This window comes from Triticum aestivum, chromosome 4B, assembly GCF_018294505.1.
Source record: "Triticum aestivum cultivar Chinese Spring chromosome 4B, IWGSC CS RefSeq v2.1, whole genome shotgun sequence".
Classification (NCBI taxonomy): domain Eukaryota; kingdom Viridiplantae; phylum Streptophyta; class Magnoliopsida; order Poales; family Poaceae; genus Triticum; species Triticum aestivum.
In genome coordinates this window covers 557,876,677-557,948,444 of record NC_057804.1, presented here as the reverse complement: position 1 = coordinate 557,948,444, position 71,768 = coordinate 557,876,677, and the positions used below count along the sequence as shown (strand labels likewise).

At 48.8% G+C, this 71,768-nt stretch overlaps 3 protein-coding genes and 1 pseudogene across 4 annotated transcripts; all 4 read left to right on the top strand.

The window, feature by feature from the left end:
- Positions 1-10,012: 10,012 nt before the first annotated feature.
- On the top strand, positions 10,013-10,712 carry LOC123095212 (uncharacterized). Its single transcript, XM_044517011.1, has one exon. The coding sequence runs from the start codon at positions 10,180-10,182 to the stop codon at positions 10,387-10,389; it is 210 nt and encodes a 69-aa protein (XP_044372946.1). The 5' UTR covers positions 10,013-10,179; the 3' UTR covers positions 10,390-10,712.
- A 590-nt stretch (positions 10,713-11,302) lies between these two features.
- On the top strand, positions 11,303-12,384 carry LOC123095211 (uncharacterized; annotated as a pseudogene).
- A 22,872-nt stretch (positions 12,385-35,256) lies between these two features.
- On the top strand, positions 35,257-37,626 carry LOC123093239 (protein IQ-DOMAIN 19). Of its 2 annotated transcripts, XM_044515147.1 has the most exons (5): positions 35,259-35,546; positions 35,661-36,127; positions 36,201-36,443; positions 36,535-37,191; positions 37,282-37,626. In XM_044515147.1, exons 2-5 carry the CDS (start codon positions 35,690-35,692, stop codon positions 37,300-37,302), a joined length of 1,359 nt encoding a protein of 452 aa, XP_044371082.1. In that variant the 5' UTR covers positions 35,259-35,546; positions 35,661-35,689; the 3' UTR covers positions 37,303-37,626. The 2 variants fall into 2 exon arrangements, with proteins under 2 accessions (XP_044371081.1, XP_044371082.1); XM_044515146.1 differs by having other exon boundaries at positions 35,257-36,127.
- A 581-nt stretch (positions 37,627-38,207) lies between these two features.
- LOC123095210 (basic blue protein-like) lies at positions 38,208-38,791 on the top strand. Its single transcript, XM_044517010.1, has 2 exons — positions 38,208-38,426; positions 38,509-38,791. Exons 1-2 carry the CDS (start codon positions 38,258-38,260, stop codon positions 38,706-38,708), a joined length of 369 nt encoding a protein of 122 aa, XP_044372945.1. The 5' UTR covers positions 38,208-38,257; the 3' UTR covers positions 38,709-38,791.
- The last annotated feature ends 32,977 nt before the right edge of the window (positions 38,792-71,768 follow it).

The following is a 71,768-nucleotide window of genomic DNA, read 5'->3' as shown; positions in this document are numbered from 1 at the left end:
CGGCAGCCTCACACCGTAACCGAACCAGTGAACCCTCGTACTCCTCTCCGCGTGGGCTTCCACTACCGCGTCTTCCCCAGCTCCGTGTCGTCCCCTTCCTAGGCCTCGTCGTCGTCCACCGCCGTGGTGCTCTCCGCACGGCGTGGTCAACGTGGTCAAGGAACGACTTCCATCGGAAGAGTACTGTACGTGGAGAGGCTGACAGCTGGGTCCATGGCCACAGCCCAGTTTTTTTGTGATTTGCCAAGTAAGTCGCTTTGTCAGGCCTGTTGGGCTGTAAATCTTTCAAGACAAGGAGACCTTTCATTCGGCTGGCCGAGAAAATGGCCCATCAGTAATGAGAAATGGGTTATACATTTTTAAAACACATCAAACCGGCAATTAGTTTCAAATATATTTTTTTTCATTTCAAGATTTTAAATTACATTAATTTTTATGCGTGGAGAATTTGTTGGATTTTATATTGATATACATTTATTTTTAAAATCAGTTTGAATGTGAGTCAAAATTTCGGGATTAAAAACAGTTCGGACCGCACCGAAATATACAAAATTTCGTATAATTTTTTAACCGTGGCCACAATATGGGCTGTAATGCTAACAAAAAGAATATGGGCTCCAAAAAAACCTTAAGAATTAGCAAATGGGCTATAAATTATTAGAAATAATGGTAGATGGGTTGTATGTTGTTTTCCACAGATTTGAGGCTTTCCTAAAAAAATGGTTGACGCACAAGCAGTAACGGTTGGATGTCCATCCAATGGCCGTCGTGCTTCTTCAATCTCTGCTCTTCCTGCTCCAGCCGCTCAAACAACCGCCGGCGGGACTGCCTGCTCCCTCCTCCCCATGGCCGGCTGTGCTGCCGCGCAGGCCTCACCGCCCCATCGTACTCCCATCGCTGGCCTAGTCATCCCTCTATTCACCCACACCTGTTGTTATTCTCCGGCGATGGCAGACGAACCAGTAAACCCTCGTACAGTCATACTCCCCTCCGCGTGGGAAACAACAGTGAACCAGTGAACCCTCGTACTCCTCTATGCATGGGCATACAATGCCGCGTCTTCCCCGGCTTCGCGTCATCGCCTTCCTAGGCCTCGTCGTCATCCACGCTCTCGGCGCGGCATGGTCAACATGGTCAAGGAACGGCTTCCATCGGACGTGGACTGTATGTGGAGAGGCTGATAGCTGGGTCCACGGCCACAGCAAGGAAGTGTCTCCTTATTACGTGCAAAATAATTATTCCTCCACCTGACAGCGGGACCCACCGGACGGGCCACCGTATTTCGCGAAAAAAACGTTTCTCCCCTGACTGCTGGGACCCACCAGCTACACCTTCGCACGCAAGGAAGTACGTCCGGGCAAAAAAACGATTCGCCCCCCTGACTGCTGGGACCCACCAGCTACATCTTCGCATGCAAGGAAGTGCGTTCGGGCAAAAAAAAACGATTCGCCCCCTGACTGCTGGGACCCACCAGCTACATCTTCGCAAGCAAGGAAGTGCCTGACAGTCGGGACCCACCTGGTCAAAGCGTACGTAGCATTGTCATTCTGGTCGCGAACGTGTACGTACATATATACTGGTGGGTGTAGAGGCGCGCACGTGTCGTAGTAGAGGTGCGCACGTAGCATGTACACGTACGTACAACGGCCAGGGTACAAGAAAGAAAATACGGCCATGTATGTTTACATACAGGCGGGGTCTCGAACGCCTACTCGCGCATACGTACGGCGAGGGCTCGTGTACATGGCTTGGTCGGAATGGAGAAACAGCGTCGTCGCCGTGTTCATGGGGAGGCAAAGGAATGCGTCGTGTTCATGGGGAGGCAACGGAATGCGTCATGTTCATCGGGAAGCAACGAAACGTGTGGGAGCCAACCAGCTGGGTCGGAACGGAATGCGTGGTCATGTTCATCGGGAGGACTTGGACGGAACAGGAGATGGAAACAAGGCCTGGTGTACCGCAGAATGGAGGAAACGGACCTCCTACGTTCGGAACGGGGTCCTGTTGATCGGGAGGGGTGTGGCGTACCGCAAAACGGAGGAAATGGACCTCCTACGGTCGAAACGGGGGTCCTGTTGATCGAGAGGGGTGTGGCATACCGCAAAACGAAGGAAACGGACCTCCTACGGTTGAAACGGGGGTCCTGTTGATCGGGAGGGGTGTGGTGTACCGCAAAACGGACGAAACAGACCTCCTATGGTCGAAACGGGGGTCCTGTTCATCGGGAGGGGTGTGGTGTACCATAAAATGGAGGAAACGGACCTCCTACGGTCGAAACGGGGGTCCTGTTCATCGGGAGGGGTGTGGCGTACCGCAAAACGGGACTCCACGGGATACTGTTCATCTCCACCGTCGACCTCCTCCAGCCTCCACGGGCTCCTGTTCATCCAGCCTCCACCACGCGCTACTCCACTGGCTACTGTTCAACCACCCCTCCACCGTCTACTGTTCATCCAGCCCTCCACACCACGGGGTCATGTTCAACCACCCCTCCACGGTCACCCCTCCACCATCTACTATTCATCCAGCCCTCCACACCATGGGGTCCTGTTCATCCAGAGGCAATGCCATCGCTTACTGTTCATCCATGCCCCCCCTACAATGCTCACTATTCATCCAATCGATCGGCTTCAGTTAGCAGCAGTAGCGAAGGAATCGCTCCATCGGATTCAGTTAACAGCCATTGATCGATCGCTCGGGTTCAGTAACGCATAGCCTGCAGTGCAATCGCTCGGGTTCAGTTAGAGCCCAACACCTTGCTCGGGTTCAGTTAGAGCCAACGCCTCGCACACACGCGTGTACGTGTACGAGAGAAACGCGCATCGCTCGGCCCCCGACCTCCCACCGTAACCGGCAACTCCCCGAAATTTTCCTCCCCCTCGCTTCTACCACGGTTTTTTCCGTCATGGACGGCCCAAAGAATGTCATGCAGCTGCGTCTCCGGCCCGCCCAGGATGAAAAGCCCATTTTCTGTCATGATTTTTTGTCATAGAAGTAGGAGCCCACCACATCTATGATGATACCGGGTTTTGTCACAATTATCATCATAGAAGTGTCATATGTATGACAGAAAAAAAATTCGTTCGGCCCAAAATGTCACGGATGTGTCTTTTTTTTGTAGTGTGTGTGACACTGCATTTAGTCACATTGGAGAAACCAACATGGAGAAATTTCATAGTGATGAATTTTGAAGTCATATGATTGAGAATCATCTGACACTTGCAAGTTTCATCCAATTAGTGAAGTAAACTAAAATACCATTCACAAGCCATAAAGAACGAGCAACAAAAATAATTGGAGGTCTGCATATTGATGTATGTAATCCAATAAGTGTTGTTGCAAGCACTGGATTTATCTATCTTCAAGATGACTCAAGTAGATATTTATATTTATTAATTGAGACATAAATCTAAATCTTTTGAAGTGTTTCAAAAGTTTTCAAAATGAAGTAGAAACTATTGTAACAAGATATTATGTTCTACAATTGGATTGCGGAAAAGAATATTTGAGTTACAAATTTAGCGAATGTATAATGAGCTATAAAAGAATTTTATAGCTTGCACCTCCTAGAAACACTACTGAGAGTAGATTGTTTTAAGTAGATGCAATCAAAATATGTATGACATGGTGAGATTAAATATGACAATAATTATTTCGCCAATATACTTTCAAAAGTGATGCTTTAGAGACTGTGGCTTTTACACTAAAAAAGGAGCGCCATCAAATTTATTGAAGTATGTGCTACTTTGTAGGTTATCCCAAATAGTTGGGTATTCCTCTATCACTAAATCGAGGCAAAGTGTTGCCACAAAGTGCGGAAGTTTTGAAGAAAAATATTTTCTACAAAAGAGTGAGCGGGAGGACAGTGCAACTCGACAAGATTGCAGAATGTTCATAATTAGCTCAAAGAAAAGAAACACTGGAAGTAATTCTAGAATTTCTTACTGCGACTGATACAAAAGCCTCTACATGAGATATAGAGGCTACGGTCGAACTTGCAGCTAAACTATATAGGTTGGGAAAATTCGTGCAGACCTTTGTGGTATGAAGACAAAATATTGTTGGGCAAACAATGAACCTATAAATCACAGAGAAACGTTGATGGGCCCTGACTCCGGAAATTGGTTATATGCCAACATAATCCGAGATAGTATCCATTCACATAATTCAAGCTTAGAACTAGATGAACCCTCCGAAAGACTTAGAGTCTAAAGACTAGTAATCATCTATAAACTAACAAAGATATTATGAATAATTTATGACGAGATCAAAGAATTGACTATGACGAGATTGTCTCATCATAGCAATACTTAAAGTCAGTTCGGGTTAAACTAGCAATTATTAAATATTTCAATTATGAGATAAAGATGGATGACGAAATGATTCCCATGAGATGGAAATAGAACCAAGGTTGTTTGTTTGATACGATCCAAGGGAATTTTGTCGATCCATACGATGCTAGTAAGTATACAAACTTCAAGAGATCCTATAATGGTCTGAAGCAAGCATAGTGGAGTTGGAATCTTCGTACTGATGAAATGGTCAAATAAATTGATTTCATCGAGTAAAGCGAAGATTCTTGTATTTAAAAGAAAGTAAGTGGGAGCATGGTAATATTTCTAAACACTATATGTACATGACATATTGTTGATTGGAAGTTATGTAAATTTCTTGACACGGATTAAGACTTTGTTGAAAATAGTTTTGTAGTAAAGTACTTAGGCAATATAGTCATTGTATTAGACATAATAATCTATGGAGATAGTAGTGTCTAATCGGGCTTAGCCAAAATACATATTTACAAAAGTACTAAAGAAATTTAGTAAGAAAAATGTCAAGAAGATTTTCTTGTCAATGTCACATGGAAGGAGTCGGTATACTGAAATACTGATGAGTGAAATATGATTTCAACCACACTTGTATTTCATGGTATGTAAAAAATCAGATATTTCCAATACTCTAAGTTAGTTGTAAGTCAAAGTTACTAGTATGGTCAAATTGTTGATCATAGGACAACAATGAAAATGTCTTTAAAGATTAATGAAATGTTTCTCACACACGAAGAAAAATGAAGAGATTGTTGTAAGGAGTTACATCAATGAAGGCTCGTTGTAAGTAGTACATTGATAAAATCTTCATCTGTGCTCCAAGTGATTTTTGATTTCAAATGAAAAGTGATTTATGGTGGCACGGTAAGTTAGAATTTGTCCAAGAAAGTTATTGTGGTGAATTCTATAACAGAAGGCTGAGTATATTATTGCTTTAGAAGCAAAAATGAAGGGCGATGAATCGGAAGTTCATTTATGAGCTTGGTATGGTTTCTAGATGATTGTATCATTGGAACACTATTCTTAATTGTGGTTCCATAACTCAGTCTAAAGAATCAAAGGTTCTACCAGTGAATCAATATATATACAAAACCAGTTTCACAAAAATTATGAATTCTTGTCAAAGCATGATAGATGCATAGAAATGCAAATGATACACGCGGATCTAAAGTTGTCAGATTCGACAGAACAAAGTCGATACCACAAGCAGAGCATGGACTGACACCGGATTGCCATTTGTGTAAAAGTGAAAAGTGCTAACTAGATTATTGACTCTAGTGCAAGTGGAGACTGTTCGAAATATGCCCTGGAGGCAATAATATTGTATTATTATTTTTCCATATTCATAGTTAAGTGTTTATATTTCATGCTATAACTACTATGATTCTGGAATATGCGATTCAGTGGATAACTCATATACACATGTGGAATGATAAAAGTAAACAATAGGTTCCCGGTCTCGCCTCTAAGACCGGCTCAAGGGTTGTTGTTGATCATGTTTTCTGAATCTTAGGATCTCCTTAAGCCTAACAATAGTCCTAAAATAACATTGAGGGTATGACGTTAGAAGAACGATCATATTGAATAGACCCAATACTTGTCTGTTATACTATGTTATTATATCGTCTGAAATCATCTTGTATAACATGGAGTGTTAGCATGTGTTTTAGTTCCTCGGACCATGAGAGTGTCTCGGTCACTACAACTGGATGGTGGGCTTTGGGATTTCTCAAATGTCATCTGTAACAAGGTGATCATAACGATAACTTTCAAGCTCACTAGAAAGTTTGACAAGTGACCGGACAACTTGAGAGTGGGATTTGCTCCTCCGACGATGGAGAGATATTCTTAGGGACCTCTCGGTGTGACGCATCCATCATCGTCTGGCCAGACACAGGTGACTACGTCACGGGGATGCCGGAACACGTCAACAAGAAAGAAGAACAAAACTCTTAACGAGAGCAACGATATAGTGATCATGGTGATGACTCAGGAGGATACCGATGCACACCAGGTTTTGTAAAGTATTGCAAAGCAAAGGGAACATCACATGATAGCCAAAGGTTCACTCGAATATCATTCGTGTAATCATAGGGACCGATAAGGATGTACACGGTTCCTCTATCGGTCATTGAACGAAAGGGTTTCGTTCATGTCTATGGTTCACCAAACCTACAGGGTCACAAGCTTAAGGTAATCACGATCTATTGAGTGTTAGTGGGACAGGAGTGATGAGATATATTTGTGGAATTGTTTCATTAATATCCGGAATTGTTCCTAGAGGTTTCGGAAGCGTTTCACGTTCACCGGAAGGGTTTCGGTGAATATCGGGTAATACCGGGCATTACTGATTAAATATATATAGATAGAAAATGTTTTCAGGGTTGTTAAATTATATATATAATGCTCTAAAAATGTGTACAACATTTTATATTTAATTAAAATAGCAATGGGCCTTAAAAGGCGAAGAGGTGGAAGGCAACTTGGGCCACAAGGGCCCAAGTAGGAAGGCACCCCCCCCCTTTCCTTGTGGGGAGGGGGCAGATTGGACTAGGGGAGGGAGTCCTACTCCCTCTCCCTAGGCCGGCACCCCAAGGGGGGCTTTCCCCCTTGGTGCCTAGCCCCTCTCTCTCTCTCTCTCTCTCCTCTAACCTATATATACTAGAGGATTTTCACCCTATGGATATACAAGTTTTGGAGCCTCCTTTAGTTGATCTAGTGCACGTTCTAGCTGGTCCTAGTTGACTAATTAGAGCGAGCCCTAGCCACCTCTAATCATCATAATTATAAACCCCGTGTGGTTCTTATATCCTCCCTCTAATTCTCCAGCGATGATTAGCGCTGGTTGGTGAAGCGTTGTCGGATCGTGAAGACCGTACACTTGCAACCAAGTAGCTAGAGAGGTTGTGATTTTGATCTTCCGTACGAGGGCGGTTCGTGGGATCGTCATCGACATTCGAGGGACTCCAAGTACGATCTACACCGACTTGTCTACTTCCGCTCCACTCCCGGAGTCGATAACGATCGTTGATCACAACCCGTTATGCATCTTCATATTGTTCTTGAGTGATCGTAGGGCAATTTTTTTGTTTTCTACTACGTTTCTCAACACAGATATTCTTAACATCTTTGATTAAAGATTTTTTTAGCTCTTGATGCTTAATTACTGTTGTAGTTATATCCATTCATCACTGTGAGAAACATTTTTGTTGGGAGAACAAAAGGAGTGTGATTTACCGGTAAAAAATAAGCCACCAAGGCAGTCTGGTGTGCAAGAAGTTTTTGAATATGTATGCAAGATCCAATTAATGTGAGGAAGAAATGAGTTTCGACCTTGGAGACGACCTTAATCATTTTTTTTATTCATTTATATGCATTGCAACCCGTAGCAATGCACGGTCATTCTACTAGTTAGTCATTTGTGGCAATATTCGAACATCTCCTCCCAATGAACGAACATCGCCAGAAAGCCTAGAACATCTCCTCCCAGTGAACGAACATCACCAGAAAGCCTAAAATAAATTCAATAATAGCAAGCACCTATGCCAAGTTTAGGACTTGCCCTACTGGACTGGTTCCACCACAGAAAACCTAACCATCTAAATTAGGCTAAGTGTGCTAGCAATTCTCTATTTTATTTTTATTTTTTGAAACAATGCAATTCTCTATTTGTAGCAGGGCAAATCACCATCTTGTAGCGTGGCAGTTTTCTATATTTGGGCATGGTAAATTTTCTAGACATGCATGCTAATTTTTTCTGTGTGTACCATGGCGATCTTTTTGTTTTCTAGCATGGCAATTTTCTCCGCTTAACATTTTTTTGCCACGTTCTGTTTAGCCCAAATTTGCATGCACTTTTTGATGCAACGGGTTGTCTCTCTCTATTTTTTTTCTTTCGCGCGGAAACCCATTGCAGAAAATGCCTGGAAAAGATTCAATTGTTCTCTCCCTTGACACTATCTGAGGGAACGATCGTCCCTGCAGAACCTCCCTAAGAGAATGTTCCCTGAGGAACCTCCCTAAGGGAATGTTCCCCCAATATAAGGGTCACAGATTTAAATAGTTCTCTTGGCACCCGTCGGCGCCGCTATCAATCTACCTCATCTTCTGTGTCCTAAGGGCCATTGAGGCGCGGTAGATCCCGATTCTTGCTGGGGAAGGCTACTGCTCCCTTTTTAGTTATTTTTTAGATTGTTTATAATTTGTGTCCTGCTCGGGAAGGTGGGGCGGAAGCGGCTCCCTGAAGATGAAATAAAATTATCCCCGCCTAGCCCCATCTCGATGGTGTGTGTAGCATCGTCGGAGGGCGGGTGAAGGTGAGTCTCTCGAGGATCACGTCGAATTCGGGCAGTGTTTGTCTACAATGGATCTGATTTGATTCAATTTTTGTCCGTCTGCGTTCGTGTGTCCAGATGTTGGATCCTTCCGATCTACGCGTCTCCTCTTCCGTGACGGTTGTTGTTCAGGGGTGCTGGTCGTTTGGGACCCTAACATGATCATTTTTTAACTGTCTGCTACAACAAGATGCCCGACTCCGATGAGAGAGGGGGCACGATGACGGCGACACACCTTCTTCGTTTTCCCCAAATTAGGCAAATTACCCACTACATATTGGCACTTATCGAGCTCGCTTTGGTGCTTGTAGTCGTCGTTGTGTGCTTTACATATATGAATGTAATTTACTGTATTTCTGGTGTCTTTTGTACCATTATGATGTTTGATGAATTGATTGGAGGGTTTTTTTTTGTTTGTCAATTGGGTGTGAGTGGACCCATGTTCACCAATGTATCAAATTTCAACAGATAACATCAAGGTATATAACCATCCGAAATCTGGCGAACTGTTTATGGATCAATGGATAGGTGGGCAGTTTTTCTGATGTGCATGGTTGCTAGTGCTAGCGAAAAGAAACAACATGAGTAGCCACGGCATGAGGTAACTAAAACAGTTTTGCTAAATGCCAGATGGTGTCGGTCCTTTCTTTGCGGAACAAATGGTGTCGGTATGGTAACATGTCCCAGTCATTCCTTTCGTGCTTCTGTTGGGAAAGATATTCTTTCCTCCATTGTGTAGAGAAACGGGGAGTATAATTTTTGCTCCTTTCCGCACGGAAATGTCCTGCTTTCTTCACATCCCCTGCAAAAGCACCGCACAAAGAAAAGAAAAGAAATGAAATGACTTCCGCTCGCTCATTGTATTCATCGTCAGACCCCTTCTTATTGTGATCCTTTTCTTTATCGACCTCCCTGCTTGTTGCCAAGCAGAGAACGTGCAGGAGCGACAGATTTTGGATTTCACCGACTCGACGGCACACGAGAACTAGTGGACAGTAATGGCAGATACTTCTACTACCACCATCACGTGAATCTATAGCCTTGTTTGCGCGACGTCCGAGGTCAGATCGTCCAGAAACAAAATAGTGGAGTGCTAGCGCGTCGATCCAAGCCGACGACGACTGGCGGATTTGGATTCTACTCACCGGAGATGTTCACGTGGCGGTGCGCACCGCCGTTTCCCCCCGCAAGAGATCGAGAGAGAGAGCCTTTCCACCTACTGCATACGCACACACGGCGTGTATGACACTACGGGAAGGAACCCGCGCGGCTCACTGGAGCAGGTTCGCGTGCCGCTGTGTGCCTCCGTGAGCGCTCCGCGTGGCCCGCCGACCGTTTACTCCTTTCCCCAAGCCGAAGCCTGCCTATTAAACCCAACGTTACTCTTCCTCTGCTTCCCTGCCAGTTCATTACTCTTCTTCCTCCTCGCTCCCAGTTTTGAATCGAGAGAGAGGTGTTGGGTGCAGCTAGCTTGGAGCAAGCAAGCGGATCCAGGAGGAGCCGACCGGAGTGCGGAGATGGCGGACTGGGGGCCGGTGGTGGTCGCGACGGTGCTGTTCGTGCTGCTGACGCCGGGGCTGCTGTTCCAGCTGCCGGCGCAGGGCCGGATCGTGGCCTTCGGCAGCATGCACACCGGCGGCCTCGCCATCCTCGTCCACGCCGTCATCTACTTCGCCCTCATCACCATCTTCCTCATCGCCATCGGCGTCCACATCTACGCCGGCTAGACCCCCCACTCTTCTTCGCCGCACAGCGCTTCTCGGCTCTGCCGCGCGTTATTAAGCTTTGTTGCCTGCCGAGCTTGTCTGTCCCTTACTACTATTATTGTTGATGTACTGTGTGTGTAGTAGCTTCTGTTGTCTTCTTTGGTTGATCGGAGAAACAATCGGAAGCTAGTAGTATATGGTTTGGTGGTCGGCTGTGGGGTTTCGTTTGAGATGGCTCTATCTCTGGGATGAAATTTTATCCGGAGAAGAATGGATGTTGTTGTTGCTCCTGTTGCCGTTGTGAATCCTCTCTTGAATTAACCTTGGACGTGTCAATTTATTTATTTCTCGCTTGATATCCAACCTTTTGATTGTTTTCTTCAGCTATCTGTTGCTTCCGTAGAAAAAAGCTATGTGTTCCGAGTTATCTGAATGACACCACCTCACTCAAAATCAAAAGACACGGAACAAAAACCATTCCAACTCTGTTGCGTGCACTGTGCAGTCGTATAGCAGCAAATGTTAATCCATCAGAATCTGCCCGTAGCTTGCACTAGTAGGTTTTGTCACCCCCTTTTGCGCACTTCGCGGATCGTTTCATTTGGGTCGGTCATGCTCGCCCCGGCTCCCCTGCCGCATAAGCTGCGCTGGACCAAATCGGTTCATGTGCAGATGTGCTCCCACCGACCGGATCCCCTTTGCTTCCATCGCCCGTCAGCACCTTGAGCGCATAGATGCGATTAAGCAGCTTCGAATCGGATTCTACTCCGCTGCAAAGTCACTTCGAACCGACACACGCTAACAGTTCAAACCGGACTCCTACTAAAAAGTCAATTCGAACCGCACAGACTATTCAGGTTAACCTGACTGCACATGTACATATACTATGCATACGAGAAAACGAATACAAGACGATGATCGATACGATGTCGCAGCCGGGCGAACGTGCCACCGAAAACACGACTCTGGACGACGACGTGGTAACGGAGATCCTGCTGAGGCTGCCGTCCGCCTCCGTGTTCCGCTCCCGGGCCGTCTGCAAGGCGTGGCGCCGCATCACGACGGACCCCTCGTTCCTCGCCGCCCACGCCGACCGGCGCCCAGCCGAGCTGCTCGTCGTATCAAGAGGGGAACCATCTTTTCTAGACGCCATCCCGCTGTCTCTGCAAGTCGACGACTTGACGAGGCGCCGGAGCCAACTCCATCACCCCGAGGGCTGTGAGATCGGTGTCCTGCTGGGTTGCTGCGACGGGCTCGTGCTGTTCCGGAAATCCTCTCAAGATTTGTTAAGCAACGATGTCTTCTTGTGCAACCCGGTGACCAGGCAGTGGGCGAGGTTGGACGTGACGCCACCTTCTTGCGCGGCCTGGCCAGGCCGTGCTGCTTCTACAGGCACCGCCCATCAGGCGAGCACCGGCTTCTCGTTCTCGCCGCCGCCGCCACCTCGCAACCTCCTCGCCGTCTCGGGCCCGTGGCTGACGGTGTAGTCGTAGACTGGTTCACCTATTTCGACCACTAGGCTCACCACACGGGCAAAATTCACTGGACGGTCCATCCTCTGGCAAGCAGCTTCGAGAAGATCCTGGCGTTCGACACGGTGTCCGAGGATTTTCGGCTGATGTCGCGCCCACCGTGGCCGAGGGATCACTACGACGACGAAGATCTCTGCCTCCTGGAATTGGACGGTAGGCTAGCCGTGACGGCCCCTGAACTCCATGGAGATTCCGTGGAGCTCTGGGTGCTCGACAGCTCGAGGACTATGACGACGACCAGAGCTGGTCACACCGCTTCCGGATCGTCCTGCCGCCGCGGTTCTGTCCATATTGGTGGACGGGCACCGGCGTCCCCAATGTCGTTTTCGTGGCAAGCTACACACATAATGTCAAGGCGCTGTACCATCTTACCGAGAAGAGGATCGTCATGCAGATGAAGTTTGTCAATAGCCCATCGGGTTTCTGCTACCTCTTCAAGGATAAGGATAGCCTTGTGCCGCACGCTTTCTTGAATCCGTATTAAGTTTCCGCCTGAAATGCACGCGCCAAATCGATGTACTCGACTCATAACTCCCTCCGTTCCTAAAGGAGTATAAGTCTTTTTAGACATTGCAATGTAAACCACATATAGGGAGCAGAAACAAGTGAATCTATTCTACAAAATAAGTCTATATACATTTATATGTAGTCCATATTAAAATCTCTAAAAAAAAGCTTATATTTAGAAGCGGTGAGAGTAGATTGCCTCCAATTATACTCGATCAACATGCATGTACTTTGCTCTCATTTTCTTGCTCTTCCAATATATAGGAGATGACAGGAACTTTCGATAAAAAGGAAATTGTTTTTCTTTTCAGAAGTCAACGCTAGATTTTCTTTCCATATAGAATGTGTATGCACCCCAGACCAGACGTCCACTGGTGAAAAAGGAAGTCAAGTTTATTTCAGAAAACTTCTAAACTTTTTTGACTTTTCTTAATTATTATTTTTCTCATATCAGGTGTATATACACCAAGTACCAAAGGGTACTTCCTATACTTTGCCTTCATATAATCATGTTCTTCCGCTGTATAAAAGGGAGTACATGTCAAACGGGGTCAGGGTCTAGCTCAGTTTTCAAAGGTACTCATAAGAATAATGTGTGTGCGTCAGTACATGTCAAATGGGGTCAGGGTCTGGCTCAGTTTTCGAAGGTACTCATAAGAACAATGTGTACCTGTGGGTGAATGTATTACATTTTATATGAGCGTGTATGTTAGTACCTCTCTATCATGTTTAAAAGAAAGTTTTTATTACCTTGCGGCCTTCTCCTCCCCCTCTCCCCTCCTCAATAAATGCACATATAAGAAAATACATTTTTGATAGAAATGATATGGAGATGGCGTTCGTTGTGAACATTTTTCAGGCAACACTATGCCGTCTGCCATACCTGACGGGAAGGACACGACCATTGTCCTCAATCCCCTACAACAACGTACACCGTGGTGTTGTCAATCGTCGTAGAAAACAAAAACAAAATCATCCTACAAATCAAGAATTAAGATCACTATGAAGATGTATACAAGGTAGATCTGCTCGTTACCAACTTCAAGTTGCAGCGGTAGAAGAGTTGATGCAAATCTTAAAGTCCTTTGAACCGTCCCTTGAATGAATATCCAAAGCACGATCTCTCTACGGATTGCACGCATACGAGATAGACAACCCGACTTCGCCGTCCAAGAATAGGCGTCGCCAGAGAACTAGAGGAGGGAGGAGCAGCCTTATGGCATCTCATAATTTCCTGGAGAACTGGAGGGAGAGAAGGGGCACCCGAGATTACACAAGAACTTGTGTCTCGGGGGGGGGGGGGGGAGGCTCCCTTGTGGAGGCGCACCAAGGAGGTGGACCCCTTCCCTGAACCCTAGTCGCACCAAGTCATGGCTTGGGGATAAGGAAAATGGGGGCGCCACCCTAACGGGTCTTAAGGCCCATATAGCTGCCCCGTAATAGGCCTACCCTATTCGAGGAGCCCGGAGTGCTTCCTATAATTACAGAGGGCTCCCAGAAAATCCCAAAGCCCTCCTATGTAATTATATTCACTTTCAGAACTTTTTCACCTACCTAGAATATTTTTTTCCAAAAGTGACTAGATTTATGATTGGTAAACTGCGGCATTGACCATCTCCACACTAACCATATCATGAGATGACATGGACGACGAGATTCTTCAACAACAATGCCTTCAAGAATGGAGCGAAGCTAAAGCAATGCCTCGGATACAATCAGGAAAGTCGGAATCTATGTTTTCATCCTACAGAATCAGTCCGAGCATATCTGAGGCTGCTAGAACTAAGAAACACGGAAGACAAGGTAACAACGTAAAAAATATTGTCGTTGAGGCCTCCTTAGTGTTGGGAAACGTAGTAATTTCAAAAAAAATCCTACGCAAACGCAAGATCATGGTGATGCATAGCAACGAAAGGGGAGAGTGTTGTCCACGTACCCTCGTAGACCGAAAGCGGAAGCGTTAGAACAACGCGGTTGATGTAGTCGTACGTCATCACGGCCCGACCGATCAAGCACCGAAACTACGACACCCCCGTGTATAAAGGAGTAGAGGAGGGGGCCAGCCAAGGGGGGTGGCGCGCCCTAGGGGGAGTCCAACTCCCACTGGGAGTAGGACTCCCCTTTTTCCTATTAGGAGAGGGAGAGGGAAGGAAGAGGAAGGAAGGAGGAAGGAAAGGGGGGGCGGCCCCCCTCCCAATTCGGATTGGGCTTGGGGGGGAGCCCCCTCCCTTGCGACTTTCCCCTCCTTTCCACTAAGGCCCAATAAGGCCCATATACCTCCCGGGGGGTTCCGATAACCTCCTGGAGCTTCGGTATTGTCCCAATCTCACCTGAAACCTTTCCGGTATCCAAATATAGTCGTCCAATATATCGATCTTTATGTCTCGACAATTTCGAGACTCCTCGTCATGTCCGTAATCACATCCGGGACTCCGAACAACCTTCGGTACATCAAAACTCATAAACTCATAATAAAACTGTCATCGTAACTTTAAGCGTGCAGACCCTACGGGTTCGAGAACTATGTAGACATGACCGAGACATGTTTCCGGTCAATAACCAATAGCGGAACCTGGATGCTCATATTGGCTCCTACATATTCTACGAAGATCTTTATCGGTCAAACTGCATAACAACATACGTTGTTCCCTTTGTCATTTGTATGTTACTTGCCCGAGATTCGATCGTCGGTATCCCAATACCTAGTTCAATCTCGTTATCGGTAAGTCTCTTTACTCGTTACGTAATGCATCATTTCGTAACTAACTCATTAGCTACATTGCTTGCAAGGCTTATAGTGATGTGCATTACCGAGAGGCCCAGAGATACCTCTCCGACAATCGGAGTGACAAAACCTAATCTCGAAATACGCCAACTCAACATGTACCTTTGGAGACACATGTAGAGCTCCTTTATAATCACCTAGTTACGTTGTGACGTTTGGTAGCACAGAAAATGTTCCTCCGGTAAACGGGGGTTGCATAATCTCATAGTTGTAGGAACATGTATAAGTCATGAAGAAAGCAATAGCAACATACTAAACGATCAAGTGCTAAGCTAACGGAATGGATCATGTCAATCACATCATTCTCCTAATGATGTGATCCCGTTAATCAAATGTCAACTCATGTCTATGGTTAGGAAACATAACCATCTTTGATTAATGAGCTGGTCAAGTAGAGGCATACTAGTGACACTATGTTTGTCTATATATTCAAACATGTATTATGTTTTCGGTTAATACAATTCTAGCATGAATAATAAACATTTATCATGATATATAAGGAAATAAATAATAACTTTATTATTGCCTCTAGGGCATATTTCCTTCAGTCTCCCACTTGCACTAGAGTCAATAATCTAGATTACACAGTAATGATTCTAACACCCATGGAGCCTTGGTGCTGATCATGTTTTGCTCGTGGAAGAGGCTTAGTAAACGGGTCTGCAATATTCAGATCCGTATGTATCTTGCAAATCTCTATGTCTCCCACCTAGACTTAGTCCCGGATGGAATTGAAGCGTCTCTTGATGTGCTTGGTCCTCTTGTGAAATCTGGATTCCTTTGCCAAGGCAATTGCACCAGTATTGTCACAAAAGATCTTCATTGGTCCCGATGCACTAGGTATGACACCTAGATCGGAAATGAACTCCTTCATCCAGACTCCTTCATTTGCTGCTTTCGAAGCAGCTATGTACTCCTCTTCGCATGTAGATCCCGCCACAACACTTTGTTTAGAACTGGACCAACTGACCGCTCCACCGTTCAATATAAACACGTATCCGGTTTGCGATTTAGAATCGTCCGGATCAGTGTCAAAGCTTGCATCGACATAACCATTTACGACTAGCTCTTTGTCACCTCCATAAACGAGAAACATATCCTTAGTCCTTTTCGGGTATTTCAGGATATTCTTGACCACTGTCCAGTGATCCACTCCTGGATTACTTTGGTACCTCCCTGCTAAACTTATTGCTAAGCATACGTCAGGTCTGGTACACAGCATTGCATACATGATAGAGCCTATGGCTGAAGCGTAGGGAACATCTTTCATTTTCTCTCTATCTTCTGCTATGGTCGGGCATTGAGTCTAATTCAACTTCACACCTTGTAATACAGGCAAGAACCCTTTCTTTGCCTGATCCATTTTGAACCTTTTCAAAACTTTATCAAGGTATGTGCTTTGTGAAAGTCCAATTAAGCGTCTTGATCTATCTCTATAGATCTTGATGCCCAATATGTAAGCAGCTTCACCGAGGTCTTTCATCGAAAAACTTTTATTCAAGTATCCCTTTATGCTATCGAGAAATTCTATATCATTTCCAATCAACAATATGTCATCTACATATAATATCAGAAATGCTACAGAGCTCCCACTCACTTTCTTGTAAATACAGGCTTCTCCAAAAGTCTGTATAAAACCATATGCTTTGATCACACTATCAAAGCATTTATTCTAACTCCGAGAGGCTTGCACCAGTCCATAAATGGATCGCTGGAGCTTGCACACTTTGTTAGCACCTTTTGGATCGACAAAACCTTCTGGTTGCATCATATACAACTATTTTTCCAGAAATCCATTCAGGAATGCAGTTTTGACATCCATTTGCCATATTTCATAATCATAAAATGCAGCAATTGCTAACATGATTCGGACAGACTTAAGCATCGCTACGGGTGAGAAAGTCTCATCGTAGTCAACCCCTTGAACTTGTCAAAAACCTTTCGCAACAAGTCGAGCTTTGTAGACAGTAACATTACCATCAGAGTTAGTCTTCTTCTTGAAGATCCATTTATTGTCGATGGCTTGTCGATCATCGGGCAAGTCAACCAAAGTCCATACTTTGTTCTCATACATGGATCACATCTCAGATTTCATGGCCTCAAGCCATTTTGCGGAATCTGGGCTCATCATCGCTTCCTCATAGTTTGTAGGTTCACCATGGTCAAGTAACATGACTTCCAGAATAGGATTACCGTACCACTCTGGTTAACCTACGAGGTTTGGTAGTAACTTGATCTAAAGTTTCATGATCAATATCATTAGCTTCCTCACTAATTGGCGTAGTTGTCATAGGAACCGGTTCTTGTGATGAACTACTTCCCAATAAGGGAGCAGGTACAATTACCTCATCAAGTTCTACTTTCCTCCCACTCACTTCTTTCGAGAGAAACTCTTTTCTAGAAAGGATCTGAATTTAGCAACAAAAGTCTTGCCTTCAGATCTGTGATAGAAGGTGTACCCAATAGTCTCTTTTGGGTATCCTATGAAGACACATTTCTCCGATTTGAGTTCGAGCTTATCTGGTTGAAGTTTCTTCACATAAGCATCACAGCCCCAAACTTTAAGAAACGACAACTTTGGTTTCTTGCCAAACCACAGTTCATAAGGCGTCGTCTCAACGGATTTTGATGGTGCCCTATTTAACGTGAATGTGGCCGTCTCTAAAGCATAACCCCAAAATGATAGCGGTAAATCAGTAAGAGACATCATAGATCGCACCATATCTAGTAAAGTACGATTACGACGTTTGGACACGCCATTACGCTGTGGTGTTCTGGGTGGCGTGAGTTGCGAAACTATTCCGCATTGTTTCAAATGTAAACCAAACTCGTAACTCAAATATTCTCCTCCACGATCAGATCATAGAAACTTCATTTTCTTGTTACGATGATTTTCCACTTCACTCTGAAATTCTTTGAACTTTTCAAATGTTTCAGACTTGTGTTTTATTAAGTAGGTATACCCATATCTGCTCAAATCATCTGTGAAGGTGAGAAAATAATGATACCCGCCACGAGCCTCAGTATTCATTAGACCACACACATCAGTATGTATGATTTCCAACAAATCAGTTGCTCGCTCCATAGTTCCGGAGAATGGCGTTTTAGTCATCTTGCCCATGAGGCACGGTTCGCAAGTACCAAGTGATTCATAATCAAGTGATCCCAGAAGTCCATCTGTATGGAGTTTCTTCATGTGCTTTACACCAATATGACCCAAACGGCAGTGCTACAAATAAGTTGCACTATCATTATCAACTCTGCATCTTTTGGCTTCAACATTATGAATATATGTATCACTACTATCGAGATTTAATAAAAAATAGACCACTCTTCAAGGGTGCATGACCATAAAAGATATTACTCATATAAATAGAACAACCATTATTCTATGATTTAAATGAATAACCGTCTCGCATCAAACAAGATCCAGATATAATGTTCATGCTCAACGCTGGCACCAAATAACAATTATTTAGGTCTAAAACTAATCCCGAAGGTAGATGTAGAGGTAGCGTGCCGACCGCGATCACATTGACTTTGGAACCATTTCCCACGCGCATCGTCACCTCGTCCTTAGCCAATCTTCGCTTAATCCGTAGTCCCTGTTTCAAGTTGCAAATATTAGCAACAGAACCAGTATCAAATACCCAGGTGCTACTGCGAGCATTAGTAAGGTACACATCAATAACATGTATATCACATATACCTTTGTTCACTTTGCCATCCTTCTTATCCGCCAAATACTTGGGGCAGTTCCGCTTCCAGTGACCAGTCTGCTTGTAGTAGAAGCACTCAGTCTCAGGCTTAGGTCCAGATTTGGGTTTCTTCTCTTGAGCAGCAACTTGTTTGCTGTTCTTCTTGAAGTTCCCCTTCTTCTTCCCTTTACCCTTTTTCTTGAAACTGGTGGTCTTATTTACCATCAACACTTGATGCTCCTTCTTGATTTCTACCTCCGCAGCCTTTAACATTGCGAAGAGCTCGGGAATATTCTTGTCCATCCCTTGCATATTATAGTTCATCACGAAGCTGTTGTAGCTTGGTAGCAATGATTGAAGAATTCGGTCAATGACACTATCATCAGGAAGATTAACTCCCAGTTGAATCAAGTGATTATTATACCCATACATTTTGAGTATATGTTCACTGACAGAACAACTCTCCTCCATCTTGCAGCTATAGAACTTATTGGAGACTTCATATCTCTCAATTCGGGCATTTGCTTGAAATATTAACTTCAACTCCTGAAACATCTCATATGCTCCATGACGTTCAAAACGTCGTTGAAGTCCCGGTTCTAAGCCGTAAAGCATGGCACACTGAACTATCGAGTAGTCGTCAGCTTTGCTCAGCCAGACGTTCTTAACATCGTCAGTTGCATCTGCAGTAGGCCTGGCACCCAGCGGTGCTTGCAGGACGTAATTCTTCTGTGCAGCAATGAGGATAATCCTCAAGTTACGGACCCAGTCCGTGTAATTGCTACCATCATCTTTCAACTTAGCTTTCTCAAGGAATGCATTAAAATTCAACGGAACAATAGCACGAGCCATCTATCTACAACAAACATAGACAAGCAAAATACTATCAGGTACTACGTTCATGATAAATTTAAGTTCAATTAATCATATTACTAAAGAACTCCCACTTAGACAGACATCTCTCTAGTCATCCAAGTGATCACGTGATCCAAATCAACTAAACCGTGTCCGATCATCACGTGAGATGGACTAGTTTTCAATGGTGAACATCACTATGTTGATCATATCAACTATATGATTCATGTTTGAACTTTTGGTCTCCGTGTTCCGAGGCCATATCTGTATATGCTAGGCTCGTCAAGTTTAACCTAAGTATTCCGCGTGTGCAACTGTTTTGCACCCGTTGTATTTGAAGAGCCTATCACACCCGATCATCACGTGGTGTCTTAGCACGAAGAACTTTCGCAACGGTGCATACTCAGGGAGAACACTTCTTGATAATTAGTGAGAGATCATCTTAAAATGCTATCGTCAATCAAAGCAAGATAAGATGCATAAAGGATAAACATCACATGCAATCAATATAAGTGATATGATATGGCCATCATCATCTTGTGCTTGTGATCTCCATCTCCAAAGCACCGTCGTGATCACCATTGTCACCGGCGCGACACCTTGATCTCCATCGTAGCATCGTTGTCGTTACGCCATCTATTGCTTCTACGACTATCGCTACCGCTTAGTGATAAAGTAAAGCAATTACAGGGCGCTTGCATTTCATACAATAAAGCAACAACCATATGGCTCCTGCCAGTTGCCGATAACCCGGTTACAAAACATGATCATCTCATACAATAAAATATAGCATCACGTCTTGACCATATCACATCACAACATGCCCTGCGAAAACAAGTTAGACGTCCTCTACTTTGTTGTTGCAAATTTTATGTGTCTGCTACGGGCTGAGCAAGAACCGTTCTTACCTACGCATCAAAACCACAACGATAGTTCGTCAAGTTAGTGTTGTTTTAACCTTCGCAAGGACCGGGCGTAGCCACACTCGGTTCAACTAAAGTTGGAGAAACTGACACCCGCCAACCACCTGTGTGCAAAGCACGTCGGTAGAACCAGTCTCGCGTAAGCATACGCATAATGTCGGTCCGGGCCGCTTCATCCAACAATACCGCCGAACCAAAGTATGACATGCTGGTAAGCAGTATGACTTGTATCGCCCACAACTCACTTGTGTTCTACTCGTGCATATAACATCTACGCATAAAACCTGGCTCGGATGCCACTGTTGGGGAACACAGTAATTTCAAAAAAAATCCTACGCACACGTAAGATCATGGTGATGCATAGCAACGAGAGGGGAGAGTGTTGTCCATGTACCCTCGTAGACCGAAAGCGGAAGTGTTAGAACAACGCGGTTGATGTAGTCGTACGTCTTCACGGCCCGACCGATCAAGCACTGAAACTACGGCACCTTTGAGTTCTAGCACACGTTCAGCTTGATGACGTCCCTTGAACTCCGATCCAGCCGAGTGTCGAGGGAGAGTTCTGTTAGCACGACGCCGTGGTGATGATCTTGATGTTCTACCGTCGCAGGGCTTCGGCTAAGCACCGCTACAATATTATCGAGGAGGACTATGATGGAGGGAGGCACCGCACATGGCTAAGAGATCAAGAGATCAATTGTATTCTCTATGGGGTGCCCCCCTCCCCCGTATATAAAGGAGTAGAGGAGGGGGCCGGCCAAGGGGGGTGGCACGCCCTAGGGGGGAGTCGAACTCCCACCGGGAGTAGGACTCCCCTTTTTCCTATTAGGAGAGGGAGATGGAAGGAAGAGGAAGGAGGGAGGAAGGAAAGGGGGGCCGGCCCCCTCCCAATTCGGATTGGGCTTGGGGGGGGCGCCCCCTCCCTTGCTCCTTTCCCCTCCTTTCCACTAAGGCCCAATAAGGCCCATATACCTCCCGGGGGGTTCTGATAACCTCCCTGAGCTACGGTATTGTCCCAATCTCACCCGGAACCTTTCCGGTGTCCAAATATAGTCATCCAATATATCGATCTTTATATCTCGACCATTTCGAGACTCCTCGTCATGTCCACAATCACATCCGGGACTCCGAACAACCTTCGTTACATCAAAACTCATAAACTCATAATAAAACTGTCATCATAACTTTAAGCGTGCAGACCCTACGGGTTCGAGAACTATGTAGACATGACCGAGACATGTTTCCGGTCAATAACCAATAGCGGAACCTGGATGCTCATATTGGCTCCTACATATTCTACGAAGATCTTTATCGGTCAAACCGCATAACAACATACGTTGTTCCCTTTGTCATCGATATGTTACTTGCCCGAGATTCGATCGTCAGTATCCCAATACCTAGTTCAATCTCGTTACCGGTAAGTCTCTTTACTCGTTACGTAATGCATCATTCCGTAACTAACTCATTAGCTACATTGCTTGCAAGGCTTATAGTGATGTACATTACCGAGATGGCCCAGAGATACCTCTCCGACAATCGGAGTGATAAAACATAATCTCGAAATATGCCAACTCAACATGTACCTTTGGAGACATCTGTAGAGCTCCTTTATAAGCACCCAATTATGTTGTGACATTTGGTAGCACACAAAGTGTTCCTCCGGTAAACGGGAGTTGCATAATCTCATAGTTGTAGGAACATGTACAAGTCATGAAGAAAGCAATAGCAACATACTAAACGATCAAGTGCTAAGCTAACGGAATGGGTCATGTCAATCACATCATTCTCCTAATGATGTGATCCCGTTAATCAAATGTCAACTCATGTCTATGGTTAGGAAACATAACCATCTTTGATTAACGAGCTAGTCAAGTAGAGGCATACTAGTGACACTATGTTTGTCTATGTATTCACACATGTATTATGTTTCCGGTTAATACAATTCTAGCATTAATAATAAACATTTATCATGATATAAGGAAATAAATAATAACTTTATTATTGCCTCTAGGGCATATTTCCTTCACTTAGAACTAAGAAACATGGAAGTCAGGGGTCCACACTCGTTGATCCACCGATGAGGCTGTCGAATGGGAGAGAGGAAGAGGACGGAGGAGACCGCGTGAAGGAGAACTAGGTGGCAGCTAGGGTTAGAAAGGAGGAGAGGATCTATGGTTAACCCATCTAGTATTATTGCACTTGTGAAACCATTGGTGAATGATGAAATGAATGAGGATCTATGCAAAGCATTTTTGGAGCAAGAAATTAGTGATGCTCTCTTCCAAATTGGTCCTTTGAAGTCACCTGGGCCGGATGGGTTTCCTGCTAGTTTCTTCCAGAGGAACTAGGGTTTGTTAAAAGAAGACATTATTCATGTTATCCAGCAATTCTTTTTCTCAGGAAAAATGCCCAAAGGGATAAATGATACTACCATTGTTCTTATTCCTAAAGTGAAGAATCCCGAGTCGATGAATGATTTTCGGCCAATAAGCCTATGCAATGTCATATACAAAATTATCTCCAAGTGTCACGTAAACAGAATGAGATCCCTTTCGGATGGTATGATTTCTCCTACCCGAAGTGCCCTCATTCCTGAAAGATTAATTTCAGATAATGCTCTCATCGCTTTTGAATGTATGCATTCGCTGAATAATCTCAAAGATAGTCGTGGTGAATACTGTGCATATAAGTTGGATTTGGCAAAAGCTTATGACCATGTGGATTGGAAGTTCCTGGAAAATATGCTTCGAGCGTATGGCTTTGCACCAACCTGGATAAAGTGGATTATGACATGTGTTACATCAATAAAAAAATTATGCGCTTTAATGGCCAGTTGCTGGAGTCTTTTCACCCCTCGCGTGGGCTTAGGCAAGGGGATCCATTATTGCCGTACTTATTCCTTCTTGTGGTTGAAGCCCTTTCTTTGCTTCTAAATGATGCATCTGCAAGAGGGGTGATCCAAGATTTCCGGTTGAACAGATATGCTCTAGGTATCTCCCATTTATTATTTGCTGATGATAGTCTACTGTTCTTTAAGGGTTCGGTGGAGCAAGTTTTGGCCGTTAAAGGAATTTTGACGGCTTATGAGGAGGGTACATGCCAATTGTTAAGTATAGAAAAATGTTCCATTTTATTTGGGAAAAATGCTCTCTAGAAGATCAGGTGGCCATATTGGTCATCCTTCAGATCACGAGTGAAGGATTTGAGGATAAATATCTAGGTTTACCAGTGCCAGAAGGTCACATGAAGGCGGGCAAATTCCAATCTACCAAAGATAAAGCACTTAAGAGGGTGACCGACTGGGTTCAAAAATATGCTACTTATTCCTTCTTGTGGTTGAAGCCCTTTCTTTGCTTCTAAATGATGCATCTGCAAGAGGGGTGATCCAAGATTTCCGGTTGAACAGATATGCTCTAGGTATCTCCCATTTATTATTTGCTGATGATAGTCTACTGTTCTTTAAGGGTTCGGTGGAGCAAGTTTTGGCCGTTAAAGGAATTTTGACGGCTTATGAGGAGGGTACATGCCAATTGTTAAGTATAGAAAAATGTTCCATTTTATTTGGGAAAAATGCTCTCTAGAAGATCAGGTGGCCATATTGGTCATCCTTCAGATCACGAGTGAAGGATTTGAGGATAAATATCTAGGTTTACCAGTGCCAGAAGGTCACATGAAGGCGGGCAAATTCCAATCTACCAAAGATAAAGCACTTAAGAGGGTGACCGACTGGGTTCAAAAATATGCTTCTAGCGGGGTGAAGGAAATCCAGATCAAGTCTGTTATTCAGGCCATTTCGGTCTATGCCATGGGTATATTTAAATTTCCCGTGTCCCTCTGTGATGAGTTATCCCAGATTATTAGGAACTTCTGGTGGGGTGATGAGGAAAATAGAAGGAGAACTCATTGGCTAGCTTGGGATAAGAGGACAAGACCAAAAAGTGAAGGAGGTATGGGCTTTCGTGATCTCAGACTATTTAATCAAGCACTTTTGGCAAAACAAGCGTGGAGATTATTGATTTTTCTGGACTCGTTGTGTGCTAAAGTGATGAAAGCAAAATATTACCCTCATGGGCATCTTATTGACACTATCTTCCCTCAATCGACATCACTTCCGTGGCAAGGTATTATGCACGGCCTCGATTTATTGAAATAAGGTGCAATTTGGAGAGTTGTAGATGGGGCCAGTATAAACATATGGAGAGATAATTGGATCCCTAGGGAGTTGATACCTCTTGAGCACTGTGTTGGTTTTCCTCGAAGAGGAAAGGGTGATGCAGCAAAGTAGCGTAAGTATTTCCCTCAATTTTTGAGAACCAAGGTATCAATCCAGTAGGAGGCTCCTCAAAAGTCGCACGCACCTACACAAACAAACAAGAACCTCACAACCAACGCAATAAAGGGGTTGTCAATCCCTTCACGGTAACTTGCAAAAGTGAGATCTGATAGAGATAATAAGATAAGATAAATATTTTTGGTATTTTTATGATATAGATTGGAAAGTAAAAGATGCAAATAAAGATAGATGAAAAACTTATATGATAAATGATAGACCCGGAGGCCATAGGTTTCACTAGTGGCTTCTCTCAAGATAGCATAAGTATTACGACGCGTGAACAAATTACTGTCAAGCAATTGATAGAAAAGTGCATAGTTATGAGATTATCTAGGCATGATCATGTATATAGGCATCACGTCCGTGACAAGTAGATCGAAACGATTCTGCATCTACTACTATTACTCCACACATCGACTGACTCCTGCCTGCATCTAGAGTATTAAGTTCATAAGAACAGAGTAACGCATTAAGAAAGATGACATGATGTAGAGGGATAAACTCATGCAATATGATATAAACCCCATCTTTTTATCCTCGATGGCAACAATACAATACGTGCCTTGCTGCCCCTGCTGTCACTGGGAAAGGACACCGCAAGATTGAACCCAAAGCTAAGCACTTCTCCCATTGCAAGAAAGATCAATCTAGTAGGCCAAACCAAACTAATAATTCGAAGAGACTTGCAAAGATAACAAATCATACATAAAAGAATTCAGAGGAGATTCAATTATTTCTCATAGATAAACTTGATCATAAACCCACAATTCATCGGATCTCGACAAACACACCGCAAAAAGAGTTACATCGAATAGATCTCCAAGAAGATCGAGGAGAACTTGGTATTGAGATTCAAAGAGAGAGAATAAGCCATCTAGCTAATAACTATGGACCCGAAGGTCTGTGGTAAACTACTCACAACTCATCGGAGAGGCCTTGGAGATGATGTAGAGGCCCTCCATGGTCGATTCCCCCTTCGGCGGAGCGCCGGCGAAGGCTCCAAGATGGGATCTCGCGGATATAGAAGGTTGCGGCTGTGGAATTAGGTTTTCGTGGTGCTCCTCGATGGTTTCAGGGTACGGGAGTATATATATGAGGAAGAAGTAGGTCGGTTGATGCTCGAGGGTCCCATGAGGGTGGGGGGCGCCCACCCCTAGGGGGCGCGTTGGGCACCCTCGTGGCCGCCTCGTTTGTTGCTTGACGTCCACTCCAAGTCTCCTGGTTTGCATTTGTTCCAAAAATATCGCTCCCGAAGGTTTCATCCCGTTTGGACTCCGTTTGATATTCCTTTCCTTCGAAACATTGAAATAGGCAAAAAAAACAGCAATTTGGGCTGGGCCTCCGGTTAGTAGGTTAGTCCCAAAAATGATATAAAAGTGTAAAGTAAAGCCCATAAACATCCAAAACATGTAATATAATAGCATGGAACAATCAAAAATGATAGATACGTGGAGACGTATAAAGCATCCCCAAGCTTAATTCATGCTCGTCCTCGAGTAGGTAAGTGATAAAAACAGAATTTTTGATGTGGAATGCTACCTAGCATAATTCTCAATGTAATATTCTTTATTGTGGCATGAATGTTCAGATCCAAATGATTCAAAATAAAAGTTATATTGACATAAGAGATAGTAATACTTCAAGCATGCTAACAAAGCAATCGTGTCTTCTCAAAATAACATGGCTAAAGAAAGTTATCCCTACAAAATCATATAGTCTAGCTATGCTCTATCTTTATCACACAAAGTATTTAATCATGCACAACCCCGATGACAAGCCAAGCAATTGTTTCATACTTTAGTATTCTCAAACTTTTTCAACTTTCACGCAATAGATGAGCGTGAGCCATGGATATAGCACTATATGTGGAATAGAATGGTGGTTGTGGAGAAGACAAAAAGGGAGAAGATAGTCTCACATCAACTAGGTGTATCAACGGGCTATGGAGATGCCCATTAATAGATATCAATGTGAGTGAGTAGGGATTGCCATGCAACGGATGCACTAGAGCTATAAATGTATGAAAGCTCAACAAAAGAAACTAAGTGGGTGTGCATCCAACTTGCTTGATCACGAAGACCTAGGGTGTTTTGAGGAAGCCCATCATTGGAATATGCAAGCCAAGTTCTATAATGAAAAATCCCACTAGTATATGAAAGTAACAACATAAGAGACTTTCTTTCATGAAGATCATGGTGCTACTTTGAAGCACAAGTGTGGTAAAAAGGATAGTAGCATTGTCCCTTCTCTCTTTTCCTCTCATTTTTTATATTTGGTCTTTCTCTTTTTTTATTTGGCCTTTCTCTCTTTTTTTTAAAGTCCGAAGTCTCATCCCGACTTGTGGGGAATCATAGTCTCCATCATCCTTTCCTCACTTGGGACAATGCTCTAATAATGAAGATCATCACACTTTTATTTACTTACAACTCAAGATTACAACTCGATACTTAGAACAAAATATGACTATATATGAATGACTCCGGTGGTGTACCGGGATATGCAATGAATCAAGAGTGACATGTATGGAAGAATTATGAAGGTGGCTTTGCCACAAATACGATGTCAACTACATGATCATGCAAGAGCAATATGACAATGATGATGTGTGTCATAATAAACGAAATGGTGGAAACTTGCATGGCAATATATCTCGGAATGGCTATGGAAATGTCGTAATAGGTAGTTATGGTGGCTGTTTTGAGGAAGGTATATGGTGGGTGTATGGTACCGGCGAAAGTTGCGCGGCACATGAGAGGTTAGCAATGGTGGAAGGATGAGAGTGCGTATAATCCATGGACTCAACATTAGTCATAAAGAACTCATATACTTATTGCAAAAATCTACAAGTCTTTGAAAACAAAGTACTATGCGCATACTCCTAGGGGGATAGATTGGTAGGAAAAGACCATCGCTCATCCCCGACCGCCACTCATAAGGAAGACAATCAATAAATAAATTGTGCTCCAACTTCATCACAAAGCGGTTCACCATACGTGCATGCTATGGGAATCACAAACTTCAACACAAGTATTCTCAAATTCATAATTACCCCACTAGCATGACTCTAATATCACCATCCTCATATCTCAAAACAATTATAAAGCATCAAATTGATCATAACATCCAATTCACTTTCTATGATAGTTTTTATTATACCCAACTTGGATGCCCATCATTCTAGGACCAATTTTATAACCATAGCAAATACCATGCTGTTCTAAAAGACTCTCAAAATAATATAAGTGAAACCTGAGAGATCAACAATTTCTACAAAATTAAGCCACCGCCGTGCTCTAGAAGATATAATTTAAGCACTAGAGCAAAAATTATCTAGCTCAAAAGATATAAGTGAAGCACATAGAGTATTGTAATAAATTCCAAATCAAGTGGGTTTCTCCCAAAAGGTGTGTACAGCAAGGACGCTTGTGGTAAACTAAAAAGCAAAGACTAATATCATACAAGACGCTCCAAGCAAAACACATATCATGTGGCGAATAAAAATATAGCTCCAAGTAAAGTTTCCGATAGACGAAGACGAAAGAGGGGATGCCTTCCGGGGCATCCCCAAGCTTAGGCTTTTGCTTATCCCTGAATATCTTGGGGTGCCATGGGCATCCCAAAGCTTAGGCTCTTGCCACTCCTTATTCATAGTCCATCATATCTTTACCCAAAACTTGAAAAGTTCACAACACAAAACTCAACAGGAAATCTCATAAGCTCCGTTAGTGCAAAAAAGAAAAACCACCACATAAGGTAATGTAATGAACTCATTCTTTATTTATATTGGTGTTAAACCTACTGTATTCCAACTTCTCTATGGTTCATACCCCCCCCCCGATACTAGCCATAGATGCATCAAAATAAGCAAACAACACACAAAAACAGAATCTGTCAAAAACAGAACAGTCTGTAGCAATCTGTAACTTTCGAATACTTCTGGAACTTAAAAATCCTACCAAAATAGGAAGTCCTGGTAAATTTGTATATTGATCTACGGCAAAAAAAATCAACGCAAAAGAAAATTTCTGTGATTTACTAAAATTATTTTCGTGCGTGCAAAAGTTTATGTTTTTCAGCATAATCAAATTAACAATCACCGTAGGTTATCCTATAGGTTCTACTTGGCACAAACACTAACTAAAACATAAAAACACATCTAAACAGAAGCTAGATGAAATATTTATTAGTAAACAGAAGCAAAAAGCAAAAAACAAAAATATAATTGGGTTGCCTCCCAACTAGCGCTATCGTTTAACGCCCCTAGCTAGGCATAAAAGCTAGGATAGATCTAAGTAGTGCCATAATAATAAGATAGATCACGAAAACTCATCTCATATTCTCTACGTTCAGCAGCAAGTTTTCTTTGAGGCAAGCAAAAGTAATCAAAAGGGCTAAATTTAATGGGACAAAAGTCCCCAAGATCAATCTCAGGAGGTATGATTTCCTCCTTTGGCCCTTCATATTGCACAACCAATTCATCATAAAAACATTCTTTTGACATAACCTCTTGAGTCTACACTCAAGAGAATATCCTAGCTCATTATTTCGAATAGCAAAATCATTATTAAGTTCAGAAATTTTATCAACTAGAACAGTGGTAGGAACCTTTTTTCTAAGGTTTTCATTAAAAGCAACATAGTCCAAAGATTGGAACCGCATTATTTCCTCTTCATCGAAAAGGATTGCCTCTATGGGAGGACGGCCAGCGTCCACCCTATAGTGCACAAAAATTTCTTTGGCTTCTTTTATTATAAATATGAACTGGTGTGCCAAAAAGATAGTAGCTACGCGCTTAACAGAAGAAAGATCAATATTGGAAAATTCTAGAAAAATCCTTTGTATACAAAGATTCATGTGCATAAATTGCCTTTCAAGTTCAACTATAAGCATGGCGATAGCATACGCAAGACTACTAGTTCTATGGAGAATAGAACTACCCATAGAAGGTAAAGCACCGGCACAACTAAAGAAATCTTGAATAACACCTTTTCCAATAATATTACCACTACTGATTCGAAACTTTTTAGTATGTAAAATAGGGGGTTCTTCAACAGGAGCATCAGAATTTTCCATGTTATCATTATTGTTCATATCGACGATAATCTCCCCAATTTCAGACATAATGGCAGACAAATGTGAGGAGGGAGAGAAAGAGGAGGGAAACCGGAAAAGAGAGGCGAATAAAACGGCAAGGGTGAAGTGGGGGAGAGGAAAACGAGAGGCAAATGGAAAATAATGTAATGCGAGCGAGATGAGTTTGTGATGGGTACTTGGTGTGTCTTGACTTGAGCGAAGACCTCCCCGGCAACAGCGCCAGAAATCTTTCTTGCTACCACTTGAACACTGCGTTGGTTTTCCTTGAAGAGGAAAGGGTGATGCAGCAAAGTAGCGTAAGTATTTCCCTTAGTTTTTGAGAACCAAGGTATCAATCCAGTAGGAGGCTCCTCAAAAGTCCCACGCACCTACACAAACAAACAAGAACCTCGCAACCAAGGCAATAAAGGGATTGTCAATCCCTTCACGATAACTTGCAAAAGTGAGATCTGATAGAGATAATAAGATAAGATAAATATTTTTGGTATTTTTATGATATAGATTGGAAAGTAAAAGATGCAAATAAAGAAAGATGAAAAACTTATATGATAAATGATAGACCCGGGGGCCATAGGTTTGACTAGTGGCTTCTCTCAAGATAGCATAAGTATTACTATGGGTGAACAAATTACTATCAAGCAATTGATAGAAAAGTGCATAGTTATGAGATTGTCCAGGCATGATCATGTATATAGGCATCACGTCCGTGACAAGTAGATCGAAACGATTCTGCATCTACTACTATTACTCCACACATCGACCGACTCCTGCCTGCATCTAGAGTATTAAGTTCATAAGAACAGAGTAACTCATTAAGAAAGATGATATGATGTAGAGGGATAAACTCATGCAATATGATATAAACCCCATTTTTTTATCCTCGATGGCAACAATGCAATACGTGCCTTGCTGCCCCTGCTGTCACTGGGAAAGGACACTGCAAGATTGAACCCAAAGCTAAGCACTTCTCCCATTGCAAGAAAGATCAATCTCGTAGGCCAAACCAAACTGATAATTCGAAGAGACTTGCAAAGATAACAAATCATACATAAAAGAATTCAGAGGAGATTCAATTATTTCTCATAGATAAACTTGACCATAAACCCACAATTCATCGGATCTCGACAAACACACCGCAAAAAGAGTTACATCGAATAGATCTCCAAGAAGATCGAGGAGAACTTGGTATTGAGATTCAAAGAGAGAGAAGAAGCCATCTAGCTAATAACTACAGACCCGAAGGTCTGTGGTAAATTACTCACAACTCATCGGAGAGGCCTTGGAGATGATGTAGAGGCCCTCCGTGGTCGATTCCCCCTCCGGTGGAGCGACAGCGAAGGCTCCAAGATGGGATCTCGCGGATACAGAAGGTTGCGGCGGTTGAATTAGGTTTTCGTGGTGCTCCTCGAAGGTTTCAGTGTACGGGAGTATATATAGGAGGAAGAAGTAGGTCGGTTGATGTTCGAGGGGCCCACGAGGGTGGGGGGCGCGCCCACCCCAGGGGGCGCGTCGGGCACCCTCGTGGCCGCCTTGTTTGTTGCTTGATGTCCACTCCAAGTCTCTTGTTTGCATTTGTTCCAAAAAGATCGCTCCCGAAGGTTTCATCCCGTTTGGACTCTGTTTGATATTCCTTTTCTTCAAAACACTGAAATAGACAAAAAAAAGCAATTCGGGCTGGGCCTCCAGTTAGTAGGTTAGTCCAAAAAATGATATAAAAGTGTAAAGTAAAGCCCATGAACATCCAAAACAGGTAATATAATAGCATGGAACAATCAAAAACTATAGATACATTGGAGACGTATCAGGAGTCTGGCCTAAAGATTACCGGTAAGAAAAATAGAACAAGGATTAAATGTGTGTCTGAGTTATTCATGACAGATTCTAGGAGGTGGGATGATAATTTGATCAGGCACTTATTTTATCCTCATGATGCAGATGAAATCTTAAAGATACGTGCTCTAGATTTGGGTGAGGGGGACCTTATTGCTCAGCATCATGAGAAAAGTGGCATATTTGCTGTGAAGAGCGCGTACAGGCTCGCACTGAATATCAGGGACTCAACAGATAGTCTGGGAAATTCTAGTGGAGAAGTTAATGGAGAGAGGAGGATTTGGAATATTATCTAGAGAGCTAATGTTCCTCAGAAGATTAGAATTTTTTCCTGGCGAGTTGCTTCAAACAGTTTGGCAGTTCAAATTAACAGAGTTAAGCATCATCAAACCATCCTGAGTGCGTGTACATCTGTGGTGTGGAGGATGAATGCACTTTTCATGCCTTGGTGAGTTGCCCAAAGGCTCGTGCATTCCGGATGGCTTTGAGAAAGGTGTGGAATTTACCAGCCGAAGGGTTTCTCAAAAATACGGGGCCGGATTGGTTCCTTATTTTACTGGATCAATTAAATCCGTTGGCGCGTGAGCAAACTATATTTGGAGAGCTTGGCATTTAAGAAATGATCTGATTTTTGATAAAGGTAAAGAACCCATCTCAGCTTCTGTGAATTTTGTGCAAAATTAATGGGCTTTCTTTTCTTCTTGCCACGCAAAACCGCAGGGAGTGATAAGTAACATAGGCAAGGAACTGGGGGATGACATTCGGGCTTTGAATAATATGGAGAGGAGTTCTGTTGGTTGGCAACCTCCCAACGAGGAGTGCTTTAAGATTAATGTAGATGCAAGTTTTGTGGAGGCAATCAACACTGCGAGTGTGGGGGTGGTTGTCAAAAATCACTGTGAAGAAGTTGCCATCTCCTCTTGGGATTATATTGGAGCTTGCTATAGCGCTGAGGAAGCGGAACTTAGAGCGGCACTCTCCGGATTGTATATCGGTACTATCCTTCATAAATCCATCATTTTAGAAAGTGGTTGTTCCTTTGTGGTCGGTGTTCTTGGAAATGACAGTTGTGATAGGTCCCACCTTGTTGACCTAAAGAAACAAGCTTTGAGTATTTCTAAGATGCTGGCGAATGTTAAGATTTCCAAGATTAGCAGAAAAGCTAATATGGTGGTGCACGAGTTAGGTAAGTTTAGTTTGAATAATAGGTGTGATGGTGCTCTTATTGATAGTGTTCCGGCATGTGTGGCTGATGCTGTAACGAATGATGGTATGACATTGCAAAATGATGGGTCTCCTTCCAGAACTTTCTAATTACGAGCACGAGCTATTTTAATTAATATATGGGCTGGGTTTTCAAAAAAAGGTAAGAGAGGAAAAAGGTTTCTTTGAGTGCACACGGTTCCATCTTGAGAAAAAAAACAACTACTGGAAATAGAAAACGAAAACACTAACGCCCGCACGTGTGGGCGTTTGCATCTCGCCCACACGCGTGGATCCGCGTCCTTTTGTGGGTGCATGAATCTTGGCATGTTTGTGGTGTCACATAGGACTGGGCTGGTGTGGGGGCATTCATCTGGTCGCCCACACGTCCGTTTCACCACACGGAGAGGCCAGTGTGTGGGTGTTTAGCAATTCGCCCACACGCCAGTTTTCACTCACGCACAAGGGCTGGTGTGTGGGCATTTGCCATCTCGCCCACACGCCTGCCTCTTCTCCCACACCCAAGCTGCTAGTTGTCATGTGTTTTGCAGTGTACATGGCAACTGCCCTAGAGTGCTTGTACGCAGATAAAAACTCTTTTGTTTACCCGAACATGTCAGTTGCCATGTGTTTTGCAGGGTACACGGCAACTGCCTAGTATGCACGTAAGCAGATGATAACTTTCTTTTACCCGAGTTGCCATGTGTTTTTGCATGGTACATGGCAACTGCCCTAGCGTGCACGTAAGCAGATGTCAACTCTTCCTTTTACATGGCAGCTGCCCTAGCGTGCTTGTGAGCACATGACAACTATCTCAACTGCTTAGTGTTAGTAGGTGGCAACTCCTAAAGTTTTGAAAACATGGCAACTGCAGTAGACCAGACCATACATGGCAACTGCAGTTGAGCAACCATGGCAATTGTGGTTGTCCGACATGGCAACTGTAGTTCAGCGACATGACAACTGCAGTTAAATGAACATGGAAGAGGGTCCAGACCATGGCACCTGCGGGGACGCTGGTGACTGTCACGTGGGGCGTGCGGGACCATAAGGTAGGAGGTCTGACATACAGGCGTGTGGGCATCATCTATTTTGCCCACACGCAGGCACGTGAGAGGGACCGCGAAAAAAAGAGAAGTGTGGGCATTACTTGTTTTGCCCACACGTACGCATGTGGGCTGATCCTGTTAAACACCACACAAACTATGTGGACAGACCCATTGACGTTCATAAAAAAACAATTTCACCTCGAGACCAGCCAACGACATATACGGACGCGAGCGGTATACACCTCATGCGCATGCAGATGGAAGACGTCCACCGCCGGGCGGAGGCCCTGCACCAGCCGGCCGCTGCAAGTGCGATGAGCCCTATAGCTCCGTGCGGTGCGGTCATTAAAGACGAACGAGCAAGCAGGCCAAACCACACCCACACCCACACCGGGGCCTATCTATCATGATGTTGCCGTCTCCTGCGTGCTCCGGCCATCCAGCTAAGACAGCAAGCAGTACAGTGCCGGACAGTGGCAGTACTCTCCGGTTCTGCATTGTCGCCGTCACCCTCGCGGGCAGTGCTCCAAATTCAGATGTATCATCTGCATTACACGCCATGATCTGTAGTTCCAGCGGCAGCTACGTACCACCAGCTCCGGATGATTAGGGCGAGTACTGACGCCGTACTGAGAGGTTCAGGTTCGGTGGACGGATGCGTGGTGAACAGGGTGGGGTGGGGCACATGCACCGTTGTCACAGTGGCATGGAAATGCTTGGATTCTCCTTGTGGCCTCGATGGCTAATTAAAACCTAAACAGTGATCGCATACATAAAATCCAGACATCCAGCACATGTGAGCTCTCCTTCTTTTGGCCTCAGGCCGACCGGTGAGCGCCGCACAAAATCCAATCTGACATGACATCCGTACGGAACATGCACAGACACAAGCATCTGATCTGTAGTATAAAATCCATGTAGTAGTTCTTGATTTTGTCTTCGCAGCTCGTGGATTCTAGGTCTTTGCCATGTCAAACTTGTGCAGGCTTTCGGTCGAGCTAACTAACGCCATTAAAGAAACAGAGAGGGTACTTAACCTCAGATTCTTCCAGAGACGAACCTGAGGACAGAGACCAGCTAGGAATGGCGAGCAGGGCAGCTGCTCACGAGGGCTAACCAACCGATCAACCCCAACCTAACCAACCCATGATTGAGTGACATGGACCCGGCCGTGTACGTGCGTGCACCCTCCTGCGGTCCTTCCCGTCCGATATTAAAATGGTTCTGACAGCCATGGAGGTGATCCATGCCATGTTCTCCGCGAGCCGCTTCACGTGGCCACTCGCGCGCACCTCGCCGCGGTTGACTGCTACGTTGGAGTAGCTCGGCGGTGGTGGTTGGCCGCCGCTGCGTGCTCGGAATCTGTTAGGTGCTAACCATAGATTACGCGCTGAATTACGGTTGGCTGCTCTGCTGCTGCATAGCCATGGCATCCATGCAACTAGGGTGATGAATACATGCACGTTGCGTTTCATTTTTGCAGAGCAGCAGAGGTCGGTTGGCTAAGGAGCGATGGGGAAGGCGGGGAGGTGGCTCAGGAACTTCTTGGCCGGCGGCAGGAAGGATGGGAAGAGGGACAGGCCGCACGCCGAGGCCACGCCGGGACCGGGGCCTGGGGCGACGCCCAAGGAAAAGAGGTGGAGCTTCCGGCGGCCGGTGGTGCTGACGCCGGAGCAGACTGGACGCGTCGTGCTGCCGGCTGAGGCCGACAGCTTTGGTGCGTCTCGGTCGTCCGCGACATCGCAGGTTGGGTACGACGAGAAGAAGCACGCCGTGGCGGTGGCTGTGGCGAGCGCGACCGCCGCAGACGTGGCGGGCGCCGCGGCGCAGGCGGCGGCCACTGTGGCACGTCTGTCTTCCCGCAAGGCGCCGCACCTGACGCCGCCGGCGAGCCTCCTCGCCGAGGCGGCGGCGGCTGTGAGGATTCAGGCATCCTTCAGAGGCTATCTGGTATATATAATTCAGACCAAACACTTCATTTTCTGGTCGCGTTCTTGGGACTGACTGACGTGCATGCACGCAGGCGAGAGCGGCGCTGTGCGCGCTGAGGGGCATCGTGAAGCTGCAGGCGCTGGTGCGCGGTCAGCTGGTGAGGAAGCAGGCCAAGGCCACGCTCCGGTGCATGCAGGCCCTGCTCGCGGCGCAGTCCCAGCTGCGCGCGCAGCGCATGCGCTTCCTTCAAGTCCAAGACCACCACGCCCACCACACAACGCCGCCTAGACCACGACCGTCGTCGCAGCACTCGAGGCACCGCAGATCGTCCTACGTAAGCTCACCTTCTTCACTTGCAGCAGCCGGCGGTGCCAAGCGGAACTTGACACGATCTTAATTGTTGAATTTTGGCTTGGAACATGCAGGAGATGGACCGGTCGAGCGAGGAGAATATGAAGATCGTCGAGATGGACAGCGGCGAGCAGCCAGCGCGGCGCGGCGGGGCGAAGGGCGGCGACAGGCAGTTCTCCTCCGTCGAGTACCACCACGGCGGCAGGTGCTCGCCGGCGCCGTCGGCCATGACGGAGCTGAGCCCGAGGGCGAGCAGCTGGCACGTGGAGGACCACCTGTCCTTCGGGACGGCGCACAGCAGCCCGCACTCCCACTCCCACAACGCGACGGCGGCCATGGCGGAGCCAGCGGCGTCGGACTTGCCGTTCCCGAGCTACATGAGCAACACCGAGTCGTCGAGGGCCAAGGCGCGGTCCCAGAGCGCGCCGAGGCAGCGCGCGGCCGCGGAGGCGCTGGAGCGGCAACCGAGCAGGAGGAAGGGGGCGGAGCACAGGAGCGTGCCGCGGGGCGCCAGGATGCAGCGGTCGTCGTCGCAGCAGCAGGCCGGGTCGGCGCCGCGCCAGTCGCCCTTCTTCCACCGGCCGTGGTCGTCGTCGACGTCGGTGAGGCTGGACACGTCGACGGCGTCGCTCAAGGACAGCGAGTGCGGGTCCACCACCAGCTCCGTGGTCACCGCGGCCACCACCGTGTCCACCGTCTACAGCCGGACCCGCTCGCTCGTCGGATTCGAGGTGACAATTCTACACTCAAGCATCTTACGGATCGATCAACTGCACATAACCACTGCTGTTATTTTATCGTGGCATATCTTTTTTTTTCAGGTGCGCAGGAGCCTGTATTGATGAGTTGCAACATAAGAAGCCACATCGGGAGCTTCATGAAATGCTCATGAGAAAATTGCTTGATACTGTGGTCTCGTTCGTGTGTGTGTTGATGAGAGATCAGAGCCTAGTAGAGTGTTGTACATACGTCCGAGTCAAGTACTCCTTTTTTTTTGGCTCTTCGAGTCAAGTACCAAGTGTACATTCTTTTTATACACAGGGCATATCTGGGACATGATGACGAGGTACTCAGTGTAATTAGAAATGTAGTGGTAAAAAAAATGTACTGGTTTATCTCGCAAAGAAAAAAAACTGGCACAGTGTAATAAGCTCGCAATTTGCTCAGTCGAGACTCACGAGTACTATTCCCTCCGTCTCATTATATAAGAGTGTAGAAAAACGTTTTTATATTATGAAACGGAGGGAGTACTCAATTTGAACCTTTACTGTTTTTTTTAGGAACCTCAAGGTTACAAGTTTTTTTTAGGCACTCCAGGTTGATGTGCATCTCCGTGGTGGTTGGGCCAGCCGCGAGTTGCTGTGGACAACAGCAACAGTGCGATGCGATGGGCCTGCGATGGGATGGGCCTGTATCATTAACTGTCGTTGGTCCATGCATGTCTCTCTCCTGCCCGCCAAACACGGACCATCAAGATTGCCTAAAAGAAACACGTTGCCGCACACGGTATCTCATCCAAACATGGGAACAAATGATGCGTATCCCTGTTTTATTTCGGCTCTTGATTTCAAATGTTAATACCGCGCATTTAATGGTGCTTAAGTATATGAGATTCCGCGAATCAATGGATTTGTTTATACGGGCTGGCCGCTGACGGACACTTGCCATGCGAGGTGGATGCCATGCCTGATGCCTCCCATCGAGCCGCTTGTTATAAAGCGAGGGCGTCTGGACGTACGGCATTGTTCTTGTGTGTGTGTTACCAGTTGTGAACCGGACTGTCGATCGGAGGCGTCAATGGCACGACCAAGCATGGGCCCCGTCGCTCTCGTGCTGCTTCTAGCCTGGTGCTGCGCTGCGACCACCGTGCGAGCGACGGAGTGGATCGTCGGCGGCGACAAGGGGTGGACCTTCGGCGTCGCCGGCTGGGAGAACGACAAGCCGATCCAGCCCGGCGACAAGCTCGGTGAGTGACCCGATCACACGCGGCCAGTTGCTGGATCGATCATTTTACTTTATTAATATTCGCTTGATTTGATGGCTATTAGTGTTCAAGTACGAGCCTGGAGCGCACAACGTGGTGAAGGTGGAGGTGGGCGGGTACATGGAGTGCAAGGCCCCCGACGGCGCCAAGGTTCACTCCTCCGGCAACGATACCTTCGAGATGCCCGGCGGCAAGGCCTACTTCATCTGCACCTTCCCCGGTCACTGCGAGAAGGGCATGAGGATCGGCATCCCCCCTAGATAGCGGAATTGACTGATTGATAAATAGCGCGACGTGCTCTCTCGATGGCTAGTTGAACGATAAATAAACTGAGGGTGCTAGGGTGATGGAATGTTTGTGCGCACGTCCTGGTTGTTCTTACCATTAGAGGTGAGCGAGTAAAAAGGGGGGATGACACTAGATTTTGCGCCATCCCATGCCGGTAGATTTTGGTCTCCTGTCATGTCTGCTGATTCCACCCTGCACCGCCGCACCCCTCTAGTTCACTGGAAACGAACAATTCAAGCGTTCCTAACAATCCAGCGCACGCATCTATCGTCGAACTAGTCGTTGGATCAACTGTGATCGGATAGGGGATGCGTACACCAGTTTTGCAACACGATCCAACCTTTTTAGGTGCAACATCGGCTATGTTGCAGAGAGACCACGCAAGCATCGGCCTCCTTCCCGTTTGCTACGTGTCCCATGAACTCATATCCCGCAAAAAGAAAAAATCATATCTGGAAGTGACCTCATCTCATCCTCTTGAACTGACACCTGCCGAGGACTCTATTTTTGACAAAAAAAAATTCATAAGAGCATCTATAGCTGGACTTGTCAAATCCGGCCCGTCAAGCCACCCTTCATATTTATCATTCTACATCCGCTTATCTTATATCTGGCACCTTATATCCTTACTACCCATGCACACGTTGATATATCCACATGATCAAATGACGGACACAAAAATTGAGCTGCAAAGGAACACAAGATCGGCTACAAACGAACATAACATACTTCACCATATCCAAAAGATCATAGTTCGTCCACGGACAAGTTCATAAACTTCTACAACTAAACAATATCAACATTGAGGAGGAGGGGGGCCGGAATCACCACTTCCTCGTCGGGCCTTTGCCCTTCCGGTCACCGGCGCAGATGTACACGTCTGCGACTGGTGGAGGATCTTGGTCATCGGATGACCACCTGCAGCTGTTGTCGCCATCTGAGTCGGAGTCGGATAGGACGATGAGCCCCTTCATCCGATGGACCGCCCTGTCCTGCTCCCGCTTCAGCCTTGCCACCCGAGCCTTCTCCATCGCTGCCTCCTTCGCCTCGCGCTCCGACTGCTCAATAGCTAGCCGGAGCGCCTAGGCGTTCTTTCGTCGGGGCCGGCGAGCATCTGTCTCTGCCATTGTGAGGGAGCAGCGGTACGCCCAAGCGAGGAGACGCGCGTCCTCATCGACGTCTGGCTCCGTCCCATGGCAGCAGCGCGCGGGCTGCTCCGCCGCCTCCCTCTCCCGTGTACGCTGCCTCTCGCGACGCGCGCCTCCGACTCCGGAATGCGTGTGCTGGCCGGAGTGTTGGAAATATGCCCTAGAGGCAATAATAAAAGGATTATTATTATATTTCCTTGTTCATGATAATTGTCTTTTATTCATGCTATAATTGTATTATCCGGAAATCGTAATACACGTGTGAATACATAGACCACAATACGTCCCTAGAAAGCCTCTAGTTGACTAGCTCATTGGTCAACGGATAGTCATGGTTTCCTGACTATGGACATTAGATGTCGTTGGCAACGGGATCACATCATTAGGAGAATGATGTGATGGACAAGACCCAATCCTAAGTATAGCACAAGATCGTGTAGTTCGTTTTGCTAGAGCTTTTCCAATGTCAAGTATCTTTTCCTTAGACCATGAGATCGTGTAACTCCCGGATACCGTAGGAGTGCTTTGGGTGTACCAAACGTCACAACGTAACTGGGTGACTATAAAGGTGCACTACAGGTATCTCCGAAAGTGTCTGTTGGGTTGACACGGATCGAGACTGGGATTTGTCACTCCGTATTACGGAGAGGTATCACTGGGCCCACTCGGTAGTGCATCATCATAATGAGCTCAAAATGACCAAGTGTCTGGTCACGGGATCATGCATTACGGTACGAGTAAAGTGACTTGCCGGCAACGAGATTGAACGAGGTATTGGGATACCGACGATCGAATCTCGGGCAAGTAACATACCGTCTGACAAAGGGAATAGTATACGGGGTTGTTTGAATCCTCGACATCGTGGTTCATCCGATGAGATCATCGAGGAGCATGTGGGAGCCAACATGGGTATCCAGATCCCGCTGTTGGTTATTGACCGGAGAGCCGTCTCGGTCATGTCTGCATGTCTCCCGAACCCGTAGGGTCTACACACTTAAGGTTCGGTGACGCTAGGGTTATTAGGAAGACTTGTATGTGATTACCGAATGTTGTTCGGAGTCCCGGATGAGATCCCGGACGTCAAGAGGAGTTCCGGAATGGTTCGGAGGTAAAGATTTATATATGGGAAGTTGTCATACGGTCACCGGAAAGTTTCGGGGGCATATCGGTATTGTACCGGGGCCACCGGAGGGGTTCCGGGGGTCCACCGGGAGGGGCCACCCCTCTCGGAGGGCCTCATGGGCCGTAGGGGGCAGGGAACCAGCCCCTGGAGGGCTGGGCGCCCCCCCCCTTGGGCCCATGCGCCTAGGGTTGGGGGGGAACCCTAGTGGGGGCGCCCCCCTTGCTTGGGGGGCAAGCCCCCTCCCTTGGCCGCCCCCCCCTCTAGATCTCATCTAGAGGGGGCCGGCCCCCTTCCCCCTTCCCCTATAAATAGAGGGGCGAGGGGAGGGCTGCACACAACATCCAAGGCGCAGCCCCTCCCCTCCCCAACACCTCTCCTCCTCCGTTAAGTGCTTGGCGAAGCCCTGTCGGAGTACTGCCTCTCCACCATCACCACGCCGTCGTGCTGCTGCTGGAGCCTTCTTCCTCAACCTCTCCTTCCCCCTTGCTGGATCAAGAAGGAGGAGACGTCATCCGCTCCATACGTGTGTTGAACGTGGAGGTGCTGTCCGTTCGGCACTTGGTCATCGGTGATTTGGATCACGGCGAGTACGACTCCATCATCCCCGTTCTCTTGAACGCTTCCGCACGCGATCTACAAGTGGTATGTAGATGCAATCTCTCTCCTATCACTCGTTGCTTAGATGAACTCATAGATGGATCTTGGTGAAACCGTAGGAAATTTTTTATTTTCTGCAACGTTCCCCAACAGTGGCATCATGAGCTAGGTCTATGCGTAGTTCTCTATTGCACGAGTAGAACACAATTTTGTTGTGGGCGTAGATCTTGTCAACTTGCTTGCCGCTACTAGTCTTATTTTGCTTCAGCGGTATTGTGGGATGAAGCGGCCCGGACCGACCTTACACGTACGCTTACGTGAGACAGGTTCCACCGACTGACATGCACTAGTTGCATAAGGTGGCTAGCGGGTGTCTGTCTCTCCCACTTTAGTTGGAGCGGATTCGACGAAAAGGGTCCTTATGAAGGGTAAATAGAAGTTGACAAAATCACGTTGTGGTTATTCGTAGGTAAGAAAACGTTCTTGCTAGAACCCAATTGCAGCCACGTAAAAGATGCAACAACAATTAGAGGACGTCTAACTTGTTTTTGCAGCAATTGTCATGTGATGTGATATGGCCAGAAGTTGTGATGAATGATGAATGATATATTGTGATGTATGAGATCATGTTCTTGTAATAGGAATCACGACTTGCATGTCGATGAGTATGACAACCGGCAGGAGCCATAGGAGTTGTCTTTATTTTTGTATGACCTGCGTGTCATTGAAGAACGCCATGTAAATTACTTTACTTTATTGCTAAACGCGTTAGCCATAGAAGTAGAAGTAGTCGTTGGCGTGACAACTTCATGAAGACACGATGATGGAGATCATGGTGTCATGCCGGTGACGAAGATGATCATGGAGCCCCGAAGATGGAGATCAAAGGAGCTATATGATATTGGCCATATCATGTCACTATTATATAATTGCATGTGATGTTTATTATGTTTATGCATCTTGTTTACTTAGAACGACGGTAGTAAATAAGATGATCCCTTATAATAATTTCAAGAAAGTGTTCCCCCTAACTGTGCGCCGTTGCTAAAGTTCGTCGTTTCGAAGCACCACGTGATGATCGGGTGTGATAGATCCTTACGTTCACATACAACGGGTGTAAGACAGTTTTACACATGCAAAACACTTAGGGTTAACTTGACGAGCCTAGCATGTACAGACATGGCCTCGGAACACAGAGACCGAAAGGTCGAACATGAGTCGTATGGAAGATACGATCAACATGGAGATGTTCACCGATGATGACTAGTCCGTCTCACGTGATGATCGGACACGGCCTAGTCGACTCGGATCGTGTAACACTTAGATGACTAGAGGGATGTCAATCTGAGTGGGAGTTCATTAAATAATTTGATTAGATGAACTTAATTATCATGAACTTAGTCTAAAGTCTTTGCAAAATATGTCTTGTAGATCAAATGGCCAACGCTCATGTCAACATGAACTTCAACGCGTTCCTAGAGAAAACCAAGCTGAAAGATGATGGCAGCAACTATTCGGACTGGGTCCGGAACCTGAGGATCATCCTCATAGCAGCCAAGAAAGATTATGTCCTAGAAGCACCGCTAGGTGAAGCACCCATCCCAGAGAACCAAGACGTTATGAACGCTTGGCAGTCACGTGCTGATGATTACTCCCTCGTTCAGTGCGGCATGCTTTACAGCTTAGAACCGGGGCTCCAAAAGCGTTTTGAGCGACACGGAGCATATGAGATGTTCGAGGAGCTGAAAATGGTTTTTCAAGCTCATGCCCGGGTCGAGAGATATGAAGTCTCCGACAAGTTCTATAGTTGTAAGATGGAGGAAAACAGTTCTGTCAGTGAGCACATACTCAAAATGTCTGGGTTGCACAACCGCCTGTCCCAGCTGGAGATCAACCTCCCGGACGAGGCGGTCATTGACAGAATCCTTCAGTCGCTCCCACCGAGCTACAAGAGCTTTGTGTTGAACTACAATATGCAGGGGATGGTGAAGACCATTCCTGAAGTATTTTCAATGCTGAAGTCAGCAGAGGTTGAAATCAAGAAAGAACATCAAGTGTTGATGGTCAATAAGACCACTAAGTTCAAGAAGGGCAAGGGTAAGAAGAACTTCAAGAAGGACGGCAAAGATGTTGCCGCGCCCGGTAAGCCAGTTGCCGGGAAGAAGTCAAAGAATGGACCCAAGCCTGAGACTGAGTGCTTTTATTGCAAAGGGAAGGGTCACTGGAAGCGGAACTGCCCCAAATACTTAGCGGACAAGAAGGCCGGCAACACTAAAGGTATATTTGATATACATGTAATTGATGTGTACCTTACCAGTACTCGTAGTAACTCCTGGGTATTTGATACCGGTGCCGTTGCTCATATTTGTAACTCACAGCAGGAGCTGCGGAATAAGCGGAGACTGGCGAAGGACGAGGTGACGATGCGCGTCGGGAATGGTTCCAAGGTCGATGTGATCGCCGTCGGCACGCTACCTCTACATTTACCTACGGGATTAGTTTTAAACCTCAATAATTGTTATTTAGTGCCAAGTTTGAGCATGAACATTGTATCTGGATCTCGTTTGATGCGAGATGGCTACTCATTTAAATCCGAGAATAATGGTTGTTCTATTTATATGAGAGATATGTTTTATGGTCATGCCCCGATGGTCAATGGTTTATTCTTAATGAATCTCGAACGTAATGTTACACATATTCATAGTGTGAATACCAAAAGATGTAAAGTTGATAACGATAGTCCCACATACTTGTGGCACTGCCGCCTTGGTCACATTGGTGTCAAGCGCATGAAGAAGCTCCATGCTGATGGACTTTTAGAGTCTCTCGATTATGAATCATTTGACACATGCGAACCATGCCTCATGGGCAAAATGACCAAGACTCCGTTCTCCGGAACAATGGAGCGAGCAACCAACTTATTGGAAATCATACATACTGATGTGTGTGGTCCAATGAGCGTTGAGGCTCGCGGAGGATATCGTTATGTTCTCACTCTCACTGATGACTTGAGTAGATATGGGTATGTCTACTTGATGAAACACAAGTCTGAGACCTTTGAAAAGTTCAAGGAATTTCAGAATGAAGTAGAGAATCAACGTGACCGAAAGATAAAATTCTTACGATCAGATCGTGGAGGAGAATATTTAAGTCACGAATTTGGTACACACTTAAGAAAATGTGGAATCGTTTCACAACTCACGCCGCCTGGAACACCTCAGCGTAACGGTGTGTCCGAACGTCGTAATCGCACTCTATTGGATATGGTGCGATCTATGATGTCTCTTACCGATTTACCGCTATCATTTTGGGGATACGCTCTAGAGACAGCTACATTCACTTTAAATAGGGCACCGTCTAAATCCGTTGAGACGACACCGTATGAATTATGGTTTGGGAAGAAACCTAAGCTGTCGTTTCTAAAAGTTTGGGGATGCGATGCTTATGTCAAGAAACTTCAACCTGAAAAGCTCGAACCCAAGTCGGAAAAATGCGTCTTCATAGGATACCCTAAGGAAACCATTGGGTATACCTTCTACCTTAGATCCGAAGGCAAGATCTTTGTTGCCAAGAACGGATCCTTTCTGGAAAAGGAGTTTCTCTCGAAAGGAGTAAGTGGGAGGAAAGTAGAACTCGATGAAGTACTACCTCTTGAACCGGAAAGTAGTGCAGCTCAGGAAAATGTTCCTGTGGTGCCTACACCGACTGGAGAGGAAATTAATGATGATGATCAAGGTACTTCGGATCAAGTTGCTACTGAACTTCGTAGGTCCACAAGGACACGTTCCACACCAGAGTGGTATGGCAACCCTGTCCTGGAAATCATGTTGTTAGACAACGGTGAACCTTCGAACTATGAAGAAGCGATGGCGGGCCCAGATTCCAACAAATGGCTAGAAGCCATGCAATCCGAGATAGAATCCATGTATGAAAACAAAGTATGGACTTTGACTGACTTGCCCGATGATCGGCGAGCGATAGAAAACAAATGGATCTTTAAGAAGAAGACGGACGCGGATGGTAATGTCACCATCTATAAAGCTCGACTTGTCGCTAAGGGTTATCGACAAGTTCAAGGGATTGACTACGATGAGACTTTCTCTCCCGTAGCGAAGCTTAAGTCCGTCCGAATCATGTTAGCAATTGCCGCATACTATGATTATGAGATATGGCAGATGGACGTCAAAACGGCATTCCTTAACGGTTATCTTAAGGAAGAGCTGTATATGATGCAGCCGGAAGGTTTTGTCGATCCTAAGAATGCTAACAAAGTATGCAAGCTCCAGCGATCCATTTATGGGCTGGTGCAAGCATCTCGGAGTTGGAACATTCGCTTTGATGAGATGATCAAAGCGTTTGGGTTTATGCAGACTTATGGAGAAGCCTGCGTTTACAAGAAAGTGAGTGGGAGCTCTGTAGCATTTCTCATATTATATGTAGATGACATACTTTTGATGGGAAATGATATAGAATTCTTGGACAGCATTAAGGCCTACTTGAATAAGTGTTTTTCAATGAAGGACCTTGGAGAAGCTGCTTACATATTAGGCATCAAAATCTATAGGGATAGATCGAGACGCCTCATAGGTCTTTCACAAAGCACATACCTTGATAAGATTTTGAAGAAGTTCAAAATGGATCAGTCCAAGAAAGGGTTCTTGCCTGTATTGCAAGGTGTGAGATTGAGCTCGGCTCAATGCCCGACCACGGCAAAAGATAAAGAAGAGATGAGTGTCATCCCCTATGCCTCAGCCATAGGATCTATTATGTATGCCATGCTGTGTACCAGACCTGATGTAAACCTTGCCGTAAGTTTGGTAGGAAGGTACCAAAGTAATCCCGGCAAGGAACACTGGACAGCGGTCAAGAATATCCTGAAGTACCTGAAAAGGACAAAGGACATGTTTCTCGTTTATGGAGGTGACGAAGAGCTCGTCGTAAAGGGTTACGTCGACGCTAGCTTCGACACAGATCTGGATGACTCTAAGTCACAAACCGGATACGTGTATATGTTGAATGGTGGGGCAGTAAGCTGGTGCAGCTGCAAGCAGAGCGTCGTGGCGGGATCTACATGTGAAGCGGAGTACATGGCAGCCTCGGAGGCAGCGCATGAAGCAATTTGGGTGAAGGAGTTCATCACCGACCTAGGAGTCATACCCAATGCGTCGGGGCCGATCAAACTCTTCTGTGACAACACTGGAGCTATTGCCCTTGCCAAGGAGCCCAGGTTTCACAAGAAGACCAGGCACATCAAGCGTCGTTTCAACTCCATCCGTGAAAATGTTCAAGATGGAGACATAGATATTTGCAAAGTACATACGGATCTGAATGTCGCAGATCCGTTGACTAAACCTCTTCCGCGAGCAAAACATGATCAACACCAGAACTCTATGGGTGTTCGATTCATCACAATGTAACTAGATTATTGACTCTAGTGCAAGTGGGAGACTGTTGGAAATATGCCCTAGAGGCAATAATAAAAGGATTATTATTATATTTCCTTGTTCATGATAATTGTCTTTTATTCATGCTATAATTGTATTATCCGGAAATCGTAATACACGTGTGAATACATAGACCACAATACGTCCCTAGAAAGCCTCTAGTTGACTAGCTCGTTGGTCAACGGATAGTCATGGTTTCCTGACTATGGACATTAGATGTCGTTGACAACGGGATCACATCATTAGGAGAATGATGTGATGGACAAGACCCAATCCTAAGCATAGCACAAGATCGTGTAGTTCGTTTTGCTAGAGCTTTTCCAATGTCAAGTATCTTTTCCTTAGACCATGAGATCGTGTAACTCCCGGATACCGTAGGAGTGCTTTGGGTGTACCAAACGTCACAACGTAACTGGGTGACTATAAAGGTGCACTACAGGTATCTCCGAAAGTGTCTGTTGGGTTGACACGGATCGAGACTGGGATTTGTCACTCCGTATTACGGAGAGGTATCACTGGGCCCACTCGGTAGTGCATCATCATAATGAGCTCAAAGTGACCAAGTGTCTGGTCACGGGATCATGCATTACGGTACGAGTAAAGTGACTTGCCGGCAACGAGATTGAACGAGGTATTGGGATACCGACGATCGAATCTCGGGCAAGTAACATACCGTCTGACAAAGGGAATAGTATACGGGGTTGTTTGAATCCTCGACATCGTGGTTCATCCGATGAGATCATCGAGGAGTATGTGGGAGCCAACATGGGTATCCAGATCCCGCTGTTGGTTATTGACCGGAGAGCCGTCTCGGTCATGTCTGCATGTCTCCCGAACCCGTAGGGTCTACACACTTAAGGTTCGGTGACGCTAGGGTTATTAGGAAGACTTGTATGTGATTACCGAATGTTGTTCGGAGTCCCGGATGAGATCCCGGACGTCACGAGGAGTTCCGGAATGGTCCGGAGGTAAAGATTTATATATGGGAAGTTGTCATACGGTCACCGGAAAGTTTCGGGGGCATATCGGTATTGTACCGGGGCCACCGGAGGGGTTCCGGGGGTCCACCGGGAGGGGCCACCCCTCTCGGAGGGCCTCATGGGCTGTAGGGGGCAGGGAACCAGCCCCTGGAGGGCTGGGCGCCCCCCCCCTTGGGCCCATGCGCCTAGGGTTGGGGGGGAAACCCTAGTGGGGGCGCCCCCCTTGCTTGGGGGGCAAGCCCCCTCCCTTGGCCGCCACCCCCCTCTAGATCTCATCTAGAGGGGGCCGGCCCCCTTCCCCCTTCCCCTATAAATAGAGGGGCGAGGGGAGGGCTGCACACAACATCCAAGGCGCAGCCCCTCCCCTCCCCAACACCTCTCCTCCTCCGTTAAGTGCTTGGCGAAGCCCTGTCGGAGTACTGCCTCTCCACCATCACCACGTCGTCGTGCTGCTGTTGGAGCTTTCTTCCTCAACCTCTCCTTCCCCCTTGCTGGATCAAGAAGGAGGAGACGTCATCCGCTCCGTACGTGTGTTGAACGCGGAGGTGCTGTCCGTTCGACATTTGGTTATCGGTGATTTGGATCACGGCGAGTACGACTCCATCATCCCCTTTCTCTTGAACGCTTCCGCACGCGATCTACAAGTGGTATGTAGATGCAATCTCTCTCCTATCACTCGTTGCTTAGATGAACTCATAGATGGATCTTGGTGAAACCGTAGGAATTTTATTTATTTTCTGCAACGTTCCCCAACACGGATGCGCGGGCACAAGCACCCAGCGCTGGCCGCTTGTAGGAGCAGTCGGCGGGGGAAGGATACGACGTGGGACCGGCATGGACTGTGCTGATCGGGCGTCATTGTGTGCGGGCCGGGAGGGTCCAGTTCCAGCGTCTGTGCTGCATCAGCGCGGGAGGTGTGGCGACGCTTCATATCCGGAGGTACCGTCGGTCTCCACCTTGGACCGCTCTAGCGCAATGCGGAGGGCCATCTCCTCCTCGTAGTCAAGCTCCAAGCCAGAGTCGCTTCCAGAGCTCCTCATGGTGTTGGATGGGATCGGAACCGGAGAGGGTAAGGAGTGGACGGAGTGAGAGAGGGAGAGAGTGAGCTAGGGTTTGAGCTCACCGCCTGGATTGGGGTTCTTTGTGGGGTTCGTGGTGGGCCGGGCCTATCAGGCGGACACACCTGGGCCGCCCCATAATCACCCTATATTTGGGCTGGATATGAGGGGTGTCGGTCAGCCCAGGCGTTTGCTGCAGTTTGAGAGGTTCGCTTGGGTTGATTTTTTATGACCGGTCACTGACCGGACGGCTTGTGCGATAGTTTGAGATGGGTATTACAAACCTGGCTGTAGATGCTCTGAGTTTTTCTGTAGAAAGATATAAGCTCGACGTGAAACGAAGAAAAGAACGATTAAGCGTCATTTGGGCCTATATTGGGCTAGTACATTGCTAGTACTGTGCTACTGGGCCTTATCCAGTTCGCTGGATCGAAGTGGAAGAGACAAGTTGACTACGAGCCAGCGCCTCTAGCATGCGATTCCGCTGATACAACCGCCACATCCTAAAACTTGGGTATCACCGTGCCGCACGCCCGCATCGGCCATCGTAACTGCCGCATCATTTGTCAGTCGTCGCGCGCACGCTGCCAATTAGAGCATCTCCAGCCGTTGAGCCCCTCAGGAGGCATTTTTTGCCGCTTGGGGGGCTGCCGGCGAAATACTAAAGTCTGGGGATGAAAAAGCATCCACTCGTTGCCCCCCGCCACACACTTATCCACTTGTCACCGCACACCTTCCCCTTGCCCTCGGCGCCGCTCGCCTACTGCTGGCCGCCTCTGCCCTTGGCCCTCCTGCTGCTCGCCGCCCTCGCCACAGCGCTGCTGCCGCTGCGGACAGCAGCGTGTACTCCATCCCCTTCGCCAAAGACCAGGCGCTCCGCCCTGGGCCGCAGCAGGAGCAGGACCAGCGCGGCCTGCCAGGCGTGTCGAGTGACTCAACCAGCCCTTGCGCGACATCGAGCAGCGAGACGACAGAGTTGCTGGCCACGGGCGGGAGGAGCCGCTGCAGGAGCGTGTCCCGGAGCAGCGTGGCGGCGTGGAGCAGGGCGGCGAGGGGAGCCAGTGATTGAGCCACGTCAATATCTCGTGCGGGCCAGCGGGGTCCCCGGCGTCGGCGCGACGCACCGCCTCGAGGAGCTCGTCTACCGCAGCCTGGGGCTCCAGATCTCAATCTCCTCCCCCGGCGGCGCCTGGTGCGGTGGAGATGGGGAACAGAGAGTTGCGGCTACGGTGCCGGGACGGAGAGCTACGGCGGGAGCTGCGGGAGCAAGAAGGCGGCCTCCTCCGGCGGGTGGAGGGGGGCGGGGAAGGGGCAGGAAGGAGGGGTCGAAGGGCTCGGGCTCCGGTTGTACAGCATCGATGTCGGCTCCAGCGACTTGCTGCCGTGGACGCTGACGATGCTCTTTGCCGCCGCCGCTGTTGTGCCACAGCTCGACGATGCCAAGCTCTAGCACGCCGATTGGCGGGCACCATAGCTCGTCGGCAACGTGGTAGCCCCCGACCAGGCACACACGCACGTGCAGCCGGCCGCCGCCGCCGCGGCCAGAGCTTGGCTTGGCGAGGGTGCGCGGCGGCCAGGGCGAGGGAGCGCGGCGGCCAGCAACAAGACAGCGGCGAGGAGGCGTGGAGGCGAGCGCGGCGCATCACGGCTTTGTGCGGAGAGAGAGAGGAGATTGATTCTTTTTCGCATGCAAGTGATGGGCCAGCAGAAAAAGGAGAGAGAGAGGAGAGAGAGGCTGACTGGTGGGGTATTTGCATGCATAAAGTATCGCCGGGTGTCCCAAGTGCCCCCCCGGAGCCTGGGTTTTGGTTGGGGTCGCCGGCGCCGTTTTTGCCCAAATCCGGCGCAAAACGTGGTCGTGGGGGCCTGACTGGGAGCATTTTTTGCTGTCGGTGCTAAAAAAGTGCTTGGGGGCCTTCCTGGGGGGGCGGGTGGAGATGCTCTTAGGCTGCCGTCGATCGATCGCCTGCCTTGCCCACGTCCTCCGTAGACCGCAGTACACACTCGGCAGCGACACAGCCCGCGCGACGCATCTGCCATTTAGCAGTCAAGTAGGCAAGGGCGGCGTGGCAATTCGCCCATCATTTTATTGTTCTTTGTGAGTGTTTAATCTTTGATTTCTTCCAACTGTTATTCGAGAATAGAGGTTTATCTTCGTTCCATAATTTTGTTTTAATTAATCTATTGTACATCTAGGCAATTGTTGGCTATAAACAGCGTGTATGAGTCAAGAAGTAACAAAACACTAGAAGTAACAAAAACTACAATAAGCCCCAAAAAAGAGCAACCATCCTCGACTATGGTGGATCACTGGGGTGTATGGACCGCAATCGGGCGTGGACAAGGTGGAGTTCCTTCAGGAGCTGCTGGACATCATAGAGCTACATGAGGGGCCGTGGGCGGTTGTGGGAGACTTTTACCGAATTGCCAACCCCGAAGATAAGATTAACAACGCCATCAATAGGCATATGATGTCCCGTTTTCGCTCCAAGCTAAACCAGTTAGAACTGAAAGAGCTATACCTCAACGGGAGATGGTACACTTGGTCGAATGAGCGCGACCATGTAACGTTGGACAGGATTGACCATGTTTTCGTCACCGTGGACTCGGAGGTGATGTACCCATCTTGTCTCTTGTCAGCCTTCAGGACGGCGGTTTCGGACCATTGCCCATTGCTACTCGACCTACACGTGGACTTTCATGCGGGGAAGCGGTTCCGTTTCGAGTCTTTCTGGACGAAGGCGGACGATTTTTATGATGTTGTTGCGGAGGCTTGGGCGTCGGTGCCATCGGACGGAAACCCCTTCGTGGTTCTAGATAAGAAGTTGCGTGCAACGGCAAGGAAATTGCAAAGTTGGAGAGATCGGTGGATCGGGAGCATCAAGACCCAGATTGCACTCGCGCCGGAGATCATCAAGCAGCTCGAGGTGGCTATGGAAGGGAGAGAGCTCTCACTAGCTGAGATCAGTCTTTGGAGGGTGCTGAAATGCAAGTTGCTCGGGCTATGTTCACAAGAGAGATCTATTGCACGTCAACGATCGGGGATGTTGTGGCTACGTGAGGGTGATGCCATGTCGGGCTTCTTCTTCCAGCATGTGAATCACCGAAGATGGAAGAATGTGATCATGGGACTACGGGTGGATGGTAACTTTTTGATGGGCCAGGAGGAGATTGCGGATGCGATAGACAATTACTATCGGCAGATTCTGGGGGAAGCACCAGCCAGAGATTTGAGCCTTAACTTGGAGGTCCTTCAACTACCCCACCTCCATCTTGATCACTTGGAGGTGCCATTTTCGGAATATGAGATCCTTAGTGCAATCAAGTCGATGTCGATGGACAAGGCCCCGGGCCCGGATGGTTTCACCACATGCTTCTATGCCTGCTGCTGGGAATCATCAAAGCTGATCTTATGCGAGCCATGGAACTATTTTATTGGGGTGAACTGCGAGGAATGCATGCAATCAACAAAGCCCTGGTAACATTGCTACCGAAGGTGGATGGGGCTAAAAAACTGAAGGATTTCCGGCCGGTTAGCTTAGTCCATGGGGCGGTGAAGATCTTTGACAAAGTCTTGTCCTTGAGAGTTACGGACGATCTGCCAAACCTTGTTGGAATGCACCTGTCGTGGTGGGCGCATGGCAGATGCCAAGGGATGGCGAAAGAGAGGAGGAGGCTCGAGGGCACTGGTGGGCTCTAGAGGCGAGGTCGGCATGAGCGCGCGTGGGACGCAAGACATACCCAGGTTCGGGGCTCTCCGGAGAGATAACACCCCTAGTCCTGCCGAGTGTGGTTGACATGCAATAGTACAGAGTTGCTCCTAGAGCTGTTTGGAGGAAGAAGGAAGGATGGCCAGGGCTTAGGCTGCTCCTTCTCCCTGTGTGTTCTACGGATCGGTTCGCTACTTCTCTGCTTGCTTGCTTGTATGCATGAGGGCTCCTGGGGGGTTATCTAGGCCAACCACCCAGGGGTACCATGGTAATGTTACAAGGCCGTGGGGCCGGGTTGTCAGCATCTGGGAACTCGGAGCTGGGACCCGCCGGGTGCTAGGGCTCGCCGGGTTCTCCTAGGTACGGGCCCCGCTTGCCTAGGGGCACTGTTCGTCGTCTTGTCGATCATCAGGGAGTGGCCGGGTCGAGTCGGGTACAGTGGCGCTCCGTCAGGTTGCCGCTTGCTGGCGTCAGCAGTGACGACAGGGGCACTGTTGCCACGCCGGCCCTGGTCAACGGGTAGGTGAGGGGCATTGTTGCCACGCTCCGGCTGATCAAAGGTATGGGCGGAGCACTGTTGCCTCGATCATCGGTAGATGGAGACTCGTCCCATCGTACGACCTAGATGAGACGGGAGCTGACCCATGGCTGGGTTGAGGAACACGCCAAGGGTGGAGCTAGCTTGTTGAGGAACTCTTGGTGTGCCGGGTTCGGCCGCCTCGGGCTGGTTGTTGGGGCCGAGTCGAGGAGCTTGGCCGGGTTGGAGAGTTTGGCTGGGTCGAGGGGCTTGCCCGGGTTGAGCGACCCGGCCAAGCGTGAGCCGACTTGAGGAGCGATGCTGGCCCCTTTGTTTTTGAAAAGGATTCGGGTTCCATTGCCTGCCCGGGGTTCATCCCCCCGACAGTAGTCCCTGAAGCTGTGAAGGTCCGCCGTCTTCGGATGGGAGGGCCTTCGCAGTCCCCCCTGTTGAGGAGGCGAATCTTGCGACCGCCGGGTCCGGCAACACCCACTGTGTGCCAGTTTTCCGGAAACCAGATCGCAGCATCCTGACAGCAGCGGAAAACCGAAGGGTCCATCGAATCTTGAGGCAATCCCTTGGGCTTTGCGCGGGCGCCATGTGGCACTTGGAAGCTGGAGGGGCCCGACAGGCCACGCGCGTGACGGGATTGGGCGACGCGCTGGGGCCCGCCGCCGCACGCCCTTGGCCCACGCACGCGGATTTATTGCGGCGTCCGCAAGTCGGTTGCTCTTCTCCATGCAGTTATTGCATGCATACGTGCACACTTATTGCGGGGAAGTGGGAAGGGCGAGCACAAACGATCCCACTTCCCCATGTTTCGAGCCGTGGCTTATAAATTGGGGCGAGGGGGCAGCGGAAATCATTCTCACTCGCGCTCCCCTACCTCTTCATCCTCTCTCTGCTTCTCGCGACCGCCGCATGCTGCGACACCCATCGTTTCGAGTAGAGCTTCATCGTCACTCTTCTTCCTTCTTCATGTTCATCGATGGCACTGCCGTCGGGCTCATGGATGGGCTCGACCATCACACTCGACGACATCGCCTACCTCTGCACCACGAGGCGCTTGCCAGGGGAGACAGAGGTTGTCGCGCGCCTGCCGCAGGGCGAGCGAGAACCGCGGTCCGAGGGCACGGAGCGCATGATCTTCTTCCCGCACTTCAAGCGCGGGTCCGGCCTTCCTGCGAGCACCTTCTTCCGCGACTTCCTGGAGTTCTTCGGGCTCCAGCACCATCATCTTGGCGCCAGTGCCATCGTGCAGCTCCCAGGCTTCGTCACCCTCTGCGAGGGGTACCTGGGGGTCGAGCCTTCAATCGACCTCTGGGTGCGCTTCTTTTCCTTGAAGCAGCATGGGCCAAGGGCCAGGGAGATGTCTGACTGCAGGGCCGTCGTCATCTTGAAGCGATCAGGCGCTGATTGCCCCAAGATGCCGCTAGAGGATTCTGCCAAGAAATGGCAGAACTCCTTCTTTTATGTCCGCAATCTCGGTGCAGACCGTATCAACTTGTCGCCCTTCGTCAACGCGCCACCGCGAGCGAAGCAGAACTGGGGTTATTACCCCAGCACCCGTCACAGGAGATACTCAACCTCTGCCTGAGGGTGTCGAAGATGAAGGAGCGGGAGCGGCTCACTGGCACCGACCTCATCGCCGCCTTCATCATGCGTCGGGTGCTGCGGCTTCAGCGACGTAGCTGCCTCATCGGTCAGATGACCGGCCTCCAGGATGCCAACCGCATGTCGGTCATGCGCTTGGGGGCGGACCATATCGCGCGCCGGGTCAACGACATCTCCAAGGCCGCGCTGCGGGATGACTGGCAGTTTGGGAAGCCTCCGTACAGCCACGCGAACCCGGCGCCCATGGTGAGTCCCTGGTCTCCGTACTTTGCTGTTGCACATCTTCTTATTCGTCCCGACGCGACGAGGGAGGTGCTTCTGAACGCTATACAGCATCCTTACGCCCGGGCGCCGTCGCAAGTGGTTTCGTCTGAGTCAGAGGAGCCCGTGGCCCATGGCGGAGGGGAGGAGGTAGCCGCCGATGTCGGTGCAGGGCGCCATGCGGGTAATCTTTGTTTTTCGTATTCCTTGAGTTACCGGGTGCGACGCGGCGCGGGTGATGCTGATGCGAGTTGTTGATGTAGTGGCGCTGGGTGGAGGAGGCGGCGGTGCGGGCGATGCCGAGTCGTCGCGGGGGGTGCCAGCGGCGAGCCGACCACACGGGAAGGACACCATCGCGCCGCGGGCCCAAGCCGTGAAGCGCGCGGACAACCCGGCCGGGGGTGCGAAGCCGCCCGCCAAGAGGAGGCGCGGCGCACCGCGGGAGAGGCCGGCGAGGCCAGCCATTCTGGTGCTGTCGGGGTAAGTTTCTTTCTCACTTGCATCTGAGTGGCCGAGCGGCCCTGCTTGTTGTTTACTTCGTCTTGAATTTCAGGTCGCCGATCTAGCTGGCGCGGGCGGCGGCAGATGTCACGTCCATCGAGGGTGCTACGTTCCAGAGGAGTCGGTCCGGATCTTGGCCTGGACCCGACTGACACCGAAGGCTTGGCCTGGCGGGACCGGAACAGGACCGAGGCGGAGTTGGAGGCGGCCTTAGTCCAGGCCTGGACCAATGCCGCGGCGACGTGGGCGCGAGCTGGCGAGGAGCCGGCGTGGCCGGAGATGCCGGCGGGGACGGTGGTGGCAGTGATGGTCTTCGAGCCGTCATCGGTGGGGAGCGCGGCCAAGGAGGTCGTGCGGAGGTGGTGGACCTCGACCGGGAGGTCATGGTTGTTGGGGACGACACCCCGCCGCGGATTTACATGGTCGAGCGGGCGGGGTCAACGGAGGCGGCTGCGATGCTGTCTTGGAGGAGGCGCCATAGATGGCGCCGCAGGGGGCACCCCGGGCATTGTCGAGCGAGGAGCCACTGGTGGTGGCGCCGCAGACCACCTCAGCTGTCGAGCAGGTGGTGGTGCTGGAGAGGGCGTCGGAGGAGACACCGACCGCAGGGGGAGCGGCCAGTGGAGAGCACGCCCTGGTACTTAGGCCAGGGGGCACCGACCCGCCGGGTCGTTGCCGGCACGGGGCAGGGCCGGCGAGGTCTTCAGGCCCCAGACCCATGAGGAGGCGGCGATGGATGCCGTCAGCCGCCGTCCGCAAGGGCGAACGGACTGGATCCAGGCCTTCGCCCGGGCCGAGGTGCAGCAAACGCGGGAGCTGGAGTGCGCCGTGCTGGTAATTTATTTTCCTTGTCTTTTCCTTTTTTCTTTTCTGTGGCTTCTTTGTGGGGGCGCGCTAGCGCACCCACTAGGTGTAGCCCTTGAGATTCGGGCTGTCGGTGTACCAAAGTAGGGTCGCTCTTTTGTACCCCTTACTTGTGCACGGGCAGTCAGAGCCGCGCGGACGGCCACACTTAAGCAGGGCAGAGACAGGAAATCAGAGTCACAACACAGAATCAAAGCAACGCCAAGACAGAAGCATAAAGAGCAAGAAGGTGAAGTGGTTTCCCCCGGCAAGGCCGTTGCCGGGGCAGCCTCCCCGGCCCCGGCAAGACCCTTGCCAGAGTAGCCTACCTGACGCCAGCAGGACACGCCACCCTTGGGCCCCAGTTTCTCCAGCGTCACCAACCACGTTGGGACATGGGCCCGGGAGGCGCTTCCATGATGGCATGCAGATCTTTGTGAAGACAAGGAACACTTCAAATCAGAAGAGTAGAAGACGACGAACTTTGGTGAGATCCTTGCCGATGAAACCCACAAGACCCCCGGCAAGATCCTTGCCGGGGATGACCACTATGCCTCAGCAAGACCCTTGTCGGGGCCCCAGTGCGGCCCTTGCCGAGGACTTCCGCGAGGCCACGACCAGGCCCGCACTCACCAGGTTTCTGCCTCTGCTCCCATGCAGCTGCCAGCCCACCAGCTGGGCAGGCACCTGTGTGTCGATGCAAGGCTTCTCGGCCAACTTAGCGCATGCCTACATGGTGGCATGCGAATCTTTGTGAAGGCCCTACCACCGTGCCACCTCAGCAGTCTGCTAGCCTACATGGCGCTGACCGCCTCGCTGGCATAGGCGCGTGTCGGGGCAGGGCGAAGCGGCGGTAAAGTGGAGGGACACATCAGGGGCGCATTAAATGCACTTTGTCCCATAATGGCAAGGGATAGGCTTAATCGCAGTACCCTAATGCCACCTCCTGTGTGCCACTGTGGTGATCTCCTTGCCTATAAAAGGAGGCCCGAGGCATCCAGGAGAATGATTCGGACTTTTGGACAAGTTACACTCATTGTAGCTAGTTCAAGAACCTCAAGAACACAAATATACACATCAAAGCAGGACTAGGGTATTACGCATCTCTACGGCCCGAACGTGGGTAAACGACCCGCATGCTCATACTGACTGCTGATCGTGCTCTCCTCACGACCCAGCGCCCCGCAACCGTAGTAGGGATTCTTGTGATCCCATAGGTGTCGTTTCCCACCAACATCTTTGGCGCGCCAGGTAGGGGGTGCAGTAGTGAGCATCTGGTTTAGCAGCTAGTAGCGCAGCTCTTCATTGCCATGGCTCCCAAGAAGAAGATGACCACGGTGATCGGTTCGTCCGGGACCGGACTTCCTGTGCCGGTGCGAGGCGGTCACGGAGAGAATCCGTGGCACAGCCTGCGAACATCCACATCACCCTGGCAGTCCGGGCCTAGTGAGCGGTGTTGTTCGTGCGCCAGGCGACGAGCCACACGTCGTGAACTCCAGAGACGCAGTTGGGCCCCCCGCAGGCAGCGCGGGGCCCTCCAGGGGCGTCGTCGTGCCGCCAGACGGCGGTGCGGCGACCTCCAAGACACCAACACCGGCGCCCATGTCGCGCTCTTCTGAGGTCGTGCATGATGAGCAGCGCCGCCCCACTGGTGACCCTGGGCGCCGCCCTAGGAAGAGTCACGTGCGCCCTTCACGTGACGAGGAGGGCCAGCATGCGCGCCGAGGTGCTGTTGGAGGTGGCGGACGGCCGCGGGGCCGTGATGGAACTCCTTCTAACGTAGTTAGAAGTTGAAGCGCATCACGGTCCATGCAGCTTTCGCTGCCGCCCACACCAGCAGAAGCCCTAGCACGTGCGCAGCTGCTCCTCGACTTTCCTCCCGCTGCGGAGATGCTCGACGAATGGAGGGCCACCGTCCGGAGCCTCGTCGGCATCGCCAACAAAGATGAGTTGCGACCAGCGGGCCCCGTAGGACGTCGCTCCATTGAGCCACCGCTCGCCAGCGGTGGACAGGCTGGAGGCGATGCGGCCACAGTGCACTCCCCTCCTCCACACTGGCCACTGCGGGTGTCGATCCGTCACGACGACGCTCGTGATGATATCTCCATAGCATCGTCCGACCCATGAACCCACCGCGATCAACGTCAAGTCCTTCGGGAGCGAGCTCATGAAGATGCTCGAACCACCATCGAGCGCCGACGCGATGCACGCCACCAGTCGGACAGGCGGCAGGGCCCACTACGGACCACCCAGCATCGAAAGGCTACGGTCTCCTACCCTACGAGGTGGGTTGTCCGACCTTCACCCGTGAGCTGCGGCAGTTCTAGTGGCCCTCCCACCGCACGTTCAAGCCCGGTGTTTGATGTCTACTACACAACCTTCTTCTTGTAGACGTTGTTGGGCCTGCAAGTGCACAGGTTTGTAGGACAGTAGCAAATTTCCCTCAAGTGGATGACCTAAGGTTTGTCAATCCATAGGAGGCGTAGGATGAAGATGGTCTCTCTCAAACAACCCTGCAACCAAATAACAAAGAGTCTCTTGTGTCCCCAACACACCCAATACAATGGTAAATTGTATAGGTGCACTAGTTCGGCGAAGAGATGAAGATACAAGTGCAAAATAGATAGTAGATATAGGTTTTTGTAATCTGAAATAATAAAAACAGCAAGGTAACGAGCGATAAAAGTGAGCGTAAACGGTATTGCAATGATAGGAAACAAGGCCTAGGGTTCATACTTTCACTAGTGCAAGTTCTCTCAACAATAATAACATAGATAGATCATATAACAAGCCTCAACATGCAACAAAGAGTCACTCCAAAGCCACTAATAGCAGAGAACAAACGTAGAGATTATGGTAGGGTACGAAAGCACCTCAAAGTTATCCTTTCTGTTCTATCTATTCAAGAGTTCGTAGTAAAATAACATTAAACTATTCTTTCCGCTCAATCCATCATAGAGTTCATACTAGAATAACACCTTAAGACACAAATCAACCAAAACCCTAATGTCACCTAGATACTCCATTGTCACCTCAAGTATCCTTGGGCATGATTATACGATATGCATCACATAATCTCAGATTCATCTATTCAACCAACACAAAGTACTTCAAAGAGTGCCCCAAAGTTTCTACCGGAGAGTCAAGAACGTGTGCCAACCCCTATGCATAGGTTCATGGGCGGAACCAGCAAGTTGGTCACCAAAACATACATCAAGAGGCACATGATATCCCATTGTCACCACAGATAAGCACGGCAAGACATACATCAAGTGTTTTCATAAAAGACTCAATCCGATAAGATAACTTCAAAGGGGAAACTCAATTCATCACAAGAGAGTAGAGGGGGGAAAACATCATAAGATCCAACTACAATAGCATAGCTCGGGATACATCAAGATCGTGCCATAGAGGGAACACGAGAGAGAACACGAGAGAGAGAGATCAAACACATAGCTACTAGTACATACCCTCAGCCCCGAGGTTGAACTACTCCCTCCTCGTCATGGATAGCGCCAGGATGATGAAGATGGCCACCTGTGATGGGATCCCCCTCCGGCAGGGTGCCGGAATGGGCTCCCGAGAGGTGTTTGGTGGCTACAGAGGCTTGCGGTGGCGGAACTCCCGATCTATCTTCTGTTCTGGAAGTTTTAGGGTACGTAGGTATATATGGGTGCAAGGGGTGCATCGGTGGAGCTTCGGGGGCCCCACGAGGCAGGGGGCGCGCCCAGGGGGGGCGAGCCCCCCACCCTCGTGGCCAGCTCCCGTATCTTCTGACGTAGAGTCCAAGTCTATCCGGTGGCTTTCCTTCCAAAAATAACTTCTCTAGTTGATTTCGTTCCATTTTGACTCTGTCTGATATTCCTTTTCCTCGAAACACTGAAATAGGCATAAACAGCAAATCTGGGCTGGGCCTCCGGTTAATAGGTTAGTCCCAAAAATAATATAAAAGTGGAAAATAAAGCCCAATATTGCCTAAAACAGTAGATAAAGTATCATGGAGCAATCAAAAATTATAGATACGTTGGAGACGTATCAGCGTTGGCGAGAAGTACAATGACAAGACTCGCCCGTCGGAGTTCCTCAGCATCTACACCATCGCGATGCAGGCTGCTGGGGCTTGCGACGATAAGATGCATGCGAATTACTTCCCATTGGCACTCAAGCCCAATGTTATGTCATGGTTGATGCACTTGCCGGTGGACTCCATTTCTTCCTGGTCGGATCTGTGTCATGAGTTTGTTGGCGCCTTTACTGGAGGCCACCAAGCTCATGGCCAGGCGAGCAATTTGCATATCATCCCCCAGAAGGAAGGAGAAAACTTGCACAAGTACATCCAAAGGTTCAGCCGAGTACAGTACAACATTCCAGACGTTCATCCTGCCACCGTGATCAGCGCATTCCATCAGAATGTGCGCAACCGCAAGATGCGTGAGGAGCTGGCAATGAACAAGGTCAAGGATGTCGCCGAGCTTTATGTTCTGGCTGATCGGTGCGCTCAAGCTAAAGATGGGAGGAAGTACCCCGTCAAGGACGCCAGTGCGGAAACCGACTCCATGGATGACACCGCCACCCTGACAAAGAAGGGACGACGCCATAACAGAAAGCGCAAGGGCAAGACCGTGCTTGCCGTCGAGGGGTCCAATGACACTGGCGCCACCAAGAAGGCCAAGGCAAGTGACCCCGGCATGGAGGTTGCCAGGTGTGTCGCCTGCCGGGCCTTGGCGGCTGCCGACAAGCCAGGGGGCTCCGACAAGCAGTATTGCAAGATCAACCGCACCAAGGGCCACGACCTCCAGAACTACCAGCAAGTTGAGCTGCTCGCTAAGAAGCAGAAAGACGAGTATGAGCGGCGGGACAAGGAGAAGGGCCAAGAGGGTGCCGAGGGATCCTTCAAGAAACGTGGCAGCCAAGGAGGCCGCGGCGGCAAAGATAATCAGCAGGAGAGGCCCGCCCGGGGCCGCGACAAGAAGCAGGAAGACGATGATCATGACGAGGATGATGAGTCCGGCGACCACGAGTTCTGGAAAGCTACCGAGGCCATGTGCGTCGATGGTGGCGCCTTGCTGCATACGTCCCACCGCCAGCTCAAGCAGTGGGCGCGTGAGATCACATCGGTGGAGCCGTCGCTCGATGCACGGAAGCCGCTGAAGTGGTCCAGCACGCCTATCATTTTCGACACCGAGGACCGCCCTGACTGCACTACCGCGGTCGGGTGCTTGCCATTGTTGGTCTCACCAACAATCCGCAACCTCAAGGTGACGAAGATGCTAGTTGACGGAGGGGCCGGTCTGAACTTGATCTCGCCTATTGCGATCAAGAGGCTGTAGATCCTTGATGGAGACCTCGAGGAGATGGGCACGTTCCAAGGGGTCAACCCAGGGAGGAGCCAGCCGAAGGGAAAGGTCACGCTACCCGTAATGTTCGGAGGCGAGTTAAACTACAGGACTGAGAGGATTGTCTTTGATGTAGCCGAGATCCCCTTGCCTTACAACGGGATCCTCGGCCGCCCGGTGCTGGCCAAGTTCATGGCGGCCTCTCACTAAGCATACAACACACTAAAGATGCCCAGGCCGATGAACATCATCACCGTCCCCTCCAACAAGAAAGACGCGTTGATTTGCAACTCTACCGGGAACCGGTTGCAGCGGCTGCCGCCAAGGCACTTGCTCCTGCCGTAGAATCCCCGGGAGGAAGGAAGACCGGCGAGACTCCTCGCACCCACTCCGGCAAGCGCACCTCCTCGGGGTGTAGCGCTCTCATCAAGAACATGCTAGAGAGCTCCACCGGCAAGATCAAGAAGTCCAGAGCTGCACCACCAGAGACCAAGAAGGTGTCCGTTAAAGAGGACGGCGCGGGAGGGGCTTTTACCATAAGCTCCACCCTCGACGGCAAATAGGAAAGCGAGCTCGTCACTTTCCTGCGGGCGAATATCGATGTGTTTGCATGGCAAGCATCTGACATCCCCGGCGTTCCCAGGGAAGTGATTGAGCACCATCTTGCTGTCTGTCCTCATGCACGGCCCGTCAAGCAGAAGGTCAGGAAGCAAGCTCTGGAGAGGCAGGAGTTCATCACGGAGGAGATCAGAAAACTAGAGGAGGCAGGCTTGGTAAGGGGGGGTGGGGGTTCTCCATCCGACGTGGTTGGCCAACCCGGTAGTGGTGCGCAAGGCAAACGAGAAGTGGAGACTGTGTATTGATTACACAAACATCAATAAAGCTTATCCAAATGATCCATTCCCATTGCCGTGCATCGAACAGATTGTTGACTCCACGGCCGGGTGTGACCTGCTATCATTCCTACACGCCTACTCAGGGTACCATCAGATCTTCATGACAAGAGAAGAAGAGGAGAAGACAACATTCATCACCCCATGTGGTACGTATTGCTTTTTACGGATGCCTTTCAGGTTGAAGAGTGCTGGCTCGACTTTTGCAAGAGCAGTCCAAATTGGTTTTGAGCCCCAGCTACATAGAAATATGGAAGCTGATATGGATGACATAGTGGTCAAAACCAAGGACAAAGCAACACTTGTGCAAGATCTGGATGAAACATTTGCGAACCTGCACAAGATCAACCTCAAGTTGAACCCTGAGAAGTGTGTCTTCGGTGTCCCGTATGGCAAGCTCCTTGGGTTCTTTGTGTTGCAGCGCGGGATTGAGGCAAACCCAGACAAGATCAAAGCCATCGAGCAAATTGAGGCACCTAAGCGGATCAAAGGCGTGCGTCGGCTCACTGGCTGCATTGCCGCCATGAGCAGATTCATCTCCAAGTCCGTGAAGCGTTCCCTTCCCTTTTTCAAGATCTTGAAGAAGGCGGGCCCAATGGAGTGGACCCTAGAGGCCGAGGCAGCGCTGCGGGATTTGAAGAAATACCTCTCCTCTACCCCAGTGTTGGTTGTGCCTAAACCGCAAGAACGATTGCTGTTGTACCTAGTGGAAACGAATCAAGTGGTTAGCACCGCATTGGTGGCGCAGAGAGAGGTCAACGAAGAGGCAGCAGCAACGGCAGAATCAACGGATGGCGAGCCAGAACCCTCCCCAGCAGGTCTCGGTCCCGGCAAGACTGAGTCCCCGGCAAAGGCCAAGACCAGCGCAATAGGGCCCGCGTGACAAGGTGAAGTGGTGTAGAAGAAGAAAATGGTGCACCACCCAGTTTACTTCGTCAGCTCCCTCTTGCAGGGGGCTAGGTCGAGGTACTCAGGTGTGCAAAAATTGCTCTTCGGCCTCCTTATGGCCTCGAGGAAGCTGCGTCATTACTTCCAAGCGCACGAGATCACCGTTTTCACCCGCCTCCCGTTGCAACGGATACTGCATAACCCAAATGCAACAGGGAGGATTGTGGAATGGGCCCTGGAGCTGTCAAGTTTTGGTTTAAAGTTCGATAGCACCTCCACGATTCAGAGCAGAGTCTTGGCGGAGTTCGTTGCAGAATGGACCTCGACGCCCGACGAAGAGGTACAGGAGACCACTCTCCCCGGCAAGGAAATGAGCCGCAATTGGATCATGTACTTTGATGGGGCTTTCTCGCTGCAAGGCACCGGTGCCGGCGTGCTGCTTGTCGCACCCACCGGGGAGCACCTCAAGTATGTCATCCAAATGCACTTTCCCTGGGAGATGTCAACTAACAACACCGCCGAGTACGAGGGCTTGCTTGCCGGTCTCAGGATCGCAGCGGACCTCGGGGTCAAAAAGCTCATCGCCAGGGGTGATTCACAGCTCGTCGTCAGGCAAATCAACAAAGATTATCAGAGCACATTGATGGAAGCTTACGTAGATGAAGTGAGGAGACTGGAGGAGTGCTTTGACGGTATACAGGCTGAGCATGTCCCCTGGATGGAGAACGACATCACCGACTACTTGTAAAAGCGCGCTGCCCTCAAGCTACATGTGGAACCATGTACTTTTGTGCTTCGTTTAACTCAACCATCCGTCGAACCATCAATAGGGCACAACAAGCGGAGGAAGCTAGGCCCCGGTAAGTACTTACCCACCGAGCTCCCTGGAGCCGCCAGCAAAGGAGTTGCCATGGACTTCGAGCCTGCCGTGGGACAACCGACTCCGGCGGGGTGCCAGGCCCTTGCCGCGGAGGCAACCATTCCCGCGGCAGAAGAAATGCCTTTGGTCCTTGTCGTCGAGCCACAGGCTTCGGCATGGGCGCAACACACCGTCCGATTCCTCCAAACAGGGGAGCTTCCTGAGGAGCAGGAAGAAGCAGAGAAAGTAGCCCGTCGGTCTGCCATGTATCAGTTTGTTGATGACGTTTTGTACAGGAAAAGACCGAACGGTGTGAAGTTGAAGTGCATCCCCTGGGAGGAAGGACTGGAGCTATTGACAGAAATACATGGAGGCATATGTGGCTCCCACATAGGGTCGAGAGCCCTTGCCGGCAAGGCTTTCCGGCAGGGTTTCTTCTAGCCCACTGCCCTCCAGGATGCGACGACACTAGTAACCAAGTGTAAAGCGTGTCAGTTCCATTCAAAGAAGCTTCATCAACCAGCTCAAGCCCTTCAAACCATCCCTCTCTCCTGGCCCTTCTCGGTCTGGGGGCTCGACATATTGGGCCCTTTCCCCTGTGCCATCGGGGGCTTTGAGTACTTGTACGTTACAACCGACAAGTTCACAAAGTGGCCTAAGGTGGAAGCAGTGAGGAAGGTGACAACACAGTTAGCCATCAAGTTCTTCAAGGGGCTAGTTTGCCGTTTTAGTGTACCCAAGAGGATCATAACCGACAACGGCACACAGTTCACAAGCCACGCTTTCATGTAGTACATCGAGGATCTCGGTAGCAAGGTATGTTTTGCTTCCGTGGCACACCCACGAAGCAATGGCCAAGTAGAGAGAGAAAATGCTGAAGTTCTGCGAGGCTTAAGAACGAAGAATTTTGACAGGCTGTGCAAGAGTGGAAGGTGCTGGATTGACGAGTTGCCGGCGGTTCTTTGGTCGATCAGAACGACGCCAAATCGAGCCACCGGCCAGACACCCTTTGCCCTGGTCTACGGGGCAGAAGCAGTTCTCCCCACGGAACTCATATATGGGTCACCTCGAGTGCTCGCTTATGATGAGCTTGAGCAAGAGCGATTGCAGCAAGATGACGCAACATTCCTTGAGGAAGATCGTCTTCGGGCGGCTGTGAGAGCAGCATGCTACCAGCAAGCCTTGCGTCGCTACCATAGCCGCAAGGTTCATGCCCGAGCTTTGAGGAAGGCGACCTTGTTCTTCGGCACGTTTAGTCAGCCAAGAATTCCAACAAGTTGACGCTGAAGTGGGAAGGCCCTTATCGGGTAACACGAGTCACCAGGCCTGGCACAGTCTGCCTGGAGACCGAAGATGCCATTCCAGTGAGCAACTCCTAGAACATCGAGCATCTTCGCAAGTTCTACCCATGAGGCGCGGCTGTCGGGCCCCCCGGCAAGCCACCTTTTGTACAAGCCTTGCTGGCAAGCCATGTAACCCTCTGTACAAAGCCAGGCGCGGACCCTAAGCATAAATAAACAAAGCGCCGGCGCCCTAAGTTATAGCATGCATGCCAGATTAAGTCCCTCTCTCGGTTAGGGTTGATAGTGCCTAGCAGCGACTAACCCCTAGCATAGAGGTCGAGTTTGCGTCATTTTGTTCCTATCCATCCTTTGTGGTACGCAGGGTACATGAATGTTTCCGCCAAGCCAAGTGGAAGGAAGAGAACAAGCTAGCACCCCGGACCCGGCAAGCCAAGCTTGCCGAAGGCTGAAGACACGAAGGTCCACCCACGGCAAGTCAGGGTTCCCGGGGGCTGCAGTTTCAGATAAGTTTTCCCATCTCCTGTCATGCATTTCCTATGAAACTTAGGACATGCAGAACCTCGTTTTGTTCCAAGGCTGTCGTGCTCCCCTCGTTCCTATCACCCAAGAGCTTCTTGGTTTGGAATATGGTTGTAGCCGCAGCGGCAAGGAAGCAAGTGTAGGGCCCACCCCCACTTCGTCCCTGCCTCCGCCAAAGGCGTGAGTATAGACGAGTGGAGTGGGGGAACGACAAGGCCTGCTGCCGGGCAGCGGTGTTTATATTGAAAATAACAAGGATTGTTCCTTCGTATGGGCTTTGCTCACACGCACACACATGACCCGGCAAGCACCCTTTTTCCATTAACACGTTCCATACAGGTACAGTTCGTACAGAATGTAAACATGAACAGGGAGATTACATGTTTTAGATCTAAATAAGGCCCGTGGTCTTACAAATTAAAAAAAAGATAAGATGCCCGTAATCCCTTTCTTGTCCTTCTCCTCAGGAAATGAAACAAGAAGGTAAAAGGGCAGAAGGAGCGCCTAGGTGAGGTACGACACTACAAAAAAAAGACACATCCGTGACATTTTGGGCCGAACGGATTTTTTTCTGTCATACATATGACACTTCTATGATGATAATTGTGACAAAACCCAGTATCATCATAGATGTGGTGGGCTCCTACTTCTATGACAAAAAACATGACAGAAAATGGGCTTTTCGTCCTGGGCGGGCCAGAGACGCAGCTGCATGACATTCTTTGGGCCGTCCATGACGGAAAAAACCGTGGTAGAAGCGAGGGGGAGGAAAATTCCGGGAGTTGCCGGTTACAGTGGGAGGTCGGGGGCCGAGCGATGTGCGTTTCTCTCATACGTATGCGCGTGTGTGCGAGGCATTAGCTCTAACTGAACCCGAGCAAGGCGTTGGGCTCTAACTGAACCCGAGCGATTGCACTGCAGGCTACGCGTTACTGAACCCGAGCGATCGATCGATGGCTTTTAACTGAACCCGATGGACCGATTCCTTCGCTACTGCTGCTAACTGAAGCCGATCGATGCTGCCTCTAGGATGAACAGTGAGCGTTGCGGGGGGGGGGGGGGGGGGGGTTGGATGAACAGTGAGCGGTGGCGTTGCCTCTGGATGAACAGGACCTCGTGGTGTGGAGGGCTGGATGAACAGTAGACGGTGGAGGGGTGGCCGTGGAGGGGTGGTTGAACAGGACCCCGTGGTGTGGAGGGCTAGATGAACAGTAGACGATGGAGGGGTGCCCGTGGAGGGGTGATTGAACAGTAGCCGGTGGAGTAGCGCACGGTGGAGGCTGGATGAACAGGAGCCCGTGGGGGCTGGAGGAGGTCGATGGTGGAGATGAACAGTATCCCATGGAGTCCCGTTTTGCGGTACGCCACACCCCTCCCCCCCGTTTCGACCGTAGCGCTCCAACACAAGTCCGTTTCGTCCGTTTTGCGGTACGCCACACCCCTCCCGATGAACAGGACCCCCGTTTCGACCGTACGCTCCAGCACAAGTCCGTTTCGTCCATTTTGCGGTACGCCACACCCCTCCCGATCAACAGGACCCCCGTTTCGACCCCATTTCCTCCGTTTTGTGGTACCCCACACCCCTCCCGATCAACAGGACCCTGTTCCAAACATAGGAGGTCCGTTTCCTCCGTTTTGCGGTACGCCGGGCCTCGTTTCCATCGCCTGTTCCGTCCAAGCCCTCCCGATGAACACGACCACGCATTCCATTCTGACCCAGCCGGTTGGCTCCCACGCGTTCCGTTGCCTCCCGATGAACACGACAAATTCCGTTGCCTCCCATGAACACGACGATGACGCTGTTTCTTTGTTCTGACCCAGCCATGTACGTATGCGCGAGTAGGCGTTCGAGACCCTGCCCGTATGTACGTACATGTCCGTATTTTCTTTCTTGCACCCTCGCCGCTGTACGTACGTGTACATGCTACGTGCGCGCCTCTACTACGACACGTGCGCGCCTCTACATCTACGACACGTGCGCGCCTCTACATCGACCAGTATGTACGTACACGTTCGCGACCAGAATGACAATGCTACGTACGCTTCGACCAGGTGGGTCCCGACTGTCAGGCACTTCCTTGCCTGCGAAGATGTAGCTGGTGATTCCTAGCAGTTAGGTGGGCGAATCATTTTTTTGCCCGGACGCACTTCCTTGCGTGCGAAGGTGTAGCTGGTGGGTCCCAACAGTCAGGTGGGAAACGTTTTTTTTGCGAAATATGATGGCCCATCCGGTGGATCCCCGCTGTCAGGTGGAGGAATAATTATTTTGCGCGTAATAAGGAGGCACTTCCTTGCTGCGGCCGTGGACCCAGCTGTCAGCCTCTCCACGTACAGTTCGCGTCCGATGGAAGTCGGTTGTTGACCACATTGACCACGCCGCGCCGAGAGCACCACGGCGGTGGATGACGGTAAGGCCTAGGAAGGGGACGACGCGGAGCCGGGGAAGACGCGGCAGTGTATGCCCATGCATAGAGGAGTACGAGGGTTCACTGGTTCGCTGTTGTTACCCACGCGGAGGGGAGTATGACTGTACGAGGGTTTACTGGTTCGTCTGCCGTCACTGGAGAATAACAGTAGGTGTGGGTGAGTAGAGGGATGGCTAGGCCAGCGATGGGAGTACGATGGGGCGGTGAGGCCTGCATGGCAGCACAGCCGGCCGCGGAGAGGAGGGAGCAGGCAGTCCCGCCGGCGCTTGTTTGAGCGGTTGGAGCAGGAAGAGCAGAGATTGAAGAAGCATGACGGCCGTTGGATGGCCATCCAACAGTCACTGCTTGTGCGTCAACCTTTTTTTTAGGAAAGCCTCAAATCTGTGGAAAACAGCATAGAACCCATCTGCCATTATTTTTAATAATTTACAGCCCATTTGCTAATTCTTAAGGTTTTTTTGGAGCCCATATTCTTTTTGTTAGCATTACAGCCCATATTGTGACCACGGTTAAAAACTTATACGAAATTTTGTATATTTCGGTGCGGTCCGAACTGTTTTTAATCCCGAAATTTTGACTCACATTCAAATTGATTTTAAAAATAAATGTATATCAATATAAAATCCAACAAATTCTCCACGCATAAAAATTAATGTAATTTAAAATCTCGAAATGAAAAAAAAGATATTTGAAACTAATTGTCGGTTTGATGTGTTTTAAAAATGTACAGCCCATTTCTCATTACAGATGGGTCATTTTCTCGGCCAGCCGAATGAAAACTCTCCTCGTCTTGAAAGATTTGCAGGGGGTGATGAGGCTTCAACGACAGCACAACCGGCCACTGGAGGCAGGAGCAGACGGTCTCCCCGGCGCTGGTTTGGGCGGCTGATGCAAGAAGAGCAGCGATTGAAGAAGCAGCAGGACCGTTTGATTCAAATCCAACGGTTACTGCTGCTATAATCGTTTGTTGACTAAGTTGACAAGCCCTACGTACGCGTCAACATAGTAGGCCCACAGGTCAGCCTCCCAACCGGTGCGCCCCAGATGTCAGTGGGAGGAATCTTTTTTCGCGTAATAAGGAGGCAGTTGATTGCGTGCGGCCAGGCAGCGGAGGGAGTAGGATGGGCCGGGGAAGCCTGCACGGCATCATAGCGGGCCACAAGAGGAGGGAGCAGGCAGTCCCGTCGGCGCTAGTTTAGGCGGCTGGAGCAGGAAGATCAGAGATTGAAGAAGCACGGCGGCTAGAATCGTGTGTTCACTGACAAAGCCTTGCGTAAACAAGTCAGCCTCGAAATCTGTGGCGTGTACAGCCCATTTTCTATTATTTTTATAATTTTTACTCATTTTCTAATTCATATGGAATTTATTGCAGCCCGTTTTCCATTTTTAGAATTGCCGGCCATTTTCTGGTCAGTACCAGGGTCAAAAATTAACTAAATATTTGGGAAATTTTTGCTGGGGAACGAAATATTCTTAATCCAAAAATTAATAGCCATACTAAAACAAATTTAAAAATAAGTTAGTACTATGTCATGTTAAATCCAATGAAATACGTATAAGATATCAGTGAAGAACAAAATTCAAAAAAAAACTAATGTCCCATTTGCTCGTCTTGAAAGATTTGCAGCCGAGTAATTCGGAGAAAACAAATAGGCCTAGCTTGGGTATTCTTCAAAAAGAAATACTGGGCTACCTATTTTCCCAAAGAACTGGTGCATGAGCATTTAGCTTTATTTATCTATTTACTTATTTATGTTTAGGGGACCATGAGCATGTACCTGGGCCGGATTCATGTGAGAGCGTCCCTTCCAGTTAATTATGGGCTTCTCTATTGGGCCTTCATCAGTAGGCTGCATGTTATCAACAAGTGGAAAATGTGTTCCGTATGAAAAATAGTATGAGCTACGTACGATACAGGGCACTAAAGGATCGAACCGTGCAACGACTTCCAAAACATTGTGTTTTTCGTTCTAACAACATTTTATATTCAACCAACAGACGAAATATACTACTGATTGTACATTGAAAACAGCAGCAACAGCAGCAACCAGGGCTGGGGGTGCAACAGAAGCAGTAAGCAGGCCAGAAGAGTGAAGATGCAGCTCTCTCTTCCAAACCAAACATTAGCCATCATTACAAAAGGGCTGCCAAAAAATAACAAGTGTATGCATCAAACTAAATAAAGATCCTACTACACCAAGTGTACGCATCTAACTAACTGGCTCAGTTAGACGTTACTATTTATTAAGCTGTGGAGATTGGCTGGCGGCTTGAACCAGATGGGTGCCTGACGGGGGAAACTCCAGCCAGCAGGTCGAAGTCTGATACTTGCGACCCTCTCTCCTACTTTGGGCTGCAGAGCGTGGCGGCACATATCAGGGTATGGTGCATGCAGAGACGCATGGTACGTTGTGTACACACAGTTTTGCCTGATGAACGAAACCACGCTGCCATCATGATCCTTGCCGTCGGTTATCTCCTGGTTAATCGGATAATTTAGTCCGACAAACAAAGAGCGTGTGCCAAGGCTACTTACCAGCCTCCAGTCAAAAATTCTTGAAGGCCCAGAGAAGCTGGGATCCTACTCAAAGACCTTGCAGTGACTGTGATTGTATTCCGTGAAACAACACGTCCGGTACATGCGAACGATCATCAATCTTTCGTCGTCATCTGATTGATCCAGGAACCACCTGCAACTGCCATGCCGCTTTTCTTTGAAAGGTTCTGGGATTAGGAAGGGTAGGGACACCAGACGGCATACAACATCATATCAAGTTGGAGTCAAATAAAAAAGGGCTCTTGATTTAGTCAATCTTAAGAACAACATGTTATGAGCATGAATATTTTTTCAGTAAATGTTGACAGTAATATAAGCAAGCCATCATGATATCATAGGAAAGTAACATACTGCTGTAACAGCCGTTTGTAGCGATGACTGGAGTAGGCCAGCAATACGTCCAGCCATAGAAGGAGTCAACAGCGTAAATGAAGCCCTTGTGTTCAATGGCATCAGAG

Bases quoted from the DNA above. Each gene is read 5' to 3' on its own strand.
- LOC123095212 (XM_044517011.1), top strand. From the start codon at position 10,180: ATGGCGGACTGGGGGCCGGTGGTGGTCGCGACGGTGCTGTTCGTGCTG.
- LOC123095210 (XM_044517010.1), top strand. From the start codon at position 38,258: ATGGCACGACCAAGCATGGGCCCCGTCGCTCTCGTGCTGCTTCTAGCC. The intron at 38,427-38,508 runs GTGAGTGACCCG...GATGGCTATTAG, and splicing joins CCAGCCCGGCGACAAGCTCG to TGTTCAAGTACGAGCCTGGA.
- LOC123093239 (XM_044515146.1), top strand. From the start codon at position 35,690: ATGGGGAAGGCGGGGAGGTGGCTCAGGAACTTCTTGGCCGGCGGCAGG. The intron at 36,128-36,200 runs GTATATATAATT...GCATGCACGCAG, and splicing joins CATCCTTCAGAGGCTATCTG to GCGAGAGCGGCGCTGTGCGC. The intron at 36,444-36,534 runs GTAAGCTCACCT...TGGAACATGCAG, and splicing joins GGCACCGCAGATCGTCCTAC to GAGATGGACCGGTCGAGCGA.